Below are 52,569 nucleotides of genomic sequence, written 5' to 3'. Positions count from 1 at the left end.
GAAACTTACAACCATGGCAGAAGGTAAAGAGGAAGGCGAAGAGGAAGGCGGCATGTGTTCATGTGACCACAGCAGGAAGAAGAGAGAGAGGAGCGGTGCTACATACTTTTAAACAATCAGATCTTTTGATAACTCACTCACTATAATGAGAATAGCACCAAAGGGGAAATCCACCCCCGTGATCCAATCACCTCCAACCAGGCTTCAACTCCAACACAGGGGATTACAATTTGACATGAGATTTGGGCAGAGACACAGACTCAAACCATATCAAACACAATGGTCGTTTAAGAATTTAAGGCTATATGATCCACCTTAAATTATGACTTGTGGGTTATCTTTCACACATAAGTTTGTTTGAGGCCAGTATTTCTTTTAAGAGTACACCTAGGTCTCCTACGTAATATTGTTCATTTCAGGAAATACAGACTAAATTCCATATGAATGCAGGTACAATTAGAAACGACAGAGGTGAGAAGGTGGTAGATCAAGGTAATTTTGATGAAAAAGAACAACACAATGGATCAGGCAGCTTCATCTGGAGCACAGCAGTTTATACAGTGGCTGCCGAAACAGGCTAAATATTCAGTTTCCAAAACCAGGGATGTTTCAGAAACCTCAGGAATTATGTGGTGCTCAGGAAACAAAACAAAACAAAACAAAATCCAACTTTCCCTTCTTGCGAAGTCTCTTAAATTTAACTCTTTGCGGAGGTGCTAAAAAAAAAAAAAAAAGGGGGCCGGGCTCAGTCCCAAGCTGGAATGAGTATGCTAGCACTTTAGAGGGTGCTGAAGTCTTCAAACACAAATCTCTTACACGGCTTTATCCTCGCACATTCTGAGGACGTGGTTGGGGTATCTCTCTGACCAAGGCAGAAACTAAAGCACACAGCAATTCAGTGGCAGTGCTTCTCTATGTTCACCAGCAACTTCATGCCTGGTTAACTACTCAAATGCCCCAGGCAAAAGGACACAATGATGCTTAACTGAACACCAACCCCCTAATGAGAATGAATGACTCCTGCCCTGAGAGCTGGGGAGAGGTGGTGGGTTGTGCTGGACAAGCAGACACTGGCAGGAGGAAAAAGAGAAGAGGAAGGTGAAGTCAAGGATCACAGACCAGCCCTGGTGTCGAACTTTTAATATGAGAAGGCCTAGTGACAGTTCAAGTGCAAAGAATTATTAAAATTAGTAATGAGAAAAAATCAGACAATTTCATGAATTTAAGGAAAATAGGCATAAATAGGCCGGGCGTGGTGACTCATGCCTGTAAACCCAGCACTGTGGGAGGCCGAGGTGGGCGGATCACCTGAGGTCAGGAATTCGAGACCATCCTGGCCAACACGGTGAAACCCCGTTTCTACTAAAAATACAAAAATTAGCCAGGCATGGTGGCGTGTGCCTGTAATCCCAGCTACCATGGCCATGGAGGCTGAGGCAGGAGAATCGCTGGAACCCAGGAGGCAGAGGCTGCAGTAAGCCGAAATCGCACCACTGCACTCCAGCCTGGGTGACAGAGCAAGACTCCATCTCAAAAAAAAAAAAAAGGAAAAAGAAAAAGAAAATAGGCATAAATAATAGATATTTTAAATTTACACTGAGAAAGACCATGAAACTCCAGATGATCTGCCAAAAAGATTTGCTGTTGGTGTACTTTGAGTTTATGGCCAGTAATGAGTACACCGATAAAATCTCCTGGCACAGTATTTACTCATTTTCTCATCAGCCTTCAAATTAGAACACTGAGATCGTGGTGACGATACATTTTTCTTCGTTAAATTCAGAAAGGTTCACTTGTTTTAGAGAAAAGGTTTGTGTAGGTTTCATACCTGTGTCTTATATTATTATTATTTTCTATGTTTATTTTTTCTTTATGAGCATAAGGGACCCAGTGATTCATTCTTCAACAAATACTTACTGAACATCTGCTACAAACCAAGCACTGTTCTGGGTGCTGAAGGCTGAGTTAGGGGAAAAAACAGCAGAAAAGACAGTCAATATTTTTTAAATCAAATTTATAACAGCATGGCAGCGAGTGATAAACACTTTGAAGAAAAACAAAGTAGGAGAAGAGAGTGGTGAAGATCCCATTTTAGGTACGGTGAACAAGACAGTCAATGGTATATTGGCGACAGCTCCTCCTGATTCATGAGAGCACACTCTTCAATTTTTAGGAATTGTAATTGTGAGAGCAGATGTTAAACACAGACATTAGTGGGGTTTGGATCCGTGTCCCCGCCCAAATTGCATGTCAAATTGTAATCCCCAATGTTGGAGGTGAGGCCTGGTGGGAGGGGATTGGATCATGGGTGGGGGGGGGTAGATTTTCCCCTTGGTACTGTCCTCACAACAGTGAGTGTGTTCTCAGGAGATGTGGTTGTTTAAAAGGCCGGGCGCAGTGGCTCACGCCTGTAATCCCTGCACTTTGGGAGGCCGAGACGGGCGGATCACGAGGTCAGGAGATCGAGACCATCCTGGCTAACACGGTGAAACCCCGTCTCTACTAAAATACAAAAAATTAGCCGGGCGCGGTGGCAGGCGCCTGTAGTCCCAGCTACTCGGGAGGCTGAGGCAGGAGAATGGCGCGAACCCGGGAGGCGGAGCTTGCAGTGAGCCGAGATGGTGCCACTGCACTCCAGCCTGGGCAACAGAGTGAAGACTCCGCCTCAAAAAAAAAAAAAAAAAAAAAAAGGTGTGGCACTTCCCTGCTCTCTGTCTTCCTCCTGCTCAGCCCTTGTGAAGTGCCAGCTCCCTCTTCACCTTCCACCATTGTAAGTTTCCTGAGGCCTCCCCAGAAGCTGAGCAGGTGCTGGCATCATGCTTCCTTCAGAGGCCGTGGAACGTGAGCCACTTTTCATCATAAATTACCCAATCTCAGGTATTTCTTTACAGCAGTGTGAGAACGATCGAATACTGCCATTATTGAAAATTAAATTATATAAACTACAAAGTCAACATATTATATTAAAAACAAAGCTAATAAATACTCAAACTCAGCATCTTCTGTGTAGATTACTGACTATTATCATGATCTATGTCCTTTAAGTTATTTACATCTATGATACCTGTGTATTGGAAATACTATATAATGGTGTACTGCTCCAATCTCTTCCCAACTCTGTGTCCAGTGATATCACATTGTAGTTTTAAATCGACCATGATGGATGTATTTACACTATGGAAATTGGCAAATACTATAGGTCAGGGCTTTTTATCCCAGGGAGCCAGTTGTTAAACATTTACCAGCATTTTACAGAAGAGAGATCTTTCTGACGAGTTAATATTTGAGGAGAAGCCTGAATTAAATGTGGGAATATCTGGGGGAGGGCAATGCAGATATAGGCCTTAGACTAGCACTTGCTTGACATGTTCAAGGATCAGCCCAGAGAACAGCACGGTTCTGGGAGGTAAAGATAAGTAAGATACCATTTCTGTCCTCCAGGAAGTCAACCCAGTGAAGGAGAGACCATAAAGGGAAAATGATAATGAAATGAGCTTACAGGAAAGACAGAAGGGAGTGGAACACGCTAAAGAACACCAGAGATTGGCTGGGCGCGGTGGCTGACACCTGTAATCCCAGCACTTTGGGAGGCCGAAGTGGGTGGATCACTTGAGGTCAGGAGTTTGAGATCAGCCTGGCCAACATGGTGAAACCCCATCTCTACTAAAAAAATACCAAAAAAATTAGCCGGGCATGGTGGTGTGCGCCTGTAATCCCAGCTACTTGGGAAGCTGAGGTAGGTGAAGTGCTTGAACCCAGGAGGCAGAGGTTGCAGTGAGCTGAGATCGCACCACTGCACTCCAGCCTGGGCAACAGAGCAAGACTCTGTCTCAAAGGAAAAAAAAAAAAAAAGAAAACACCAGAGATGCAATCAGTAAAATCCAGACTGGGAAACCCTATAGGACAGACAACCTAGTTTCTTCAACAAATAAACTGCAAGGAAATTGAGGCAGAATCTGTAAAATAAAAAAGACCTCAAAGACATATGAAGCCATGGCAAGATTATTTGGCTCCTGATTCAAGCAAACTGCAAAAAAATTATAAAATTAAGATTTAAATTAAAATTATAATTAATATAAATTAATAGATACTTGGAAATTTAAACATTAAAGGGACATTTGATGGTATTTAAAAATTACTACTTTAATTTGTAAAATTTTAGGTGAGATAATGGTTTTGCGGTTATTTTCAAATGTCCTTCTGTTTCAGAGATACATGCCAAAATACGTATAAGTGAAATGATATGATATCTGGCATCTTCCTCCAACTAACACAGGAAGGGGAAGTGGGTAGATGAAACAAGATTGGCCATGAATTGATCATTGTTGAGCTGTGTGGTAGTTACATAAGGATCAATTTCGTAAATAATTAAAACTTTCCAGAATAAAAAGTTTTGGAAGAGCTTTTTCTGGACTGGATACCAAGGGACTGATAGAATTGCTGACCAGGTATTTGAGGACATTGGGAAGACTTCCAAAGAAATTGGGACACTCATGTGAAAGCGTTCCCAGGCAGCAAGACAGCATGAACAAACAAATGAAGTTATTTTAAGCATCACCTAACATCATCGATATCAAACATGGTTAGGATTTGGTTTTCACCAAGAGCAGGCTATTATCACATGGAAACAGGTTGCCAGAGTTCATGGAACTTCCTTTGAGATGGATATGTGTAGAGATGGGCTGAGTGAAACAGGAGAGGGACTGAACGTTTGACTGGGATATCAGGAGACCCAGAGTGACAATCCTGGCTCTGTCATTAACCAGCCGTATGTCTTGGAGAAAGGCTCTTAAGTTTTGGGTGTCTCCATTTCCTCGTTTACAAAACAAGAAGGTCTGACTTATTCCCTGAGAACCCTTCTTCAATCTACTATTCGATGTGGGTTTCCACAGATATAAAATGATAACTGCGGGGTCATATGTAAGAAATTATCAGCTTCAGGTCTCTGCAGTGTCACTGTCAGAACCTCCAACATCAGCAGGTGACCTCAGAAAAGTCCCTGACACAACCATCTGCTTCACATGAGAAGCAGATGGGAGGAAGAGAGCGTGGCTGTGTGCATTGTTTTCCAACGCAGTAACTAAAATCTTGGTGCCCTTCTCAGTAAGAGAAAAGAATTTATTTACCATTTGGCAACTTACTAGTTAAAAGTTCCTCTCTACTTGGAAACTACACTTGCTTTCTTTCCTTGTTTCTATAAAGGAATATTGAAAAATCTGCTCCTTGGTGTCTCAAATGAAGTTAAAATAGTTCTGATTGGATATCACCCTGGGCCCACAGTTTCCAACATAATAAAAGGTGCCTGGCTGGGTGTGGTGGCTCACGCCTGTAATCCCAGCACTTTGGGAGGCCAAGGTGGGTAGATCACGAGGTCAGGAGTTCCAAGACCAGCCTGGCCAACATAGTGAAACCCCATCTCTACTAAAAACACAAAAATTAGCCGGGTGTGGTGGCACACGCCTGTAGTCCCAGCTACTAGGGAGGCTGAGGCGGGAGAATCACTGGAACTCAGGAGGCAGAGGTTGCAGTGAGCCAAGACCATGCCACTGCACTCCAGCCTGGGTGACAGAATGAGACTCCATCTCAAAAAAAAAAAAAGGTGCCAAAATAACTTCCTTAGACACCACTCCCCACATGTTTTGAACCATAGTAGAGACTCAGCTGCAACCATCAGATATGAACTCTAAGGCCCAGAACTGCTGGATATTTAGAGACCCACCAGCCCCCCTCCTACCTTGGCAGAAGGCTGAAGGCTGCACAGACTCGTCTCGGAAAACTGGCATTTGAGAGGAAAACAACGGTGAGTGAGATCTGCCTGGGTCTCTGATTCTCCATGTCCTGCAATTTTTTTCCAGAGCATGACTGAGAAGAAGACTTGTCTGGTGCAGAGAAAAGAAAGAGCCTGAGTGTGGTGGACCTGCAGACCACCTAACATTTGGGGAAACTGAGGCAGTCTGTCCTTCTCTTCTTCTCTGTGCTCCAGTCTCTCAGGCTTTGCAGTCAGGGGAAGGACCACACTCTCACATTAACTACATCCTTCCCTCACATCTCTCTTAAGCTTCCAGTGCTCAGGCAAGCTTCCGGACTGAGGTGGCCTCTGTTAGCCTGCAGCCTCATGACATCTCTCTGCTTTCCCTCCAGCATTTTATCAGTTTGTAATTATGTATTAACTGCTGTGATTACATGTTTAATATGCCTCCCCCATGACATTAAACAGATATCATAGATCCTGGATATATATTTTTTCTTTTTAAAATTGAAGAACATACTAGCTGGGCGCAGTGGCTCATCTCTGTAATCCCAACACTTTGGAAGGCCGAAGTGGGCAGATCACTTGAGGTCAGGAGTTCATGACCAGCCTGACCAACATGGCGAAATCCATTCTCTACTAAAAATACAAAAAAAAAAAAAAAAAAGGCTGGGCACGGTGGCTCACACATATAATCCCAGCTACTCGGGAGGCCGAGGCAGGAGAATCACTTGGACCGGGGAGATGGAGGTTGCAGTGAGCTGAGATCCCACCATTGCACTCCAGCCTGGGTGACAGAGCAAGACTCTGTCTCAAATAAATAAATAAATAAATAAATAAATAAGCTGGGCATGGTGGCACGCCCCTGTAATCCCAGCTGCTCAGGAGGCTGAGGCATGAGAATCTCTTGAACCCAGGAGGCAGAGCTTACAGTGAGCTGAGATCGTACCACTGCACCCCAGCTTGGGTGACAGAGCGACACTGTGTCTCAAAAAATAATAATAATAAAAAAATTGAAGTACATACAGAAAAGGCACAACTCATAAGATTGCAGCTTAGCGAATATTACAAAGTGAACACACCTGTTGACCATCGTCCAGGTCAAGAAACAGAATAGTCCCAGAACCCCAGAAGGCACTTTCCCTCCTTCCCAAAGCTACCACTCCCCTGACATCCATAGATTAGTTTTGCCTCCTTTTTAGTTTTTAATCTTAAAACTTAAGAAAAAAAGATATAAGTTACATACAGTGAACTTTACCCTTTATATCCTAGTTCTATGAGTTTTGATAAATGTAAACCCCAAACTCAATCAAGATACGGAGCAGTTCCACAACTCCCTCAAATTCCGTTGTGCCCTTGGTAGTCAACCCCTCCCCCCACCCCCAGCTCTTGAAAATCACTGATTTGTTCCCTCTCCCTATAATTTTATATATTTCAGTTGTTTTTTTTTTTTTTCAGTGTCTCCCTCTGTCTCCCAGGCTAGAGAACAGTGGCATAATCAGAGCTTACTGCAGCCTCGACCTCCCAGGCTCAAGTGATCCTCCCTCCTCAGGACTCCCTCCAGCTCCCCCATCACCAAGTAGCCGGGCTACAGATGAATGATCCAGTATTTTGGGGTGGGGAGGCGGGTTTTTGAACTCCGTCACTCAGTGTTTGTGAGATTCATTCATGATGTTGTGTATAACAGTAGTTCACTTGCACTGCTGTATCAGTGTGCCATGATTTATTTATATGAGTTGGTATGGATATACTACCAAGTATTTATCCATTGTATTGTCGATGGTCATCTGGGTTGTTTCCAGTTTGAGGCTTTTACAAATAATGCTGCTAGAAATATTCCTGCACGTGCCTTTTTATGCTTATGGGTATGCATCTTCTTTATGGCTTGGTGATACTAGCGTCAGGAAGATGTGCTCCTATGTTAGTTTCCATAAGTTTCACGCTACCTTTCACACTTAGAGCCACAATTGATCTGGAATTCAGAGCTGTGTGTGATGAGAGGTAGGGGGCCAATTTCTCTTTTTTCTTTTCCCTACGTGGATATCCCGTTGACCCAGCACCATTAACTAAAAATAGTTTCCTCCTGTGCTCTGCAGCCCCGCCTCTGAAATAAATTGTCCGTACACGTGTATTTTTGTTTCTGGTCTCTATCTTATATTCCACTGGTCTTCCCACTTTGTTTTTCTTTTTCAAGATTTTTTTCTGGCTGTTTTTGACCCTCTGAATTTCTACATAATCTTCAGGCCCCTATCTGGGTGCACTTCCTAGTATCCCAGCATCTGACATGTGCCTGGCGCGCAGCAGGAACTCACGGCTGGCTGTAACCTGGCTGCATCAGAGACCATGGCAAAGCCTTTCATTCGTGCCAGGTTCCCGCAACTCACTCCAGCCGCGCAATTCCTCCTGGCTCACTCCCACCCCCCGTGGCACACCCACAAAAGGCAAGGAGGCGTGCCCGCCGCGGCGCACGTCACTTTCCCCAGGACCGGCTGGCTGCGCCACGGCTCTCCCCGCCCCCGCCTCCGCCTCCGCCTCCACCTCTTGGGGCCGGGCCGGAAGAGTAACTTCGCCGCCTACTTCCCTCCGCCGCGCAGCACAAGCTCAGCGATGGCGGCTTCAGAAGGCGGCGGTCTAGGCGAGGACGCCCGGCTGGACCGGGAGACGGCCCAGTGGCTGCGCTGGGACAAGGTGAGGGGCGTCAGCAGGCGGGGAGCACCCGGAGCGGGGCCGGGTGCTCCGCCCTCCCCAGGCGCGGCGCTGCGTGCGCTGCCTGAGCTGCCTTCCCGCCCGGTGCACCCCTCTTCTCTCCCGGGAAGACCCAGGAGGAGGGTGCGGCCGCTTCTAGGCTTCCTTCGGCCTGGCAGGCATGTGGCACGGTCGGAGTTAGGCCGGGAAAGCTTGTTCCCGGACGAAACCAGCCAACCGGCCGGCCGGACTGCAGGTTTGGAGTAGAAGAGCGAGCCAGGGTTGTCTAAGCGCGGCCAGACTCTGGACGCCCTCTAGCTGAGGGGCGCACGCCTGTCACTCAGACAGTTGGCTCGTGGTCCGTGGTCTGCTGTGCATCCCCATGGACCCAGAATCGCTCCGTCCCGCCTATTCCTTTGGCCGCTGAGACCTTTGCTGAGCAGCGTTGTGGTCCGATCCTCCCATCCCGAGGGCTTGGTTACAAACCAAGGGTCTTCCTGGGTGGGCCCGCCTGGCTTCAGGAGTACCCCTTAAAACTTTGACTGCCGAGGAGGAACCCTTTGGACACAGCACGGTTTTCTGTCTCTTCATTCCTTTTCTTAGAGAGAATCAGGAACCCAGCTCTGGACATCACTCCCTCTCTCCTCTCTAACTTGCGTCTCGCCCTTCCTACCTGTTCTCCTGCTTGCTGTTCGGTTTTCTCGGAATGTCCCTAGCTGCTCTCCTCTGCCGAAATTGTTTCTCCCGTTGTGACTCATTTTGTGCCTGAACTTAAATGTGGCTTACGTAGAGAGTCCTTCCTTGGCTCCGAAGTGTAAATTATTTCTCCCTAATATTCACTCTAAACGGTCTGTTATTTTCCTTTCTAGCTCTTACTACAAATGGTAAAAACAAAAAACTCCAAAAACACTTGTTTGTGGGTTTGTTTAATGTCTGTCTCCAGGGCCGACTTCAGGGGCGAGAGACCCCTGCAGTCTCACAGGACTCCCGCTCCTGGAAGGGCCCACTGTTGTTTTAATGTCCTGCTGTCCTGTCTTGAAAATCTTAATGGTAAAAAAAGAGGTCACCCATTTTCATTGTGCACTGGACCTCCATAGATTATGTGGCCAGGCCTCTCTGTTCTCACTACGTTGGTTTGTAGTGCCTGGCATAGGCATAGTGCATGACGCGTCGTTGGTCACTGAAATACTTGAATGAACAAAGCAGATTACAAGGTCAGTAGGGGTCAGGTCTTTGTCTTTATTTACCATTCTCCGGCCCCTACAAATAAAATGTCAGCAAATCCCATTTCCAGGATGCTCTTGGCAACTCCTTGGGGGCGTTTTTCTTTTCCTGGGGAGATAACCTTGTGATTCTCAAGGGAAGTAAAATGTTTCCATTTCTGATAACTTGCAATTTGTAGAGTACAGAATTGTTTTGAAGTCAGAGTTCATAATGCACTTTCCCTAAGAAGAAAAAGGAGAAGAAAGCAATCTAATTTCTACACAGTGTTGCATCTGTGTATAGAAAGATTGTATCTCTCTGGGTAGAGATGAGATGTCCTTTTTTATTTATTTTTTTTATTTTTACCACTTCTCATGTTCTATCCTCTGTTAATTTCTTTTTTTGCTTTGAAACTGGCACCTAACTTAGAAGAAGCCCGTTCATGTTCCAGTGAATCTCCCACCTCTAGTCTGACTACCCTCTCGCGGTTGGCAAGGCACCCTGGCAGGTGCCCTCTGTGTTTCCACCGTGCCCTTCATCCCTGCTCTTTTCTCTGTTGTCAGTTTTGGTCACTGCCAGGGCTGATTTTGATCCTGCTCTCCTCTTGACTTCTCATTTGTATCTGTCCGTCTCCTTTGCTTCTCTCAGGCTACTTTCATATATATCAAATTTCATATATATCATATATGTCAAAGACCATATATATAATTGGTCTTTCATATATATCAAAGACCAATTAAGATTTTCCAGACCTACACTGTGAACAAGAGAGAATCACTCGATATTGGGTGTGGCAGTGAAGTCCGTGTTTTCTGATTCACTCCACGAATATTTATTGAGCGTCTTTTATGAGCCTCTTTTATGTACCCGATCTGAGCCCTTCTTTGGGGGCATCTGACAGTCTAATAGGTAAGACTGTGTTCTGTAATTAGTGTCTGAATCTGATAGGTAAGACTGTGTTCTGTAATTAGTATCCGCTGCTTTTCACCAAAAAAGGTGGGGTTTACTTGATTCCTATTGAATCTGAAACAATCTGGAAATGTGGGCTTAATTCCAGAAAGCCAAGGTTTTATTTGCAATAGTATTTCAAAGTTCAATTACATGGCCATGTCCTGCATGAGTGCTCATCTAAGTGGATAATGACTATAAAACAGGAATATAAAGTACTTCCTCTGTTGTTTTCCTGAATTCATAACTTAAAAGGCTCATATGAAATTAATGTGATTGTCATTATTTTTCTCCAACCTTAACATTTTCTGCAACTACCATACAAAAAAAAAAAAAAAAATAGAGCAACGTATGATGAACTTAAATGAATCATGTTAGCATCTATTTGAAGCAGTTAATGTTATAGAAAAAGCACTAGATTAATGTTTATCTTTCTATTTAAGCAAGTCACTCAATCTCTGAGGCTTCCCCATCTATAAAATTAAGTTTCTGTTATTTGTCTGCTTCTTGGAGATGTTACAATGTTCAAACTTGACCAGGTATGTGAATGCCTGGTATGAATTATAAAACATTACAAAAGTAAGGTTTTCATTTAAATTGTGTAATCTCTCTGGAAAATTAGAGGGCATTAGGGAGAAAAATGAACATTTAATCACAACTAAGTGCCAGGTAGAGAAAGATGTTTTACACTAAGGTGAAGTAAACCGCCTTAAAACCTTAAAAATCGAGTAAGGGAGGTTCTAGATTATTCTCATTTTGCAAATGAGGAAACAGAATTTGAGAACTGAAATAATCTGCACAAGCACTTAGAGTTGGCAAGTAGTGTGCTGGGATTGCATTCTGGGGGTTAGACTCATATGGTAAAACCTCTTCTGTTTCTCCGAAAGTGCTTACCTTGACAGGAAAGAAAAGAACACTTACATTATAATGTCAAACTGACTTCATATTTCAGATTTCAAAAGCATCAGAAAATTGAAAGGTCTACATATATATATATATATTTTTTTCCATGGGTTAGAATAATTGTGGGTTTTTTTACATTTCTGATTTTTCATTCACTTATGTGTCTCGCTGTATCTATACATTTTTGTTTTGCAGAATTTCTTAACTTTGGAGGCAGTGAAACGACTAATAGCAGAAGGTAATAAAGAAGAACTAGGAAAATGTTTTGGGGCCCGAATGGAGTTTGGGACAGCTGGCCTTCGAGCTGCTATGGGACCTGGAATTTCTCGTATGAATGACTTGACCATCATCCAGACTACACAGGTACCACATCTTTATAATTCTTAGTAACTCAATGTATCCCCTAGCTCATTTTCTATTTGACAGACCTGATTTGTTCTAATTATGGACTTGTCTTATCAACTTGGCTAGACACAGGAAGTCGCCACCATTTACTCCATAAAGTAAGTTGGTCGAAGTAGCACTTGATCAGGACTCATATAGCCATTCATTCATTCAACACACTTATTGAGTGCCTACTGTGTGCCAGTCACTGGGGATGTGAGAGTGACTCAAACAAACAGATTCTCTCATGGAGCTTTCCTTCCAGTATAAATGCACCAACTAAACTGACAACTTTTAAGGTTCTATTATTTTTGCCATGGTTACATAGCAAGTGCTAAAAAGCTTTTCTAACTGCTGGAATTACCAAGAGCCTGTTCTTCTTTGTTTTATAGTCTGGATTGAGTCTGAGTTTCCTTGCCTTAACTTGTGAATGTTTTTGTCAGAGTCTAGACCCAGCTTTTAGGAAAGAGATAATTTGACAAAGCAGAAGACTTCCACTGGGTATTGGCAGTACTGTTTATGAGGGAAATGAAATAGAACAGATTATTCTTATCAGTATTTCTTCAGCTTAGACCTGTTAATGATGAATGTCACTTTAATTCTGGGAAAAGAAAGGCTAGAAAAAATTGGCTAATAGTGATTACATGTGCCTCACATATACATCCCAGCATAAAAGGCAGAGCTGGACATGTTGTAACAAAACTCCAATAAAGAAAGCTCATCTAAGGGTATAGATTTACCATGAGGGCCAGGCACGATGGCTTACACGTGTAATCCCAGCACTTTGGGAGGCTGAGGCAGGCGGATCACTTGCGCCTAGGAGTTCAAGACCAGCCTGAGCAACATGGTGAAACCCTGTCTCTACCAAAAATACAAAAATTAGCCAGGCGTGGTGGTGTGCACCTATAATTCCAGCTACTTGGGAGGCTGAGACAGAGGGATTGTTTGAACCTGGAAGGCAAGGTCGTAGTGAGCCGACATCATGCCACTGGACTCCAGCCTGGGCAACAGAGCAAAACTCTGTCTCAGAGAAAAAAAAAAAAAAAAAGATTTGCCATGGGAACTCCTGGTCACAAATTCTTATTAAGCAATAGGGCTCCCTAAGATGCTGGAGGAAAGACTTAGAATGGGGTAAGTTTGGGAATCCTATTCGATTTGTGGATAACATAGGAACTGTGCTGATGAATAAGGTTGCCTTCTGTGCCAGTTACTAGGGCTATACAACAGATCACTGAAAACATAATGGTTTAAAACAACAACCACATTTATTTTGCTCACAGATCTACAATTTTGGTAGAACTCAGTGGGGACAGCTTGTCTCTGCTCCACTCAGTACCATCTGGTCCAGTTTGGAGGCTGGAATCATTTGAAAGGACCTTCATTCACACATCTGAAATTATTACTGGCTATTGGCTGGGATCTTAGCTGGGGCTGGAACCCCTTCATGTGGCCTAGACTTCCTTATAACATGGTAGTTGGCTTCCAATGGAGTATCCAGAGAGGGAGAAAGAGAATGTACCAGTTGGAAGCTGTGCTGAGTTTTATGACCTAGCTTTGAAAGTCACACAGTGTCACTTCTACCACATTCAGTTTGTTAAAAGTGAGTCAGTAAGGCTGTCTCATATTCAAGGAGAGGGCACACAGATACCCACTTCTCACTGGAGGAGCATTAATGTCACATTGTAAGAGGAACACGTGGGATGGCTTATATTACCGGGGCCATCTTTGGACAATCCAGTTGGTTACACCTGCCATTGGGCCTAATCTTTAGGGATTTCTAAGGGATTGTAGATTAACCTAGAGCTTTTTCCCATGTATTTTTCTACATCTAATTTCTGAGAATAATGAAATGTATTCCCGTTAAGGACTATCTTACCCATTTTTCTCCTAGAATTGGTCTTCTCTGGGGGTAAACCCTGTGGTAAAGAAGATGATCAGTATGCTAAAGGTCATGTAATTCAACCAGACACTACTTGGGATCATTTTCTCCACGACTCCACCACTCTGAAGTGCTCATTCAGCCTATTCTTGGATACTTATAATAGGGGACAGAGAAATGAAGAGTTAAGAAAGTTTTGGCTGAGCAGCTGGTATATCTTTAAAATCTTAGGAGTGGATTCAAAATTAGAGGCAAGAGGATTCCCAGAACAAACAGCCCAGGTTTCTACCCCATCTTGGGTAGTGTTCCCTGGCAGAATGCTGATAGACAAATATATTGGTAATTTTTCACTGATCAGACTTTCTTGGTGGCATAGGTGCCCTTCCTGCTGGTCTCTGGGTGTGGAGCCTCATTCTGAGGTACCCCAAAGTTTGCCTGGTTCGTTTAAGAAGCAGATGCATGTGATTCAAAAATATGTCAAAGGAAACAGGACAGAGAGACTGGAGGAAACTTTTGTATTGTTTGCCTCATTGATAGAGGTTATAATTTCCTCCTGCCAATTAATTTATGCTGTGTTTATGCTCTATTTTGGATTCTGTGTTCTTCGATTATTTAATTTAGCCATGGCATACCAGTGATGGGAAACTCACTGTCCACTGCAAGAGGCCATTCTATCTTTGGACCATTCTCATTAAAAGATGGTTTCATAATTTTAAGCCAAAATCTGCCTTTCTGTAGACTTTACATATTGGTCTTAGTTCTACTTTTTGAAGTCATACAAATAAACATGCTTCTTATGTTTTATAATAACATTTTATTTCTGAAAACCTCCCTCTTCCCCCCACTGAGTCTTTCATCTAGAATAGGAATTCACTTTTCTCTTGGCCATTCTTTCAGGTCCTCATCCTCAGCAGGCCTCTGAGATTTTTAGAGAATCTGGAGGTGTGAATGCTTTTTGCCCCATGGAGCATTGGGGCCACAGCTCAAGGGTTGAGCGGGAAGAGGGGAACTGTCACTGTTGTAAGTCTTAGAGTATCAGGCATGTGGGTACCTTCTGGGGAACGCATGAAGCCAATACATGTGGCCTTTTTTCCTTGTATCACTCAGCCTCAGAAGATAATCCCAGTGCAATGTATTTGTCAAGGAAAAGCTAGAGGCATTCTAAATTAGCTTTGCTCTGGCAACAAGGCTGTGATGTATCCCCTCCTACCCAAAATAAAAGTAACGGGTTGGGCATGGTGGCTCATGCCTATAATCCTAGCCCTTTGGGAGGCCAAGGCAGGAGGATTGTTTGAGCCCACGAAATTGAAACCAGCCTGGGCGAAACCAGCCAGGGCAATATGGCAAGATCCCATCTCTACATAAATGTTTTTTAAAAATTAGCCAGGCATGGTGGCATGTGCCTGTAGTCCCAGCACGTCAGGAGGCTGAGGTGAGAGGATTACTTGAGCCTGAGAGATTGAGGCTGCAGTGAACCGTGATCATGTCACTGCACTCCAGCATGGGAGACACAGTGAGACCCCATCTCAAAGGAAAAAGAGTTACGTATATTTTAATAAGACTTTAGCAAAAGTGAAATAAATAATGTAAAACCAATCATTATTTTTGCCCAGTCTACCAGAGTTTTCTTTGTTTTATATGGCTTTGAAGGAAAATAACAACAAAAATAATGCTTACAACAGCAAACACTTAATATAGTACTTAGTTGGTGTTGAATTCTCAGCCCTTTGCATGTTTTCATTCATTTGCTCCTTATGAGGTAGGTATTGTTATTCCTGTTTTACAGAAGAGGAAACTAAGGCACCAAGAAATCAAGGAACTTGTCATTTGTTTGTAGGTGGCAGCGTGGAGTACCGATTCACAGATTGTGCTTCTAGAGTGTGTGCTTTTAGGCCCTACACTGAAGCACCTCTCACCAGCCCTGGGTACAAATCCAGGCTCTGCTACTCGAATATCTGAAACAGGACAAGTCACTGTGCCTCTCTGAGCCTTATTTTAACCATCTATAAAATGGGATTTCTGGTCAGGGGCAGTGGCCCACACCTGTAATCCCAGCATTTTGGGAGGTGAAGACAGGAGGATTATTTGACGATAGTTCAAGACCAACCTGGGCAACGTAGCAAGACCCTGTCTCTACAAAAAATTTTTAAAAATTAGTTGGGCCTGGTAGCATGCACTTGTGGTCCTAGCTTCTCAGGAGGCTGAGCTGGGGCAGCGGGGAGGATTGCTTAAGCCCAGGAATTCAAGGTTGCAGTGAACTTTGATTGTGCCACTGCAACTGCAGCCTAGGCAACAGAGCAAGACCCTGTCTCTGGGGGAAAAAAAAAAAAAAAGTTTTCCTAACAAAGTCGATCTGGGGTGAGAGATAACAGCTACTAAGTGATCAATGACTAACATAGTACCTAATACAAAAACACGTAGATAATAAACAAAGCTGTTATTTTCTTATTGTTCAGTTTGCTTTCCTTACTGAGTGAATTTTCTCCCCTCTGCTATAGTGTTCTATGAAATTTGAGAAAACTTAATTTTTGTCCAATTTTTCTATGTGGTATATATAAAAATATGTTAAAGCGTATACTTTTTAAATCTATGGCGTATTTGTAGGGATTTTGCAGATACCTGGAAAAACAGTTCAGTGACTTAAAGCAGAAAGGCATCGTGATCAGCTTTGACGCCCGAGCCCATCCATCCAGTGGGGGTAGCAGCAGAAGGTATTTAAACATTTTTACAAAATGATGTTTTTATAATTAATTTTGCAGTTTTATTTTAATCACCATCTCAATTACTTGACTTTAATATATTCATTAGCCTCATTGTTTAACAATAAAAACAATGGATAATTTCTCTTGGCAACTTTTAAAGATTCTGGTTTTACATTGGGTTGAGGAAATAAAATTATTTAGACAATTTAGAATGTAATACCTATCTAAACAAAAATTTCTTAAACTGGCAGTATTATTTCTCCCTCTCATTTGCCTTGTTATACATAATTTTTTTTAATTTTTTAATTTTTTTATTATACTTTAAGTTCTAGGGTACATGTGCACAACGTGCAGGTTTGTTACATATGTATACATGTGCCATGTTGGTGTGCTGCACCCATTAACTTTATACATAATTTTTACCCTGCTATTCATAAACCTCCTGACCCCCTTCCCACTCTTGAATGCCCACGTCAAGCTGCATTTCTGAAACGTTCTCAAAGCAGTGGGACTCTGTTATGTAGCTGTAGGCATATGATGCTGATGGTGATAATGATAACAGTAATAGCAGCAATCATTGGAGTGCAGATTATGAACCAGACACTTACGTATTTACTCATTCTATCCTCACAGCAACCTGTAAGGTATGCACTTTTATCTCTTCACCCTGAGATGATAATGTGAAAGCAGGAGTCGCAATTTAAACCTAAGGAGGCTAGTACCAGGGGTCAGCAAACTTTTTCTCTAAAGGGCAAATAGTGGATATCGTACACATTGCGTATCACCTGATTCCCATCACCACTACTCAACTCTCCCATGAAGCAGAGGAACATCCATAGACAATGCATAAACACAGGAGCATGTCAGTGTTCCCGTAAAACTTTATTTACAAAATGGGCTGTATTTACCAACCCCTGCCCTTAACCGTGTTACATAACCCTCTTTTTCACTTGAACACTTCCTCTGTTATGATGAATTTTTAATCCTTCCAGAGTATCAGTATTAGTAGTATCTTAGAATTATACGTATTGAATATTAATGAAAAGTCTCATTAACTTTACAGAGCTGGATGAGTTTATAGAGTCCTATATTTGCCCACCAGGAGCTTCCAGTCTAAGATAGAAGCACTCGTGGGGACAAACGTGTGGCCGTGAGGAAGGGTGCATAGCCAGAGAAAATCACCAGGCGGCATCAGCCCCAGGTTGAACTCGGGGGCATACAATTTTTAGTCTTTAGCTTTGCAGCTCAAAAATGTGGTTTTTGTCAGTAAAGCAGAGAAAAGTTATAGCTCTGGGGGATAGATGCACATAAACTACATTCACAAGAGAATGATGTGGTATAAACTAGCATATCAGCTTGTCATTTACAGTTAGTGGATGTCCAGTTAGAACTAAATCGTGACCATGTTCCTCTGCCGCCCCAGGGCAGGTCAGATCCTTTGCTCAGAGCGTGCACAGTGCTTATATGTGGCTAAATCTGCCTGCTGAGCTTCTTAAATTTCTTCATTTTAGGCTGACTGCCCTGCTTCTGGTTGATACAACCTTCAGAGATATGTTAACATTATCAATTAAGGTACAGATTTTTTTGCCCTGGCCTTAGGGCCCTATCATTTCCTTAAAGTGAGTGATGTTACTGATTTAAGCTTATGGTTCAAGTCTCAGAGTTTGATGGGATGGGATGGAGTGGAACTCAAGGCTACTCTCTATTACCTACAAGGCGTGAGACATTTAGAGATCATAACATAAGTGTTTAACCAACACATGGTAAGATACTCATAATGAGTGAATGGAACCTTCGTAAGGAGTTGGAAACTATTGCAGTTTCTGAATTTCGCCCAAAGAAATGTTTAATCTTCCAACTTTAAATATCTAGTGGGGAACGTAAGCAGTAACTGTTAAGTATATGCAGAGAACGCATTGCATTTTTTTGTGCACGTTTGTAACAGAGAGAGAGAGAGTGGAGATCTGCTCTTTGTGCCCCAGGCAGCCTTCAGAATACTGTTCGATGAAGCTAGTGCTCAAGAAGTATTTGGGGAGAGGATGAATGATCTGATTGTTTAACCCACAAGGATGGTATAATGTTGTTCATTCTGAGTAAATTGCTCATTTATTTGTGGTAATATATTTTACACCAGCTTGAAGGAAGATTTGATGCCATTTTCTGTGTCTTGCCCTGAGCAAGTTTCTGTGGAAGTTGAGAAAAATGTCAAATAATTAAGTTTTCTTTCAAAGGCTGATTGGAACCAAGATGTATATATGTGTATGGGTGTGTGTGTGTGTGTGTTTGTGTGTGTATGTGTGTATATACACACATGCATACTCCAGGATGTCTTATATTTCAAATAAAGCAATCTCTAATCAATTTCCAGTCTGTGTGGTGTACACTGGATTGTGATAGGCTTAGGCGGGGATTTTCAGCCTCTGCTCTGTTGACATGTGGCTGGGAGATTTTTTTGTGGTTGTAGGGCACATTGTAAGGTGTTCAGCAGCACCCCTGTCCTGTCCCTACTATCTGCCAGTAGCAACTCTCTCTGTTCCCCAGTGTGACACGCAAAAATGTTTCCAGACATTTCAGATGCCTCAAAGGAGAAGGTGCAGACTTGCCCTGGCTGAGAACCACTGAGATACATGGAGAGCTGAAAGGCTGGGATGCAGCCTGGCTCCGCCGCTAAGTGGCTGTTAGACCCAGGGAAAGGGGCCTGGCCTTTCTTGACTTTAGTGCCATTTCTGTAAAACAAAAGAGTGAAATGAGATGACTCCTGAGAGTCAGCTTTACTGTCCCATGCCAGGGTTAAGATTGTAATAAATGCTGTCCTTGATCTGGCTGCTGCATTCACCCTAAAGAACATTCAGCATTCATTCCCTTCTTTCCATCTCTCACAGTCCTGATCACTCAACTCTCCTTTTCTTCCCTGTCACTCTGCATTCGCAGGTTTGCCCGACTTGCTGCAACCACATTTATCAGTCAGGGGATTCCTGTGTACCTCTTTTCTGATATAACGCCAACCCCCTTTGTGGTAAGTAGCCATTTCCTTTCATAATTTCCTGTCACATGATCAGGGATGGGACTTGGCTGAATTTGACAGTCTTTAGGGCTATTGGGATTGGACTGTTTGAATGACAGAGGAGCTCCTTGGCATGTATGAGGCATTTTCTTTTCTCTCCTGGAATGTTTCTCCCACATCCTGGTAATATTTCTCTGGTATTCAACTTTTGATTCATTGAAATTGGTTTTTTTAAAGTGCAGTTCTCCTTTTGTTTGCATTCTAAGGATATTTGAGTGAGTTAGCAAAAAAAAAATTTTTTTTTTGAGACAGAGTCTCGCTTGTTGCCCAGGCTGGAGTGCAATGGTGCAATCTTGGCGCACTGTAACCTCCATCTCCTGGGTTCAAGCAATTCTCCTACCTCAGCCTCCCAAGTACCTGGGATTACAGGCGCCTGCCACCACGCCCAGCTAGTTTTTGCATTTTTAGTAGAAATGAGGTTTCACCACATTGGCCTTGCTAGTCTCGAACTCCTGACCTCAGGTCATCCGCCCGCCTTGGCCTCCCAAAGTGCTGGTATTACAGGCGTGAGTCACCGCACCTGGCCTTTTCTCTGTTTTTAAATTTGGTTTGTAGTTCTTTTTCTCAGCTATCACAATTAAGAAACTTCTTGGGTCGAAATCTGAATTCACCTCAAACCCTGTCTTGTCATGAATATTTTTGACAAGCTGGCGCACCCCTGTTTTATACAAATGTTTTATTCTAAATACTATTCATGGCTAGTACAGAGAGCATGCTCGGCATGTTTGAGTAAGACTCTTATCAAATCCTTTGTGTAGCACAATCTAAAGAAAAGACAGTAGGGACTAAGACAGCTGTTGCTTTGACATAGACAAAACTTTTAAGAGCTGGGCCAGATGCTGAAAATACGTTTTGAAAACTGTGATTTGGATGCATTTACTCACATCTAGTAGAAATGAGACTGTATCGCTACAGAAGGAGACTCCAACTCATTTTGTGTTTGCTGGCTCTAGTGCCCTGACAGGTAGATGCAGCACCCCTAGGCTGTAAATAACCTGGTACACACTCTATTCACATCTAAATGTAGTTCAAGTTTCGTTGTTTAATGGAAAAATTGTCATGTATTCAAGCATCCTAATTACCTTCTGTACTAAGTGTTAATAGCTATTAATTTGTCATGATCCTTTGTCCACACTGAGGAGTCGTTCTCCTCTTTTCTTTGGCCCAGGACACCTGAGACATGTGACATAACTTCCAAGGGGTTGAGTGACTGCAATGATTCTTGGTGGGAGGGTGGAGGGGACAGACAATTTAAATCTCAGGTTGCCTGTGTATAATCAATGTCATTTACCATAATGGGGGAATAATCCAGCCCCTCCTCCCATTTTGGGAAGTAGTAGAGATGGGAGCTAAGTTGAAATATAAATAACCCTGGAGTGAGAGATAAATGAGCAACGTGTAAGAGCATTCTCCATTACCTCAACTTTTTTTTTGAGACAGAATTTCACTTTTGTCTCAAAAAGAGTTAGGGCTGGAGTGCGGTGGCACGATCTCGGCTCACTGCAACCCCCGCCTCCCGAGTTCAAGTGATTCTCCTGCCTCAGCCTCCCAAGTTGCTGAGATTACAGGCGCCTGCCACCATGCCTGGCTAATTCTTTTGTATTTTTGGTAGAGACAGGGTTTCACCATGTTGGCCAGGCTGACCTTGAACTCCCGACCTCAAGTGATCCACCTGTCTCGGCCTCTCAAAGTGGTGGGATTATAGGCGTGAGCCATCACCCCCAGCCCCTCAGTGTTTTTCTCAGCCTTTTCCTTAAAAGCAAATGAGAAAGAGGAGAAGAGGGAGAAGCGGTTGGAGGGAGTAAACTGAATCCACAAACTTCTGTCTCAGGTAGAAGCCTTGAAAGTGTTGGAATGGAGGCTTAGACCGTTGTTGTGTTTGAAGAATTTTCTAGCTCAACCAAGTAGAAGATGGAATGAGAAGGCACTGAGGAAATTATTCACCTTTCTTATTAGGAAATGCATCCTGAAATTTTGAGCAGCCAGTTAGTTCTAAGGGTAGTTGCATACTGCTGGGGTGTGGCTCAAAAATATTACGCTATTTATATATTATGTTTATTAAAAGGGAGCAAGTTGGCATGAACAATATAAAATAGACATTTTAAGGATGTCTGCTTTTTTTGTTAAAAACTTTGTTCTTGTTTCCTGCTATGTTACAGCCCTTCACGGTATTGCGTTTGAAACTTTGTGCTGGAATCATGATAACTGCATCTCACAATCCAAAGCAGGATAATGGTTATAAGGTATTTTCCTTTTTCTTCTCCACACATACATCTTTCTGTAGGAATCCTGTATCTGTATTCTTTGGGACCGTGGGTAACAGGTGCCTTATTTCCATTAACTGTAAACCTTCTGAATGTGTTCCTGGGTTCTCTAGGTCTATTGGGATAATGGAGCTCAGATCATCTCTCCTCATGATAAAGGGATTTCTCAAGCTATTGAAGAAAACCTAGAACCGTGGCCTCAAGCTTGGGACGACTCTTTAATTGATAGCAGTCCACTTCTTCACAATCCGAGTGCTTCCATCAATAATGACTACTTTGAAGACCTTAAAAAGTACTGTTTCCACAGGTAAATGAATTGTGTCTTCACTGGCCTTGAGTGAGTTAAGTTTATGTGATTCAGCCAAATTCTATCAGTGTTCGTGAAGTTTTTCTCTTTAACTGGTTCATATACTACAGCTGCATCTGATTTTATTTTATTTTGTTTACTTATTTTGAGACAGGGTTTCACTCTGTCACCCACGCTGGAGTGCAGTGGCACGATCTTGGCTCACTACAACCTCTGCCTTCTAGATTCAAGCGATTCTTGTGCCTCAGCCTCCCAAATAGCTGGGATTACAAGCGTGAGCCACTGCACCCAGCTAGTTTTTTTGTATTTTTAATAGAGACAAGGTATTGGCATGTTGGCCAGGCTAGTCTTGAACTCCTGGCCTCAAGTGATCCACCGGCCTTGGCCTCCCAAAGTGCTGGGATTCCAGGTGTGAGCTACCGTGCCCACCCAGCCGCATCCTATTTTAGAGGCTGTAGATCAGGCCTTGGCAAACTTTTCTTAAAGGGACAGATAGTAAGTATTTTTGGCTTTGAGGGCCACATGGACTCTTTCCCAACTACTCAACTCTGCTGTTTTAGTACAAAAGCCGTCATAGATGAAATGTCAGTGAAGGAGTGCAGACGGAAGTGGTGGCTTCCCATAGGCCTTAGTTTGCTGACCTGTTGTAGATTCCATACATGTATGTGATTCATATATATTCATACATGTCAGTGTGTGTGCGTGTGTGTGTGTGTGTACATATATATGTATGTTTTAAAAACTTACTCAAAAGTCTTGAATAGGAAACAGTGGTATTTTTCTATCTTTCCAAAAATTTTCTGTGCATGTGCAAGCATATATATATATATATGTATAATATACTTCAAAACCATAAATGGGAATATAGTGTGTGTGTGTGGTTTGTTCTGTGCCCTTTTCCCCCCAATTAATTTGTCACGGACACCTCCTTATGTTAGTCCCTATTAGTCCCGACTTTCTGTCTTAAAGGCTGCTGCACCGGTGGGTTTAACTCAGTGACACAGACTCAGTCCTTACCATCAGGTAGGAAGTGGTCTAGCAGAGTGACAGTAGTGTCTTCTTGAGTATGCTGTAGGTCCTACCCCTCCTGATTATCTCCCTAGCAAGAAACCATGGATTCAAAGAAACTGAACTTGTAGGTGTCTTTGATACTGTATTTGTTGGATCAGCTGATGGTGTCCACTCCAGTGCAGAGTATGAAAGCCCAGTCCCTCCTAAAGGGAGCAGCCACGCCAGCCAAGTGTTGCCCACATGAAAATATAGGTCCCAGATGCCATATCATCTGAGTTCTCCTCTTCCCAAAAAAACCGGAAACCTGCATTTTGTGTGTGAAATCTCCTAATTCCTACATGTTGTACCATTTTTTTCAATGGTGTGTAGTCCAGACAAAACACATCTGTGAACTTTCCCTCTGCCCCTCTCATTTAACTTCAGGAAAAATGAAGCATTTCTGGTTTTCCACTCCCAGTAGCTCAGGAGTCAACCCCCCTTGTGAACAGTTGCTTGAGTGTGTGTGTGTGTGTGTGTGTGTGTGTGTGCACGTGCATGTGTGTGCACATGCATATCCATAAGGTAACTTTCTGGCATCAGAATTGTCTATGCATTCGCAAAGTTGATAGTGCTTAGCAAATTGACCGCCAAAAATATACCAGTTGGGGCTCCCACCAGCAGTAGATGGTGACAGCATATGATATCTACGTTTCCTCCTGCGCTGTGATCCAATTTCTCATTTTTCCTGATTTGCTACTTGAAAGTAATAGCTCACTTTTATTTGTATTCTTTAACCTATATATTTCTATGTATTTGTTCACCTTTTATATTTATAAACATTTTTGTTTATAATATACATATATACATATAATATATATATAATATATGTTTTTTAGATGTTTTCTCTTCTGTTATCTTTGTAATTTTTTATTGAAACTCTTTGCTGAACTGTTTACAAATTTGTATAATATTTATTACTCTTATTTTATAGCTTCTGTGTTTTATGTCATGCTTAGGAAGACACGCTCTATAACAAAATTATTAAAGTAACACAAAAAATTTCCCTTGTTCTTTCTCTAGAACTTTCATGTTTTTTATAATATTTCAATCTTCTGTTTCATTAGTGATTTTTAATTTTATATGGGGCATGAAGTAGGAAAGCAGATTATAGGTTTTTTCCTAAAAGGTTTGCGGTTGTACCAACATCAATGGAAGAATCTTTTTTTTTTTTTTTTTTGACTAATTGGAAAGGTCACCTTTATGAAACAATTTCTAACGTTAATCAAGTGCTTATTACATATCAGATAGCTGCTGGAGGCCCTTCACATGTAATTTTTTTTCTTTTTTTTGAGACAGGGTCTCACATTGTCACCCAGGCTGGAGTGCAGTGGCATGATCTTGGCTCACTGCGGCCTTGACCTCCCAGGTTCAGGGAATGCTCCTGCCTCAGCCCTCCAAGTAGCTGGGACTACAGTTGTGCACCACCATGCCCTCCTAATTTTTTTGTATTTTTTGTGTAGATATGGGGTTTCACCATGTTGCCCAGGCTGGTCTTGTATTCCTGAGCTCAAGCAATCCACCAGCCTCGGCCTCCCAAAGTGCTAGGATTAGAGGAGTGGGCCACTGTGCCCGGTCAACATGTAATTTCATTTTAATCCTCAGAGTAATGCCAGTAAATTATAGTATATTATCATGCATGTTATAGATGAGAAAACTATAAGGAAGAGTGGTTAATAGCCAACAGTCACACAGCTTATGGATGGCCGAGCTCCAGGATTTAAATTCAGACTCTGACTCCAGAGCATGTTAACCACTTCTGTGTTCATTTCCCATTTCAAATTAGATTAACTTCTGAATTCTCTATTCTGTTCCTTTAATCTGCCTTTTTATATCTAGTACCAAGCTGTTTTAATTACTATAGGTTTATTATGTATTTTAAAATCCAAGAGAGTTGTTTTTCCAGATTTTTCCTCCCTAATCTTACGTGTTTATTTTCCCAGATGCATTTTATTTTCAGGGTATGCTTGTTTTAAACCATGATTCTCTTAGATAAGACCGTGTTCATTTATTCATTCCCAAAAGAAATGGATAGTAATCTAAGATTCCAGTCATCAGAGCATTGGAATTTTTTAAGCCTTTTATTTTTTGCAACTTCTCTTGTTAATTTTGATATCTGTTGTTAGTCTGTATGAAGTCCGTAAGTCATGGCATGGTATCAAACAGGATTGTTACTTGGCAAACAAAAAGTTTTATTTATTATTATTATTTTTTTTTATATTTTTTTTCCTGAGATGGAGTTACGCTCTTGTTGCCCAGGCTGGAGTGCAATGGCACAATCTCGGCTCACTGCAACCTCCGCCTCCCAGGTTCAAGCGATTCTCCTGCCTCAGTGTCCCAAGTAGCTGGGACTACAGGCATGCGCCACCATGCCCAGCTAATTTTGTATGTTTAGTAGAGATGGGGTTTCTCCATGTTGGTGAGGCTGGTTTCAAACTCCTGACCTCAGGTGATCTGCCCGCCTTGGCCTCCCAAAGTAAAAGTTTTATTTTTTATATCTTTATGTATGGGATAACCCAACACATTTTGTTAAAAAGGACATTTTAAAAATCATTTCTGAAGCTGATAAAAGACATTTGGGAACATGTCGCTTTGGGGATGTATGGGTGTGTGGAGCCCTGGAACTGTCCCGGGCTGGCTCTGGCACTGTCAGGGCACCTGTCAGGCCAGCAGTGAGTCTCGTGTAGGAACATGAGCTTGAGGTTCTTCTTTGTATCTCACTCTAGATGGGATACATAAAACCTGAAATAATCAGATTTGCTGAAAATAACTGCGGAGTAGAATTTAAAACTTGAGTATGTTGAGGGAGGGAATATATATATCTGGGAGAGAATGGATACGTTTTGTTTTTTTGAAATGGAATTAGAAAGATATTCAGTTGTCTTGTACATTCTTGCAAACCTTGCCGTTTTGAGAGCCCTGTTTCTACCTTTTATCATTTTACACGGTGTGTCTGATTCTAGGAGCGTGAACAGGGAGACGAAGGTGAAGTTTGTGCACACCTCTGTCCATGGGGTGGGTCATAACTTTGTGCAGTCAGCTTTCAAGGCTTTTGACCTTGTTCCTCCTGAGGCTGTTCCTGAACAGAAAGATCCGGATCCTGAGTTTCCAACGGTGAAATACCCGAATCCCGAAGAGGGGAAAGGTGTCTTGGTAACCTAATTTTTTTTTTAATTATGAAATCTGCTTTTATATTCAAAACTATTACTGTCAAGTAAAATACATTTTATGTTTTTTCATTGTGCTGAAGAAAAACTAATTTCAGTGTGGAAATATGTATATAGGGCTGGGTGCAGCATCTCACGCCTGTAATCCCAGCACTTTGGGAGACCAAGGCAGGCGGATCACTTGAGGTCAGGTGTTCGAGAACAGCCTGGCCAACATGGTGAAACTCTGTCTCTACTAAAAATACAAAAATTAGTTGGGTGTGGTAGTATATGCCTGTTATCCCAGCTACTTGGGAGGCTGAGGCATTAGAGTTGTTTGAACCTGGGAGACAGAGGTTGCAGTGAGCTGAGATTGTACCACTGCACTCCAACCTGGGTGACAGAGTGAGACTCTGTCTCAAAAAAAAAAGGAAATATGTATATTTGTTAGTCATTAATTTCTTAAAGGATCTTTCTATTTTTTTTTTTTTTTTTTTTTGAGAGGGAACCTCCCTCTCGCCCAGGCTGGAGTGCAGTGGCTGGATCTCAGCTCACTGCAAGCTCCGCCTCCCAGGTTTACGCCATTCTCCTGTCTCAGCCTCCCGAGTACAGGAGCCCACCACTACGCCCGGCTAGTTTTTTTGGTATTTTTTTAGTAGAGACGGGGTTTCACCGTGTTAGCCAGGATAGTCTCGATCTCCTGACCTCGTGATCCGCCCGTCTCGGCCTCCCAAAGTGCTGGGATTACAGGCTTGAGCCACCGCGCCCAGCCTAGGATCTTTCAAATTAAACACCCCAGGATCAGGATATGAGAACTGAGCTCTCAATGGTGCTTCAAATTCAATTAATTTAATTTAATTTAATTTGCCATGTCTCCTGAATGCCAAAAAGAAGCAGTAATAGAGTGAAATTTTATCAGGTTATGATTTTTTTTCTTGTCATTTTTCTGATATGAAGAAATGTTGCTTACAGTATGGTTCCTTTAACATTTTTAAAGGTTGGGGTAGCAGTGGTATTCAGAGAATCAGTTTATTTTGTTTTATTTGTGAGGCTGATCACACGGCAATGCCCGGAAATACCAGTCCCACCACACACCTACTGGCACACGCGCAGCGGGCACACCAGTAGGCTTGGTTCACACACCGACGTTCCCATTATCTGACCTCTGACTGAGGAAGATACTATGTGGCCAACCAGGACCAGCTGTAGCTTTTGTTTGCTAAATTTCAGTTCTGGAGCTGGTCTTGGTTGGTCCTATATTATCTTTCTAAGAGCGGAAAGACCTCTTGAGTTCTTAAGGAACTGAATGTTTTTAAAGACTACCATGTCCTCGATTCTTGATTAAATAATCTTTTATTTTCATATTCTTCTGCAGACTTTGTCTTTTGCTTTGGCTGACAAAACCAAGGCCAGAATTGTTTTAGCAAATGACCCGGATGCTGATAGACTTGCTGTGGCAGAAAAGCAAGACAGGTAAAATTAATTGTGGTTACCTGTATTATAGAACATATGAAGGATGATCTCTTCATTGGTAAAATGTTCCTGGGGAGACAAGACCTATTTGGAAACATTTCCCATTTATTTTGCAAATGATCGTTTCACTGAACCTCCTGTGGAGTCTTCTGATGGAGAGCAAGATAGAGATCCAGTGTGGGGGGAGGTTACGTGATTGGCAAGCATAATGCAGAGTAAATCAACCCAGTATGTGTTTCAAATTGAAGCTCCTATTTGGGAACTTCTCATTTTATAATGGAGTTTATTATAAGTAATGTCTCAGTGTCTAATGAGGGTAAAGCACTTTGGAGCTAGCTGTGTGCTTCAGTATTTGCTGAGGGGTTTAGGAGGGAGCTGTATCTTCAAGGAGATGCTGAATTTAGTTTGGACAGACCAGGGAGGAATTCCTGTGGGGTATCGGCACGGTGTTTAAGACAAGTCTGACCAGAGTGTTTGAACAAAGGAGAAGTAAGTACGTGGGGGCTAAAGTTGAAAGGTAGGCAGGGCCCAAGCTATTTTGGGTGTCGGGTAGCCTATGTGATGTTTTGGGGGCAGGAGGGTGCTGCTGCTGAAATGGCAGGGTTTTTAGATTGTGATAAAACAGACTGCATTCTATGTCAGTGTTGAGAAAGTTAAGCTAAGGTGATACATCCTGATAGATGAGATTTACTTTTAGCCATCTGGACTGCCAAGAGAAGCAGAAATCGCACACCTTTTCTCTGATGTTCTGACCGTTTAGGACTGAGCTTGATCTTAAGTGGTACTGAGCTGTCCCGTCTCAGAATCAGCAACACTAACCAGTCCAGAAATTGAGATACTTACTCTATATATGGGGGATCTTGCCAGCATATTTGTTATATTTAAAACCAAAGGCTTTGCCAAAGATTAATATAGAGCCATTGTATGTCATGTCTGACATACTTATTTTATACAGTCTTCAAAGACAGGATGTCTGTTCAGGCAAACTGGCTGATATATATGGTAGCTGCTCAGATGTTTGTAAAATGGCAGTTACATTTCTGACCAGTTATTTAAAGATGATGAATAACAAGAACAGCCTTGCAGAAAATACTTTGAGGCTTTGTTTGCTAAATTGTTTTATCCCCATGACACTCTAGAGTCTTCCTTAAGATTATGGAAATGAATAGTTGTTTTTTTTCTTTCAGTGGTGAATGGAGGGTGTTTTCAGGCAATGAGTTGGGGGCCCTCTTGGGCTGGTGGCTTTTTACATCTTGGAAAGAGAAGAACCAGGATCGCAGTGCTCTCAAAGACACGTACATGTTGTCCAGCACCGTCTCCTCTAAAATCTTGCGGGCCATTGCCTTAAAGGAAGGTTTTCATTTTGAGGTAAGTTGTTTCTGGGATTCACTCATTTTCCTTTCATCTGCTCTGCAGAAGATCTAAGGCATGTCTTTCTCATTTTGATTATCCCTTTAGGAAACATTAACTGGCTTTAAGTGGATGGGAAACAGAGCCAAACAGCTAATAGACCAGGGGAAAACGGTCTTGTTTGCATTTGAAGAAGCTATTGGTAAGAAGTGATCATGTACATTAAGGAATTGGTTACAAAGCAAAAGGAAAAGTTTGCATTTGGATTCAAAGATCCACAGTGAAACGCGGTTTATTTTGCTTCTCCAGCACTCAGGTTGAATGTCGAACTGTCCTACTCCAAAATTGACATCTCAGATGATTTACAGCAAAAAGTAATGTCTTAAAAACAACCAAGTCATTCATGTCAGAATCCTTGGCCTGAATGACTGAGAACAGTGATATTGTATGCATGACTGCCAGTATATGGATTTTGGGAGGTGTGATGTTTCCTCCACTGTGGTGTTTAATATCCAGGCCTAAACCCTGTGGTATTTAAAGTCCATCCTCCTCCAAAAGTGCTAATGAGGATCTATGCTAGGGTCTATGCAGAGGAAGGAAGAAGGAAGGCATGGTTTGCTGCTGTCATCAAAATGATAATCACCCAAAAGGACAAACCAGGTCCAGCCAGAATGACAGAAAAACCCTTGTCCTAAACTGTCAATATAAATGAACAGAAAGGAGAGCTAGCTATAGAAATTCGAAATTCACATTGTACCAAATGCTTTTAAGCTATTAATTTAGTAAAAACTATTATGCATTAGGTTTATTTATATTCATTTGTGTGTTCTCTGCGACACTAACACACGATTTAACTGATCGAAGAAAGTGTCATCGCTCAGATTCTGCTCGTTCATTGTCAGATTTGGCAGACTTGTCTTTCCATAGATTTTTATTTTAGAAAAGGTTTTCTTACATTCATTTATCAAGTATTAATTGCATGTCTATTACTCAGTGACTCTAAAAGAAATGATGGCACTGACCTTAGCCTACAGCAGCTTAGACAGATTTAATTAAGTAATCACACACAAGAGTATAGGCCAGATGTCAAAATGAATAATGTAACTAACTGATACTACTGGGATTCAGAGAAGAAAGAGATATGTATTGACCAGGACAATTAGAAACAATTTCATGAGCTGGAAGGAGTTTCTTGACTCTAGTGATTGAGCACCATGTGGCCAGGAGGGAGAATCTTGCAGGTTCTTCAGCAAATACTTCTTGAAGGCCTGCTGTGGGCTAGGCAGTGGGCTAAAGTCTTAAACATAAGGTAGTTAATGAGAAACGAGCATACACGCAACACTGTACAACCTCTAATATGCAGTAGCCAGGATTCATACTCACATGTGGTTTGACATTGTATTGTATAGAGGTATGTATGACGTGTGTTTCTGCAGGATACATGTGCTGCCCTTTTGTTCTGGACAAAGATGGAGTCAGTGCCGCTGTCATAAGTGCAGAGTTGGCTAGCTTTCTAGCAACCAAGAATTTGTCTCTGTCTCAGCAACTAAAGGCCATTTATGTGGAGTAAGTTGTTATTGACTCTGTTGGATCGAAATAATATTTTGAAATGTTCCGTTATATACTTATGCATGAGATACTAGTATCCTTTCTAATGCTCTTATTTTGATGATGAATTCTATTTCGTATAAAAATTAAATAAGGCAGGGCACAGTGTGGCTCACGCCTGTAATCCCAGCACTTTGGGAGGCTGAGGCGGGTGGATCCCCTGAAGTCAGGAGTTTGAGACCAGACTGGCCAACATGGTGAAACGCCGTCTCTACTAACCATACAAAAATTAGCTGGGCATGGTGGTGGGCCCCTGTAATCCCAGCTACTCCGGAGGCTGAGGCAGGAGAATTGCTTGAACCTGGGAGGCAGAGGTTGCAGTGAGCCGAGATCGCACCATTGCACTGCAGCCTGGGCGACAAGAGCTAAACTCTGTCTCCAAAAAAAAAAAAAGAAAAAAACTAAAGAGATCACCTTTTCCTTTTGATACTTAACCACTTAGTAATTACTATTCCTGATTGCGTTAATTCTTAACAAATGACAACATGAAAGAATGTGATTTTAAGTGTCCGATGTCCAAAAAGATTAAATGTCTTCATAATACATCTATTTATTTTTCGTAGCAATTACTCAACTCTGCCTTGCCTGTGTAGTGCATAAGCATCCAGAGATAATACAGAAAGTGATGGGTGTGACGTGGCTGTCTGTGCAAATGCAGGTGGAAGATCAGGCAGTCATTTGGTGATCCCTGGGGTAGATTGTTGGACCTGTCTTATTTTTTTTTTTTTTTTTTGAGACGGAGTCTTGCTCTGTCACCCAGGCTGGAGTGCAGTGGCATGATCTCGGCTTACTGCAACCTCTGCTTCCCAGGTTCAAGCAATTCTCCTACCTCAGCCTCCCGAGTAGCTGGGATTACAGGCATCCCCACACCTAGCTAATTTTTTTATTTTTAGTAGCTGGGGGTTTCACCATGTTGGCCAGGCTGGTTTTGAACTCCTAACCTCAGGTGATCCACCTATCTCAGCCTCCCAAAGTGCTGGGATTACAGGCATGAGCCACTGTACCTGGCCTGGCCCTCTTTTTTAATGGTCTTTTAAAAATTATTCCTTTGGAGTCAGTTATGGGTATTACATTTATTTTATTATTTTTTATTTTATTTTATTTTATTTATTTTATTTTATTTTTATTTTTATTTTTATTTTTATTTTTATTTTATTCTTTTGAGACGGAGTCTCTTGTTGCCCAGGCTGGAGTACAATGGTACAATCTTGACTCACTGAATCCTCCACCTCCTGGGTTCAAGCGATTCTCCTGCCTCAGCCTCCAGAGTAGCTGTGAGCGATTCTCCTGCCTCAGCCTCCAGAGTAGCTGTGACTACAGGTACCTGCTACCATACCCGGCTAATTTTTGTATTTTTAGTAGAGACTAGGTTTCACCATGTTGGCCAGGCTGGTCTCAAACTCCTGACCTCAGGTGATTCGCCCGCCTTGGCCTCACAAAGTTCTGGGATTACAGACATGAGCCACCACGCCCAGCCATATTTATTTTAGAATACACTGGTTGGTACATGTTCTGTGTCCACCCTACAAAAGTATTTGTTCCTCATATGCATGAATTTGTATTTGTTTGATAGGTATGGCTACCATATTACTAAAGCTTCCTATTTTATCTGCCATGATCAAGACACCATTAAGAAATTATTTGAAAACCTCAGAAACTACGATGGAAAAAATAATTATCCAAAAGCTTGTGGCAAATTTGAAATTTCTGCCATTAGGGACCTTACAACTGGCTATGATGATAGCCAGCCTGATAAGAAAGCTGTAAGTAATGTCTTCTCTTTTCTATTTACCTTTTAAAATAATTTGAACAAATTATTTAATCATACAATTAACTGAAACTGATTTTAGGCACTTAGGTATGATTATAAATAAGCTATAAAAAATATACGGAAGCCGGGTGTGGTGGCTCATGCCTGTAATCCCACCACTTTGGGAGGCTGAGGTGGGCAAATCACTTGAGGGTCAGGAGTTCGAGATCAGGCTGGCCAACATGGCAAAACCTGGTCTCTATTAAAAAAGACAAAAATTAGCCGGGCGTGGTACGTTAAAAACCACAGGCTAGAACTAAAAAAGATTCTACTAGGCCGGGAGTGGTGGCTCACACCTGTAATCCCAGCACTTTGGGAGGCCGAGGCAGGTGGATCGCTTGAGGTCAGGAGTTCAAGGCCAGCATGGTGAAATCCCATCTCTGCTAAAACTACAAAAATTAGCCGGATGTGGTGGCATATACCTATAATCCCAGCTACTCAGGAGGGTGAAGCAGGAGAACTGCTTGAACCTGGGAGGTAGAGGTTGCAGTAAGCTGAGATTGCACCACTGTACTCTAGCCTGGGTGACAAAGCAAGACTTCGTCTCAAAAAAAAAAGAAAAAGAGGAAGTAGTCATCAAAACCTTCGTGGTCATTTAGCATCTTAGGCAGTAAGCAATAAGTGCTCAGCAGTGTGGAACCTGTCTGTGGTCACAGAGCTTAGTTGGGGGTGGTCCAGGGAGAATCTGGGTTTTCTGTCTCAGGATCCAGCATTCTCTCCCTGTCAAGAGTTCTCGCACTTGCAGGAGCATCAGTAACCAAGAAGGCTGGCGGAAACAGTGCTGGAGCCCACACCTGCACTTTCTGATTCAGTAGGTCTGGGGTAAGAGCCAAAAATGTTCATTTCTAACAAGGTCCCAGGTGGTACTGATGCAACTGGTCCTCACTTTGAGAACCACTGTTTGTTTTCTAGTTAGTTTACTCTGTTCTCTGAGTGTGTGGGAGCTGTTGGCTGTAAAGCCTGAGTTTGCATTCTTCACACCATGCGGATCCTACACTGGAGACAAAAGGACCCAAAGGTAGCAGAAGAGTGTTGCTAACTATGTCAGGGGGTTGGGGGAATAAAGTAAGAATATTCTTATGAGATGTTTAGCACATTCTTTGATATTTACTTTGTTCTGTTTTTCATTTTCATCTGCATACAGCATATTTTAAAAACAGAAATAATGTGAAAACGCTTATGATGAAACATGGCAGTCCCACCCCTGCCACCTCATTGCCATGCCAAGACCAGATTTGTAAATCATGTGTTCATATAGTGATGTTTTGATACACCAGTGTTACAATTTATTGATTTTCTGTTTTTGAGATAAAGATTTAGTTCTTACACTTTCTACATTCAATGATCATCTTCTCCCCATCCTCACAGTACGTTTATGCCACACCTTTTGGTTAAATCAGATTCCATGCTTTTGTTATTATGACTAGTAACTGCCATTGCCTGCTAGCTAAGTAGTGTATTTTGGTTAGGTTTCCCCAATTTGTATAGAGAATTGTATTTCCTGTACCTTTTTTTTTTTCCCACGGAGACAGGGTCTTGCTGTGTCACTTAGTCACTTAGGCTGGAGTGAATGGCATGATCACAGCTCCCTGTAGCCTTGACCTCCCAGGCTCAAGTGATCCTCACACCTCACCCTCCTGAGTAGCTAGAACCAAGGGTATGCCATCATGCCCAGCTTTTTGGTTTGTTTTTTTTTTTTTTTGGAGAGATGAGTCTCTCCCTATGTTTCCCCAGGCAGGTCTCAAGTGATCCTCTTGCCTTAGCCTCCCAAAGTACTGGGATTACAGGCGTAAGCTACTGCACCTGCCTTAATTCATGTAGTAATAGTTGCTTTGTTCTTCCATTTGCCTGGATTTCTATCTACCTGTCAGTAGTTTTTCCCAAATCCTTCAAATGCCTCTCAGTAGGGTTTTCCTGGTCCATGTCCAGTGGCCACTCTCCTGGTTCCTCCACCTGGCTGGGCCAGCTGCTTTCTTGGTTGGGTGCACAGCTGTCATCCTGGGAATGCCCTTCTCCAGGGTTGTATCCCTTGCTCCTAGACGTCATGGCTTCCTCTTTCTATATTTATTTTCCTAGATCACATCTTCTAATAGCTTTCCGAGAACAAGTTGTTGGGTAGTAAGTTTTTGGTGGCATTTAGGTCTGAAAATGTCTTATTCTGTCCTCACACTTCATTGACTCACAGTTTGAAAGCATTGCTCCATTATTGTTGGGCTTCCAGCATTGCTGCTGAGCCTCCCGTCCTTCCTTTTTCAGCAGATAGTTAAGGCCTACTGTCTGCTGCATGTAAGGATATTGATGCCATACTTATTCAGTCCTTATCATGCAACTTGTTTTGTTTGCTTTTTCCTCTGGGAAGATTTTAGGCACTTTTCTCTAAGCTTCAGGTTCTAAAATTTCACAGTGATATGCTATAGTATGGGTCCCTTTTTATTCATGTTTCTGGATACTTGGTCTGTAGAATATTTTAGTTCTGAGAAGTTTTCTAGATTATGTGTCAAGAAAGGGAGCTAATTGGTTGTTTTTTGAAATAACCACCTCCCCTGTATTTTCAGTTTTTCGTTTCTTGAAAAGTTCTTAGATGCTGGCTCTCGAAGACTGATGTTCTACTTTTCTTGCTTCTTTCTTTCTTCTTCTGTTTTTTTGGGAGATTTCCTTAGCTTTAGCTTTCAGTGCCTCTGTTGGCTATTTCAGTTATAACTCTCCAATTTATTAAAAATAGTGTCCTATTGAAACAGGGTCTTGCTCTTCCACCCAAGCTGGAGTGCAGTCACGTGATCATAGCTCAGTGCAGCCTTGATCTCCTGGGCTCACGCGATCCTCCTGCTTCAGCCTCCTGAGTACCCGGGACTATAGGTGTGTGCCACCATGCCCGGCTAAGGTTTTTAATTTAGAAATACAGGATCTTGCTGTGTTGCCCAGGGTAATATTTTTTTTAATGTAAACAATATCTTACCTCTCTAAGGATTATAGACCTAATTATAGTTTTTTAAAAATATACATCTTCTTTTTCCCCTACATTTTCTTTATTTCCACCAAGTTCTTTTTATTCTGTTCATTTTGGACTTTGTCTTTTATCTGATGTCTTTCCCCAAAAGTCTGATGATCCTTAATTATCCTTTGGGCACCTAAGAACTGATTGGAAGCTCTGTGTACATATGCAGATAAAATGACATACTTAACTCAGAGGATATTGGTAGCAAGTTAACTTTATAAGGGGATCCCCTGTCTGATTTAATGAGACCTTAATCACCTACCCAAGGATTATGAGATGCCAAGGCCCTGGAGGCATGACTGGGGCAGAGCTGGGGTTGTCAGCCTGAGGGCTTCTACTTGATCCCTCTGTTTTCATCATGCTTTGCCCAGGTTCCCCAACTCCTGAATGTTTCTGATTTAATCTGCAGAGAATTTAAACCATCTCCTGCAGAAATAGAGAAGAGGTGGTTCTGTGACGGTGTGGGCTCAGGGCAAGGAACCAGAGTCTAAGAGCTTCTTTCAGACGCTGTTCCTGCTTTCTGCCCCTGCCTCACATCTGCCTTTTGTAGTACCTGGTGCCTCTGGTGCTTGAGCTTGGCCAGGATTTTGCAGAGCGCCTCGCCTTGGTTCTCACCCATGTCTCCTTCCGCAAGTACTCAGATTTCCTTCTCTGGGTCCCACCATACCAGTTCTGTGCCTCCATCTGTTTTCTGACTTGTGTGCTGGGTTGGCAGCCCCATCAGCTGCTACCTCCTCTTTGTCTCTTTGCCTGTGTGTTTCTGCTATTGAAAGTACTTCTGTAGTTTTAATGGAGTTTTGGGACCTATCAAATATAAATAAACCATTTCCTCGAGACCATTTTCTTTTCTAACCACTAAGTTTATATGGCATTTATTTTCTTATAGAAGCTTTTTTTTTCCTTTCCTTTTCTTTTTCTCTTTCTTTTTCTTTTTTAACATAGTTTCCTCTGTTACCCAGGCTGGAGGGCAATGGCGCAATCTCGGCTCACTGCAACATCCGCTTCCCGGGTTCGAGTGATTCTCCTGCCTCAACTTCCTGAGTAGCTGAGATTAGGCGCCTGCCGCCGTGCCTGGCTAATTTTTGAATTTTTAGTAGAGACCGGATTTTGCCATGTTGGCCAGGCTTGTCTCCAACTCCTGGCCTCACGTGGTCCGCCCTCCTTGGCCTCCCAAAGTGCTGGTATTACAGGCATGAGCCACCACGCCCAGCCTGAAAGCTTTATTTATTTAAAAAAAAAAAAAAAAAACAAAAAACTCCTTATGGAATTTTCTTTGCGAAGATTCACTTTGTAACAGTAACTATGATCTAGTTTGGGTTTTTTTTTTGTAGTGTATTAATCTATTTAAGTCTATATCTTATGAAATGATATGTTTTAATAAAACTTTAATAACCAATAGAACTAGGGAAGTAAAAGCTAATACACAAAGTTACTTAATTTTCTTTATTTAAAATTAATTTAGTTATGTTAATTCACAAATAAAAATTGTATACATTTATGATGTACAATCTGATGTTTTAAAATAATGTGTACATTGTGATGGCTAAATCAATTTAATTAGCATATATGACCTCACATACTTATCATGTATTTGTAGCGAGAACACTTAAAATCTACTCTCTTAGCAATTTTCAAGTATGTAGTGCATCATTATTAACTATAGTCACTGTATTGTACAATAGATCTCTTGAACTTTTCTTCTGTCTGACTGAAACTTTATGCCGTTTGACCAGCCTCTCCCCAAACTCCCCCTCCCTTACCCTCACCTCCCCCAGTCAGTCCCTGGTAACCACTATTCTGCTGTCTGCCTCTGTGAGTTCAACTTTTTTGGATTCCACATGTAGGTGAGATCATGCAGTATTTGTTTTTCTGTGCCTGGCTTGTTTCACTCACCATAATATCTTCCAGGTTCATCCATATTGTTGCAAATGACAGGATTTCCTTCTCTTTTAAGGCTGAATAGTATTCCATTTAGTAGACCACATTTTCGTAAATTACCATCATTTAGTATTTCATTCATGCGGAGTACATTTTCTGATTTCCTCCAAAATGTTTTTCTTTTCTAACCAATAGAACAGAAATGTTTGGCATTTATTTTCTTACTTATGCAAGGGAAGATATTGGTTAGGCCAGAATGTTACTATTTAAATTTATAATGTGTGCATTAATTCCTAGGTTCTTCCCACTAGTAAAAGCAGCCAAATGATCACCTTCACCTTTGCCAACGGAGGCGTGGCCACGATGCGCACCAGTGGGACAGAGCCCAAAATCAAGTACTATGCAGAGCTGTGTGCCCCACCTGGAAACAGGTATGATGTGGATGGCAGCTGGTGGGATTTTTATCCCCCAGACTTCCTAACTGGTTCTATTCAAATGCCAAGTAAAATGTTCCATCTTCCTAATAGGTAATTTAATTAGAAATCCTATTTCAGAACCTGCCCCAATATTGTAATATTAACAGTTGGTCTGAGCATCCAGGGAAAAGCTTACTTTTTACTTTTGTCCTAAATTTCTTTGTATGAGAAAATTTTATCCTTATTTCAGTATAGTAATAAAAGTGCCTTTTTCTAAACACTTTTCAATTAGTGGCTAACACCAATGAGATTTTCTCTTTTTCTCAAACTTCAGTCTTCCCATGTCTCTGATAAAATAAATTATAATCCATTCCACATGCATTCAAGAAGTCTCTCTGAGTACCCGTTGTACACAGGTCTATGCTGGGTTCCGGCGGGGGCGCAGAGAGCCTCATCAGAGAGAGCCCTTGCTGCCGAAGAGCTGACGGGCTGGTAGCTTCAGGTTCAAGTTTCTGTGACCTCGGTAAAGTGTTTGAGTTGGTCACTGTGCAACAACTTAACATTTTGCACCTTAACAAGCTCAGTGCATGTCCTTAGTGTGTGTCAGTGTGATATTTCATGCCTATCTAACGTGCAGTTAACCAGCATTTCCCTATTCAGAATACAGTTGAAAATCAGGAAAAGGTTTTGTAAAAGGTGAATTAAGTCTGTGCTGTCCGACAGAACTAAAATGCAATCCACAGGTGCAATTTTGATTTTCTGCTTGTCACCTTTTAAAAGAGTAAAAAGAAACAGGTGAAATTCATTTCAATAATATATTTTACATAACCTAGTATATTCAAAAATTATTACAACATGTAATCCGTGTAAATATTATTTATGAGATGTTTTACATTCTTTTTTTTTTCTTTGGAAAAAAGTCCTCAAAATGGATTCAGTAATTTTACACTTAAAGCATATCTCAATTTGAATGCTCCATTTTTATCAGAAATACTTGATCTGTAGAGTTAATAAAATTTAGAGTGGACAAAGTAGATTTTAATATGCAGCTTATTCCAAACATACTTGTTTTCTAATAACTGGATCAAGTGTCAGTTTTAAAACTTGAACTCAATTAACTCAACTTCATAAAATTAAAAATTCAGTTCCCCAGTGGCACTTGCCACATTTCAAGTTCTTGATACCCACATGTGGCTAATGGCCACTGTAGTAAACAGCACCCGTCTAGGTAATTGTGACAACATAGACAAACCAAAGCTTTGCTGGTAGAAGAGTTTTTCCAGCCTTGTGAATCAAACTTGAATTTTATGCAAATAAAAGCAGATGAACATTCCTGAGCATCTTAAATTGCCAAGCTAGTAGCAGATTAAATGTAGCAAATTAGAGGAATGGGAAATTATGGCAGACTTTTCTTAGGCAAGGAGAAGTGACTGCTGATAGCAAGAAAGGAAATATTAAAACAAAACAAAACTATGAAACATGGACACAAGGACTTAGAAAACTCACCATTCCATGAGTTTATCATGAGGGAAACTGCATTCTACACCCAAATGAGCCCAGAATACAGCTGTAGTCCAACACAGTCATGCTTATGGCTCTCAAATGTCAAGATGTTCAATAAAGAGATATTTAAGAAGTCATGGGACTGTGTAATATATTTTCACTATGGATTCCCATTCAAAACCCTTTTGTGCTTAAAGTGCAAAAACTCAACTATTAAGTGGACATATAAAAGCTCATTTTCTAAGAATTCTGGATTACCAATATTTTATTGTAATATTATGCAAGAACCTTGTTTTCGTGTGCATTAGGTAGTAAGCTCTTTGCTGCTATATTGCATATAGTTTTTGGCAAACTTTTTTTGTAATTCTTTCTTATTTAGTGTTTTCTTGTTTCTATGTTTCGTTCTTTTAAAAGGAAATGGACGGTCCAACTAAACAGTCCAACTTAAGGATCTGTTTTTTCTATATCTTGTCCACTGCTTTTCATTATCTGATGAAAATATATCTTACATTTCGGAAAGCTTTCCTTTGTAATAATAACACTATTTAAATGTTTAAGGCTTTATGATATTAACATTTTTCACATGGCTTATTGAGTGGACTTAAATTCAAATATTAGCTTATAAATTCGTGAAAAAACCTTGAAAGTTTGTCCTTTTATTATATTCATTGAAACATTGTTTCCATTTATTAAATGGGATATTCAGCACTATGTCAGTCGATGGATATGTGGTCAGGGCTTAAGCAAGGCACCAGCATACCTAACGTACAACAGCAATAAAGTTTTTTTTGTTTTTTTGGTTTTTTTTGAGACTGGGTCTCTCTCTGTTTCCCAGGCTGGAGTGCAGTGGTGGAATCTTCGCTCACTGCAAACTCTGCCTCTGGGGTTCAAGTGATTCTTGTGCCTCAGCCTCCTGATAAGATTACAGATACTCACCACCACACCCAGCTAATTTATTTTTATTTTTATTTTTTTAGTAGATACAAGGTTTCATCATGTTGGCCAGGCTGGTCTCAAACTCCTGGCCTCAAGTGATTCACCAGCCTCAGCCTCCCAAAGTGTTGGGATTACAGGCGTGAGCCTTAGTCTTGACTAAGATTTCCTTCTTTCCTGAAAAGCTTAAATATTATGAATATGCCTTATGTCATGGATTTCAATTATAGAATTTCAACTAAGATGAAAAATCCTATTCAAGTATGTGCTCCTTTAAAAATATTTTTTTTCTTGGGGGAGATGTCTTTAGTTTTGTCCAACTTTTTATTTTGAACAGTTTCAAACCTACAGAAATGTTGGAATAAGAATGCAATGAATACCCACGTACCCTTCCCTCAGACCAAACTTTTTATGTAAAGAGCCAGATAGTAAATATTTTAGGATTTGCGGACGTGGGGTTTCTGTCGCCACTGCTCAGCTCTGCTAATGTAGTCAGACAGCAGCCATATGCGTATAGGAATGGGCATGGCTGTGTTCCAGTAAAACTACATGAACCACAGTTTCTTGACCCCAATCCAGACTCAGCAATTGCTAACATTTTGCTATATTTGCTCTCTCACCGTATATGTTACGTATTTGAGATTTTTCTGTACCATTTGAAAGACTCTGTGATATTTCATGACACATCATAAGACTTCATGATACTTCACTCCTAATATTTCAGTATGCATCTCTTAAGAACACTCTCTTAATATTAAGGCAAACAGATAATAATGGTACTAGGTAGGGTTCCAGTAGACCAACAGAAGCAGTAGAATGTATCTATTAAGACATTGTTTGCAAGGAATCAACTTGTGCAATTGATTATGGGGGCTGGCTCCGCAAGTCTGAAATCCAGAGGCTGTCCAGAAAGGGAGCCTGGAACTCTCAGGCATGGGTTAAAGTTACCATCTACAGGTGGAATTCTTCTGGAAAACCTCAGTTCCATTCCCAGTGCCTTTCAGATAGAATCTAGCCCATCCACATTGTCTAGGATAATCTCCTTTACTTAAAATCAACTGATTATAGGTATTAATCACACCTACAGGATACCTTCACAGCATCCCAACATTAGTGTTTGAATAACTGGAGACACTATCCGAGCCAAATTGACACATAAATTCAGACATTCCCAAAAGTCCCCAAAATAGCTGTTTTCTCTGTGTTTATAATCAAATCAAGAACACTCCATTGTATTTACTTGTCATTTAGCTTAAATGGTTTTTCGTGATTAGAGAAAAATAAATGCCTAATTATGCATGATACTTTCCTAAACGTTCCGATAAAGAGATCCATCTAGATTTAGACTTTTCAGAAACAGGAATCCCTGGCTTAAATGATTATAGGATGTGTCCTGTTATTTTTAAAGGTGTTATAAAGTGTTTTCAAACATTAATTTAACAAATGAAACAGTTATTGACTAGGATGGAGAATAGTAACACAAAACTTTTGTTTTAAGAATTGTACCACTGAATTTTACACTGTAGTCCTGATTTCTTTTTCACACATAAAATGCAATATCAAAAACATTATATCAGTATATACATGAATCATGTTCACTCATGTCGTGATTAAGAAATAAACTTGAATACTAAATTAGTAATCAGTAATTTCACTGAGTTTTAGTTTTAAGTATACTTTTAAAAAATGATTAGCTTACATGCCTTCCTGAGAACTGTTATTTTCTTCAAAGCACATTTATAGAGAAGGAAAAGAAAACTGATATAATTCATATGTACTTAAAAAGCATAATTACTTTATATGTTGCCAGTAGGGATAAAAATAATTATAATGATAGCTACGTTTATTGAGGTCTTTGGGCTGGGTTCCGTGCTAGTTGCTTTATATAATTTATCGCAATCTGTACAGCAACTCTCTTGAGAAGGTAAAGTCTTTATCCCAATTTTACAAATGAGGAATCTGGGCCTTAGAGAGGCCCAGCCACTTGCCCAAGGGCACAGAGCTAGTAAGTATAGAGCCAGAATTAATGTCTACAATGAAATGGATTGCTTTAGCTGTTAAAATGCTGTTTAGCTATTACAATGTTGAAATGATTTTAACTAATTGTAGGGATTTCTATTAAACTCTGCATATGTTAAAGATGGTATGAAGAGTGTGAAGTAATGGAAAGTACAAAGGATTTAGTTTTTTAAATTTAACTTTTTGGTGTTAAGTACTTAGAGTACTCACACTAGGCTACTGAAGATGCTGGAAACCTCTTTAACTGCAAGTCAGTTTTATCTGTCACTTACCTTTCAAATGTTTGTATATGAATGAATGTTTCCCACAGCCCTGAAAACTTGATTTTCTTGGAGGGATTTATCTCCCCAGATTTTTGTTTATACTTTAGTTGTGACTGTTTGGTTCAAGAAATAGATTCTTTATGATATGATCACAGGGGTCTGATTTCTTGGTGTTTGACTCCTCAAACCCACCCGGAGGCTCCCCATTGCTGTTCACTCTAGAAAGGCCTTATAGACAAGGCTGTAGCTTAGATGCCAGTAGTTTGAGAGCAGACATCATCATGAATGTCTGTGTTCTGGGAGACTGAGGAGTTAACACAGATGTTTGTAAAAGTTTAGCAGGATTTAATGGCAACTGACATCATGAAAGTTTTCTCTACACCCTTAGGTACGAATATTACAGATCTTTTAGGGATGCTAGGCCAAAAATTGTGTTACTTACAAATTCTTATGAGAAGAGCAAAGGATAACTTTGTTTGTGGTTCAGACCTTGGAAAAATCTTTGGGGATAATAATGCATATTGTCTCACGGGGTGTTTTGTCTAAGTCAACAGATATGTTCCATGCTTAAGTCTCTGGAGTTCTGTTTTTTCCTTTTTAGTCCTCTTCTTAAGGTTGTATTTTCGTGTCACTTGATCAGTGTTGGGGGAGCATTTAAACTGTGCTTTGGAACAATCCCTTGACCTGGATTTTTTCCCCCTTATTTTCCAGTGATCCTGAGCAATTGAAGAAGGAACTGAATGAACTGGTCAGTGCTATTGAAGAACATTTTTTCCAGCCACAGAAGTACAATCTGCAGCCAAAAGCAGACTAAAATAGTCCAGTCTTGGGTATACTTGCATTTGCCTACAATTAAGTTGAGTTTAACTTGTTACGCAATATTTTTAAGGGCCAAATGATTCAAAATGTTACAGATATTTATGTGTTTTACAAAGACCTACATTCCTCATTGTTTCATGTTTGACCTTCAAGGTGAAAAAAGAAAAGATGGCCAAACCCAACAAACTAACATTCCTACTAAAAAGTTGAGTTTGGACATATTTTGAATTTTTATAAATGAAGATTCTTAAACTAACTTAAATAGATTGTAATTGATGTGCCTTAATTTGCATAAATCATAAATGTATGTCCTCTCTGTAATTGTTTTAATGTGTGCTTGAAATATCCAGAAAACCTATGGAGTTAGTAAATTCTGGGCTGTCCTATGTAGGATAGCCACTTTTTAGGCATATGTACATTTATATTTCTATCAATTCCTTATAAAGTAAAATAAATGAATAGATCAAATGTTGTGTTCATGTTTGGGGAAAATATAATTTGCAGAAACCTATGAAGTGGAGCAAAAGATGCTTTAAAAAGGTACGTTTTTTTGACCTAAATTTTTTTTAGTTCTAATAATACACATAGCACATTAGTACATCGTACATGTGCTAGGAAAAAACAACTTCACTGTCTTTGTGTAATGTGTTGAAACTCATTTTATCTTTTTAAATCTTGAAAAACCAAACAGTTGTTTACTTGAAACTTGAAAGTAGCATATTTTTCTGGTTTTTTTGTTTGTTTGTTTTTCCTTTTCATTAGCCCAATTTAATGTAATTCCTGGTTTGGAGGCAGCAAGACCTATAAGCAAGAACTGTTTACTTGACACTGATTTTTTTCTCTTGTTCTTGTGTGGTCTAAAATCTAAAACTAGATTTATATGATAGATTTCCTATAAGCCAATTTCTAATAATAAATAGATTTATTATTTAATCTGTACCTTCTATCTTCTCATAATTCGTGGTCTTACAGCCCCCTAAAATGACTCCAGTTGGGCACCCATGAGCTAGGACCAAACTTCCTTTATATACTTTACATTATTTCTGATTTTTAAAGCAAATGATTGCCATTATTATGATTACAGTTAACCTAAATGGTTATGAACAGTTTCAGAACAATGAAAAATGACAATACTATGTGATAGTATTATAACTGTTTTTCTATTTTAGTCATATGTAGCTTATGTCCTACCAGAACTCTTAAATCTATAATATTCAATATATTCTACGAACTGCTTCATTGTAGAAGCCATATTTATGTTTATTTTACAATGTTTTCTAGTGTCAAACTGTACTGTGGGAAAAGAAATGTTAGATCTGTGTTCTGTCTGCATTTTTTTCTTTCTTTTTTTTTTTTTTTTTGAGTACATACCTTTCACCCTCTCATGGAGTTTGTTTCTGGAAATACAAAGTTGATTATGACCCAATCCTGCTATGATGGAAGTCAGTCTAATTGGAGGGCTAATAAGTAACAGCAGTACTTACAAATTCTATCATAGTGTTTTTTACAAGCATTCAGTGTTCAGAAATCTGAGGGAGGGATTCATGCTGCCCAAAGAAAGCCTCATAGATGAGGTGCTGAATGAGCTGCTTCACCCTTAGGGATGAGGAGCAGCTGGAGATGGGAGAGAAAGCCTTCCGAGCACAGAGCACAGCACGGACAAAAACGTGGAGGTGCTGGCAAGTGGGGCTGGGGGAAGCAAGGGGAGATGATGAAAACAGAAGCCAAGATGGAAACTTTAGAATGCATCGCACTCCTCTGCCACTCACTTGAGCAGATGATTTCACTGGACCTAGAGGGGATGCACCCGAACTCTATTTGTCACCTGTATTTCTAAGAAATAGCTCACCATGGCTGTTCATTAGGTATTTCTCAACTTCTTCCTGTTATGGGATGTAGGGTAGCCCACCTGGCACATAAAGCTGGCAACAATAAGGCCACTGGGTTTTAATCTTGGCCTATTTTGAACCAGCTCTGTGACCTTGGTCACCTCTCAGAGTCTCAATTTTCGTCATTTTTTAAAAAGACTTTTTAGAGGGCGGTTTTAATTTCAAAGCAAAATTGAGAGGAGGGTACAGAGAAATTCCATAAGCCCCCCTACCCCCACACATATGTTGCTTCCCTCTATGTCAACAACCCTCACCAGAGTGATACATTTGGTATAATTGATTAACCCACACACATCATTATCACTCAAACCATGGAGACAGGAAAAAGATCAGGGATTGGGAGGGAGGGATGAATAGGCCAAGCACAGAGGATTTTTAGGGCAATAAAAATACTCTGATACCATAGTGATGGATACATGTCATTATACATTTTTCCAAACCCATAGAATGTACAACACAAAGAGTGAACCCTAAAGGAAACTGTTGACTTTGGGTGATAATTTTGTCATTTTTAAAATGAAGATATTGGCCGGGTATGGTGGCTGACACCTGTAATCCCAGCCTTTTGGGAGGCTGAGATGGGAGGATCACTTGAACCCAGGAGTTTAATAACAGCCTGGGCAACATAGTGAGACCTCATCTCTACAAAAAGTCAAACAATTAGCTGAGTATGCTGGTGTGTTCCTGTGGTCCCAGCTACTTGGGAGGCTGAGGTGGGAGGATCACTTGCGCCTGGGAGGTCGAGGCTGCAATTAGCTGTGATGCACCACTGTACTCCAGCCTGGGTGACAGAGCGAGACCCTGTCTCAAAAAAATAAGATATTTTACTAAATGGTCTCTGAGGTCATTTCATCCTACAGGTCTCTACATTATATGAAAATCCGTAAAGGGCAATTATAGTAACAATAAATCATTGGGAATTCTGGGAATTCTCTTTGGCAGAATTCTTAGGTCACCCTCTTTTTTTTTTTTTTTTTTTTGGACAGAGTTTTGCTCTTATAGCCCAGGCTGGAGTGCAATGGCACCATCTAGGCTCACTGCCACCTCCACCTCCGGGGTTCAAGTGATTCTCTTGCCTCAGCCTACTAAGTAGCTTGAACTACAGGCATGCACCACCACGCCCAGCTAATTTTTTTGATTTTTAGTAGAGACAGGGTTTTACCATGTTGCCCATACTGGTCTCAAACTCTTGACCTCAGGTGATCCGCCCACCTCAGCCTCCCAAAGTGCTGGGATTGCAGGTGTGAACCACCGCGCCCGGCCAGGTCACCCTCTTTTAAGATCTAACATCTCAGACAGGGGAAAAATACTTTGTACGAAAGAAGGCAGGCTTATGTTCCTATGTTGCTTTGCCTTGAAGCCTGAAGGGGATGAATGGGGACAAGCAAGACAGAAGCACATGGCATGCAGATGCTGGGAAAATGCTTTGCAGGGGCGTGAGACATGCTCACTGGCCTGTGATCAGGACTGAGAGCTGTCACAGCAGCCCACTGTGCCTTCTAATTGCTGAACTTATTTGGGGAAGCCTGTTGATTTGAGTGTAGAACGGGCAGTCCATTTTTTCTTGATGCCTTGGAAAGAACAGGCCCCAAGTTAAGTGTAGGAGACAGACTTGCAGGAGGAAATAACTATTTTTACTTTTCCTCTTTCTGAAATAGCAGCTGTTCCTCTTTCCATTGGGGAACACTGGGAGTACTTCTCATTTATATATATCATTGATTTCCCTCAATCATGATGCTAGTAAGAGAAAGTATTGCTATTTCAATGACATTAGAATCCCATGTGGTTTTAAAAACAAATGCTTTAAGTGATGAAATGAATATGTGTGTCCTATTTTGAAGGGATTTTTGAAAGGATGGCCTGCATTTCGGTCATATTTATGATTTCTGGATCCTAAAAGACTATGTCTTCAAAGCTATTTGTGCTTTCATTTAGGTGTTTACTGATTGGGTCATGTTGGACCCTGTGAGGAGCCAGGCATTTTTCTGGGAACTGGCAATAAACATGTAGTCCTGATCTAAAATATAGCATAGCAAGAGAAGTATATATTTACACAGATAATTCTAATATAGTATGCTGCATTGAAACAGTCAAGTATTTGAACTATGGGCAAGCAGTTCTGTCATGTCCCCTTCTGTGCTTGTCTATTTTAAGACTACTAAGTTCAAATTCCTAACCTTTGTGTTTAAAAACCACATGGCTCTGGGAGGCTATTTGCATATCATTCCCCTGGGTTATCCCTTTGTTCCATTCTTGCTACAAGCACATTTGTGTAGAGTAACTCAACCGTTGAAAGCAAGATGTGCAGTCTTAGGCAGATAACAATCAACTTTAAAATAACATCACTTCTTCTATAGATTTCTCCAGGCACACAAAGCATGGTGACTACTCAGATTAATTGGAGGAGAAAGAATACTGGAGAGGCGAGGCCCTCCAACACCATCGTGCTCATGCTCAAGGTCATCAGGATGGAGAAGAGTATTGGAGAATCTGGTGTTTTCCCACCTGGCTCCCTTGTGTAGATTCTTGTTGAGAAGCAGAGCTGTCGGCCACCTCCTGCTTGAGTCCATTGAAGGCCACTTTAGTGTTTGGCCCAAACCCGGTGTGGAATGAAGTTGGGCACACAGACCAAAGAGCCAGCTTCAGGTCTAAATAGCTTTTGAAACCATTTCAAAATAGCATTGCGCAACTTCCAAAGGGAAGTTAGGGTTGCAAGTTACAGAGATGCCAGAGCCCGATTATGTCCTTAAAATGCGTTGTTCCGAACTATTTCACCTTAACTGGAAAAAGACAGTTTTGGTTTTTTTTTTTTTTTTTTTGAGACAGAGTCTTGCTCTGTCGCCCAGGCTGGAGTGCAGTGGTGTGATCTTGGCTCACTGCAAGCTCCGCCTACCAGGTTTACACCATTCTCCTGCCTCAGCCTCCCGAGTAGCTGGGACTACAGGCACCCATCACCACGCCTGGCTCATTTTTTGTATTTTTAGTAGAGATGAGGTTTCACTGTGTTAGCCAGGATGGTCTCGATCTCCTGACCTCGTGATCCACCCACCTCGGCCTCCCAAAGTGCTGGGATTACAGGCGTGAGCCACCGAGATTTTTTAAATCTCTAGGTGGCAAGAGTGAAATGGAGCTCCATTTCTGAGAGGTGTTTCTTGGTTTACTAAAACAAAAGTAAACTGGAGATGGGAGCTTGGGCTAATTATCTCCTTTATGAGCTCAACAGGCTTTCTTTTTTTTCCTTTCCTAGTTGGTTCATTCCCTATGGTGTAAGGGTTTCTCTGCCCCCTGAACACTTCTTTATGTTTGTGGCTTTCATTATCCTAAGTGCAGGACTACAGACGTCTCTGCCAAGCTCCATCCTTGTATCACCATTTCCCTACTTGGACTTTCCCACTCTGAAGTCCTCAGATTGCTTTAAATGTAGTCTGGCCTCAAGTTAGGTTTTCCCACTCAGTTCCCCACCTCCCTACCCTGCAGTCTACTCTGTACGTCCACACTTCAAAACACATGTCCAGGACCTTTGGTGATTTTTTACTTGTCTTTTTCTGATCTTGAGAATTTCTTCTTACTTATCCATCTTATGGAGAATGTCAAACTTACACAAACAATAGTACGGTGGACACCCAAGTAGCCATCCCCCAGCTGTAGCAAAACTCAATTCATGACTAATCTAGTTTCACCTATATGTTCCTTGCTCCCCATCTTTCACTGGGCAATTCTGGAGCATATCCCAGGCCTGTCATTGTATCTGTAAGTATTTCAGTATTTATATCAGTAAATATTTCAGTATATATAAAAGATGAGGACTTGTTTACACACACTGATAAAGGCAGGCAAATGCCTAGGCAGATAGGGGCAGGTTCCCAGTGAAACCCAACCTTCAAGCCGGAAACTGTCCCAGGTAAATCCTCAGACTGGATTGAGAACTCGCCTTCCCATTTGACGTGCTTTCCTCTTATTGATCCCTATCTTTCACCTATTTTACATATACCTACTTTTTCTTAATTTGGTTTTCTACACTGTTGTTCCCACCTTTGAGTAGAGTCTTCGCTTTGACCTTTTTTGCATACTCACAAACCAGTCAGCACACGCTCTCTATTCTGGGCCCATAAAAAAACCCCGGGCTCAGCTATATTGGGGGGAACTTTCCTGTCTTCAGATCGGAGAAGCACCCCCGACGTCCCCTCTTTTTCCTGAGAGCTTTCCTTTCTCTTAATATATTCTACTCCACTCACTCTTTGATGTCTGCATGCCTAATTCTTCCTGGTGAGACAAGAACCGGGATGTGGCCGAGCGAAGAAGCAAAAATCCTGTATCAAGACAACCATACTACTGTTGTCACTCCTAAAAAAGTTGACAATTCCTTAATATCAGTTATTCAGTGTACAAATTTCCCCATTTGTCTCATATGTTTTGTTTACACTTTGCTTGAATCAGGATTCAAATAACATTCACTCATTGCATTTGATGGATAGCCTCTGAAATCTCTTTCAATCTAAACATTCTTCATCTCTTTAATTTTTCTTGTAGTTTATTCCAAACTACCAAATCATTTGTCCTTCAGAGTTTCCTGCATTTTGGATATTGCTGGTTGTCTCCTCATGGTGTAACATGCTCCTACGTGCCTTGGATTTCCTGTAAACTAGTACAACTAAATCAAGAAGCATGATCTGATTCAGGTTTGACGGGGTTTTTTGTTTTTTTTTTTTTTTGTTTTTTTTTTTTTTTGGCAAAAATACTTGATGGGAGCAGAGGAGGGTGGCACTCCCACCATCCAGTTGTTTTCAAAGTACCAAGGATAGTTATTAGTGGCCAGTGTGCCTTCTCCTGCTTTGCTCTGCATAATGAAAGGGGAGTCAGGTCAATGCCAATGGGAATCAGTTAAAAAGAAAACATGAATCGATGCGTCCTGTGTCACTCACACAATACTGTCAGACTGATGGAGGCAGGTCACCCTCAGAAGCAGGCGGAAAGGACTGGTGAGCTATTTCAAGCAGGCTTGGTAATTTACGTCAGGCTTGATGAATGAGTACTTAATGCTCTCAGATAGCTCCTTGGGGCTTCAATAGTTCAAAGAAAGTGATTTCTCACACCTTAGGCCCTTAGAGATTTGTTTTCGCTGATTATTTGTTCTAGAACAAAATACATTTCTGTGTCAAGTGATGAAGATCAGCACACAAAGGAAGAAATGTGAGCACGTTGTGAGAATCCACGAAGAGATCTGATGAAGGCTTTGGTTGAGTGGATCCGCTGTGTGCTGGATGCAACCACAGGTCAGAGGAGACAGGGCAGTCTTCCTTCAGATGGCATGTACTTTGGTGTGCTGCCTGGAACTGGAACCATTACTTTTGTTGATAAGACACCAAGAGATTTAACTGAGGATGAGTTTGTGGTGCTTTTGAGGATGGACCCACTTGAGATCCATGTCGTGTGACTAGTCCGAACAGAAAGTATGCATTTAGGATCTTGTGGATCTTCTGTGAAAGGACACTGCACTGTGTGATAGCCACAGAGTTTGCCCTGGAGTCTGCATTTCTGTGGCAAGCAACAGGCTGGAGCGAGTCCACAATGTAAGACAAAGATTTCAAAAGACATCTGTGATGTTACACAGTTTGGTCCGGGTTATTCTCTATCATCTATTTTCTATCATCAATTTCTTTTTTCTTTCTTTCTTTTATTTTTTTTTTAAGATGGGGTCTCGCTCTGTCACCAGGCTGGAGTGCAGTGGCGCGATCTCGGCTCACTGCAACCTCTGCCTCCCTGGTTCAAGCAATTCTGCTGCCTCAGCCTCCCGAGTAGCTGGGACTACAGGCGCGTGCCACCATGCCCAGCTAATTTTTATATTTTTAGTAGAGATGGGGTTTTGCCATGTTGGCCAGGATGGTCTCGATCTCTTGGCTGTGATCCACCCGTCTTGGCCTCCCAGAGTGTTGGGATTATAGGCGTGAGCCACCAGCACCCGGCCCTCTTTGTTTTTTTGTTTTTTTTTTTTTAGATAAAGTCTCCCTCTTGTTGCCTAGGCTGGAGTGCAATGGCTCGATCTCAGCTCACTGCAACCTCCACCTCCCGGGTTCAAGCAATTCTCCTGGCTCAGCCTCCCAAGTAGCTGGGATTACAGGTATATGCCACCACGCCTGGCTAATTTTTGTATTTTTAGTAGAGACGGGGTTTGACAGGCTGGTCTCGAACTCCTAACCTCAGGTAACCCACACGCCTTGGCCTCCCAAAGTGCTGGGATTACAGGCATGAGCCACCCCGCTCAGCCTCTATCATCAATTTCATCTCTCTCATCAATAACAAAAATATTTGAGGCTTCTAGTTCTTTGAGAATTGCCAGTTAGCTGCACAAGCCAGAGCCTAGGTAATGAGCGAAAACCTAAAATATTAGTGAAGTGTACTTCAGATTGAATGAACTAACCCTGTAGACCAAAGAGACCCAGAACTTGTGGCCAAGGTATCCTTTTATTTGGGAGAATCTTGACTATCACGGTGATTAAAAAAATATATTGAATGTACCATTTCCTGAATTTAGAAAACTTGAAAGGATGAAGAAGTTGAAGTATTACGCATTTGCTCACAAGTGGGAGCATACTGTACACACTGTTCTGCAAACACTTTTCAGTCCCTTAGTCAAAAGATAGACATTTATTTCCAATCTTTTGCTAATTCATTGTTGCTATGAATAACATTGTATATATGTCGCTTTCCTCCCATTTTCCTAGAGAACAAATGTTATTTTAACAACTGAAATATCTTTTTGTTGTAGGATGGCATGAGATAATCCATATGAGAGCAATTTATAAATTGCTAAGTATTAATATCATTGGACAAATGAGCAAATTAGATTTCTAAACCATGTTTCATAATCTCCCCATTTAGTGTGTGCAGCTCTGTTTTCGAAAACTGGTGTCTTTTCACTGCCTCGTTTACTAATATTGACAGTAATATGTAAAAGAAAAGAATGATCAATATCATTTCTAGTATTTGCAAACCATATATCTGATAAGGGGTTAAAACCCAAAATATATAAGGAACTCATATAACTCAATAGCGAAAAAGAGTCAGACAGGCAAAATTCATGAAATGAGTTTTAAAATGTTTTATTGATATATAATATTTATACATATTCATGGGGTAGATGTGATATTTTATAACATGCATACAATGTGTAATGATCAAGTCAGAGTATTTAGGGTATCCATCACCTAGAGTATCGATCATTTCTATGTGTTGAGAACATTTCTTCTTTCCTAGCTATTTCGAAATCTACAATACATTGTTTTTAACTATAGTCACCCTACTTTGCTATCAAGCATTGGAACTTATTCTCTC

The 52,569-nt window shown here is 41.2% G+C and overlaps 1 protein-coding gene across 1 annotated transcript; it reads left to right on the top strand.

The window, feature by feature from the left end:
- Positions 1-8,257: 8,257 nt before the first annotated feature.
- Positions 8,258-43,816, top strand: PGM2 (phosphoglucomutase 2). Its single transcript, XM_008017660.3, has 14 exons — positions 8,258-8,437; positions 11,684-11,851; positions 16,356-16,462; positions 19,385-19,469; positions 21,677-21,760; positions 21,895-22,088; positions 26,099-26,288; positions 27,657-27,754; positions 28,942-29,122; positions 29,213-29,306; positions 30,541-30,670; positions 32,286-32,475; positions 37,693-37,826; positions 43,241-43,816. The coding sequence occupies exons 1-14, from the start codon at positions 8,357-8,359 to the stop codon at positions 43,341-43,343; spliced, it is 1,839 nt and encodes a 612-aa protein (XP_008015851.3). The 5' UTR covers positions 8,258-8,356; the 3' UTR covers positions 43,344-43,816.
- Positions 43,817-52,569: the final 8,753 nt, after the last annotated feature.

The sequence above is a fragment of the Chlorocebus sabaeus genome, chromosome 27, assembly GCF_047675955.1.
Source record: "Chlorocebus sabaeus isolate Y175 chromosome 27, mChlSab1.0.hap1, whole genome shotgun sequence".
Taxonomy (NCBI): domain Eukaryota; kingdom Metazoa; phylum Chordata; class Mammalia; order Primates; family Cercopithecidae; genus Chlorocebus; species Chlorocebus sabaeus.
Note: the sequence above shows the minus strand (reverse complement) of the source record. Positions and strands in the feature narration are given on the sequence as shown.

Bases quoted from the DNA above. Each gene is read 5' to 3' on its own strand.
- PGM2 (XM_008017660.3), top strand. From the start codon at position 8,357: ATGGCGGCTTCAGAAGGCGGCGGTCTAGGCGAGGACGCCCGGCTGGAC. The intron at 19,470-21,676 runs GTAAGTAGCCAT...GCTATGTTACAG, and splicing joins TAACGCCAACCCCCTTTGTG to CCCTTCACGGTATTGCGTTT. The intron at 37,827-43,240 runs GTATGATGTGGA...CTTATTTTCCAG, and splicing joins TGTGCCCCACCTGGAAACAG to TGATCCTGAGCAATTGAAGA.